This window comes from Pinus tabuliformis, chromosome 6, assembly GCF_031772625.1.
Source record: "Pinus tabuliformis cultivar Carrire ecotype Pingquan chromosome 6, CPIR1, whole genome shotgun sequence".
In the NCBI taxonomy this organism is placed as follows: domain Eukaryota; kingdom Viridiplantae; phylum Streptophyta; class Pinopsida; order Pinales; family Pinaceae; genus Pinus; species Pinus tabuliformis.
Genome location: NC_142292.1, coordinates 1,867,667,194 through 1,867,739,282, shown reverse-complemented (window position 1 = coordinate 1,867,739,282; position 72,089 = coordinate 1,867,667,194). Strand labels below are relative to the sequence as shown.

General features: G+C 38.1%; 1 protein-coding gene across 1 annotated transcript; it reads left to right on the top strand.

The window, feature by feature from the left end:
- Positions 1-38,841: 38,841 nt before the first annotated feature.
- Positions 38,842-40,692, top strand: LOC149266590 (heat shock cognate 70 kDa protein-like). The gene has a single exon (XM_089408727.1). It carries the CDS (start codon positions 38,842-38,844, stop codon positions 40,690-40,692), a length of 1,851 nt encoding a protein of 616 aa, XP_089264853.1.
- Positions 40,693-72,089: the final 31,397 nt, after the last annotated feature.

Sequence of the window (72,089 nt, the reverse complement as noted above, 5' to 3'; positions counted from 1 at the left end):
AGCCTCAGTAACAATTCAACAGTAGTAAACCTCTCTCAGCTAGTGGTAGATGACAACTTAAAACTGCTTCTTGAAAAAGGTCTAAATTTTGCAGTATCCCCAGCCAAAATTCCTATATATGACATTATAAGTAATATTGAAGTCATCATAAAAAACAATGACCAAAACAAAGCAGAAGAAATAAGACAAGATGTGTCCAGAATTCTTAGAAATGCCAGACCTCCCCCCAACAACATATCCAAAGAAGAAGCCATAGCCCTAAAAAACATCAGAAACAACAAGAACATCGTTATCTTAAAAGCCGACAAAGGTAATGCCACGGTCATCATGAATAGGACTGACTATGAGCATAAAATGGAAGAACACTTAGTCAACAGTGGTTGTTATAGAGTTTTAAACAAAGACCCTAGCAGTAAAATTCTTCGCCTAGTAAGTGATAAAATTAAATGCTCCTCCCTTGATGCCTCCATTAAGAAAAAATTAATTCCTAATAATGCCATTATCCCTAGAATTTATGGAGTGCCTAAAATCCACAAATCTGGTGTTCCATTAAGACCTATAGTGAACACTATAGGATCCCCCACTTACTGGTTAGCTAAATATCTAGCAAGCAAACTTAGACCCTTATCAGGGACCACTCCTTCTTACATCAAAGACTCCTCCTCCTTCATAGATTGGATCAAAAACCTAGAATTTAACGACAATGACCTAATGGTTAGCTTTGACGTGGTATCTCTCTACACTATGATTCCAGTAGATGAAGCCTTAGAAGTCTTAAAGAACATTACAGACTTAGAAACGGTGGAACTTATAAGCATTTGCCTTAAATCTTCATACTTCAGTTTTAAAGGTAAAATTTATGAGCAAACTCATGGTGTTGCAATGGGCTCTCCATTATCTCCATTGATTGCCAATCTTTACATGGAACACTTTGAGCAAATGGCCCTTAGGTCTTTCCCCCTCACACCTGAAGAATGGAAACGATTTGTAGATGATATTTTTGCTAAATGGAGCCATGGTATAGATAAGCTCATGGATTTCTTATCACATATAAATAGCCTCTCTCAACACATAAAATTCACCATTGAAATTGAGAAAGACAACCAGCTCCCCTTCTTGGATGTCCTCCTCACCAAGAAAGATGGTAAGCTGAGCCACCAAGTCTTCAGAAAACAGACCCACACCGACAGATATCTTCATGCAAACTCCCACCACCATCCTAAGCAAAAAATGGGTGTCATCAAAACCCTAACCACCAGAGCCTCTAGAATCTCCGACCCAGAGCATCTAGATGAAGAACTTGTCCATCTCCATAAAGTTTTTGTAAACAATGGCTATCAACATCACACCATCCACAAAATAATTAAAGATTCCTTAACCAGTAAACAAATTAAAAGAAAATCGTTTGAAAACCCTAGAATTTCCCTTCCCTATATCAAAGGTACCACAGATAAAATTGCCAAAGTTCTCGCTAAGCACAACATCATGGTAGCTTTCACACCCCCTAACACCATAAAAAACATGCTTGAATATGCTAAAGATGCAATTGACCCTAAAAATCACAAAGGCGTTTATTCGATTCCATGTTCATGCGGTCAAGTTTATATAGAGGAAACAGGCAGATCCTTTGGAGTAAGACTAAAAGAGCACATTAGTGATATTACTAGAAATAGGTCTGATAAATCAGGTCTAGCAGAACACGCTTGTTCCTCCTCTCACTATATATGTATGGAACAAGCTAAATTAATCCATAAGGAAGACCACTATTTAAAAAGAAGAATTAAAGAAGCAATTGAAATTGAAAAATCCTCTAACAATATGAATAGGGATGATGGTCTGAAACTTAGTAATACCTGGAAACCCTTACTAAATAAAGTAAAGTAACTTTAATTTTTACAAATTCCTCCCTGAGATAGCATTCACAGCTCATGCTTTTAATATAAAAATCAAATTTAATTAAAATTAAAATTATATATATATATATAAATTAATTAACTAATTAAAACAAAATTTAAACTAAATTTAAAATTAATTTAATTAATTAATTAAATTAAATTAATTGTAACTTAAATTTAGTTTAAATTTATTCTAACTTTAATTTAGCTTTATCTTAGGTTAAATTAATTTAACTTAACTTAGGTCAAAGTAATTTAATTTAGTTTAAATTAATTTAATTCAGGTTAAATTAATTTGAATTTTATTTTTAATTTAGGTAAACTAATTTAACTTAGATTAAAACAAAAATTTATTAGGTTAGATTAATTTAACCTAATTAAAATTAATTTAGGTTCAATTAATTTTTATTTAGGTTAAAAATTAAATTAATTTATTTAATTTAGGTATATTAATTTAGGTTAAAGTAAAGTATTTTAGGTTCAATTAATTTTTTTTTAGGTTAAAAATTAAATTAATTTAATTTAATTTAGGTATATTAATTTAATTTAGGTTAAAGTAAATTATTTTAGGTTAAATTAATTTAGATTAAATCAATTTAGGTTAAATAAATAATTTAATTTAGATTAATTTCGGTTAAATTAACTTAGGTAAAATTAATTTTTAGTTTTATTTTTAATTTAGGTCAGATTAATGTTATTTTTAATTTAGTTTTTAGCTAAAATAAAATTTAAAAACAAAATTAAAATTAATTTAATTAATTTATCTATAAATACATGAAAATCTAGCCGACCTCACCTCCCCTTAGTTATCTCTCCATCCTTCTATTAATAGGTTCACAATTTACTTGGCTCTCTCTTCTCAAAATACAGATCTCATTACCCTGATGATGGACTCACCTAGCTAGTCCGAAACGTCGGTTTCATAAATTGCTCACAGGTTTTTCCATTGAATTAAAAATCTCTTCCAACCTGTATGGAATCTCTCTTCAATAAACTAGGAAATTAAAAAAAATGGATTGAGAGAGAATAGAAAAAGGACTCTTCACATTTGCTAGGATCTGTGTGGAGATATATCTTAACAAAGGGTTGCTATATCACATAACTTGGAAACACAATTCAGTGGTCTCAAGTTTTAGACTGTGAGAACATGGCTTTTTGTTGTCGTGAATGTTTCCAAATAGGTCATCTTCATAATACATGCCCACAATCTAAGAAGATCACAATAAATAAAATGAGACAACCAAATTGGTTATCTTAAGAATACATGATCACAATCTAAGAAAATCATAATAAATAAAAAGAGACAACCAAACAGGTCAAAAGGTTGGCAGTTTTTTGAGCTCCCCATTTCAGGTGATGAAGAAGAAGAAAACAAAGAGACACAACATACACACACAAAAGTCAAAGTGTATGGGGACATCATGGAACAATTAGGTTCCAAGACTCTTCGCCATATGGCTCAAACTAGGCAGCAACAAGAAGAGATTTCTTTGAATCAGACACAACCGACCATTTAGATTCAACAGGGCCCTCCCCTTGTAGGCATGCAGTTTTCGGATGGGTTCAGGGGCTCCAAAAGAGACCATGTTTCAAAGATTTCATATTCTGATAAATAATCCCTCGTGATGGATGTAGATTGAGATTTGGCAATGGTTTCGATCAAATTAGTCAAATGTTTGGCACAAGGTATTCTTAAAGATGGCTAAAAAGGCCAGCTAATATGGATTCTCTTGGGTATTCTTTCCAATTTATTTTGTATATGTTTATTTTTTTTCACTTTGTCCTTATATTTGAGGGCCTTTGACTTATCCAGAGCCCTCTTTTCCCTTTAATTCTATTTTTTATAATGTTTTCAGCTATATATAACATACACACCTAGTGTGTCTACAAAATATAATTTTTATTTACCCTTAATAAAAAATATGGTTTTTTTCTTTTGGAAAAAAAATTATACAATCTAAATTAAAATTTATATATAATTAAAACTAATCCAAAACAACCTTAATTAAAATTAATCCAAAATTAATAAATATACGAGTAGAATAAATTAAAAACTAAAAAATAAAACACTTCCATGTAAATACTTGTAAACAACCCTTGCTTTCTTGGAAATTTTAATACAATTTTAATAAATATTTCCAGCATGGTTGATCAACTATATCATAATCACAGTGCTTTTCATAATAAAAACATGCCCTGAGGATCTTAACCCAATTCAAAGTCAACAAAGAACTTCGAAAATCCTTTAAATTAACTGACTGAATCAAAACTTTGGCACCTGTTGACGGTGTTGGACCCACCAACATGTCAACGGTATATCCCGGGTAAGAAGTCCCAATTAGACGTCAGACCATTTGGTGTAGGAGTCCCAGCTGTGGGTCGTAAGGTAATGCCTTGAGCGCAATGTCGCAAGAGGAAAGTAAGATAAATCTATCAGTGGCAAGGGTGTGACTGCTGCAGTGAGTCAAGGAAGATGTATGAGAGGCTCTAATACATAAGGGGGAGAAAAGGGTGAAGGTGAGTTCTAGGTTGAAAGGGATCAGTCCCAACTCGTCTAGGAACACACAACACAAAAGGACATACACAACTTCCAGCGGATCAGTCCACTCGGATGCGGTAGTCACAACATACAAGGTAAGATAGCACATACAATGCTCATGGATCAGTTTGAACGAGTGTAATGGTTGTTACAGCAAGGTTCATGTTAAAGGTCTGTCTGGTGTCCGGCAGAGTAGGCGACACAGACGATGACAACATTAACAACATATACAACACATTTGCAATAACATTCATATAATTGCATGTGAATCAGTTCATACACAAATACGTAAGTTAAACAACATATGTAATTAAGGCAACCGAAGCAATCCAACTACAATAACAACATATGCATGAAAATGTGTTGGCTCTTATTATATAAAGTGTAAGTTCCAATCATACAATACATCCATGTAAACCTGCTAGCCCCATGAGTGAAACATTACAGCCACATCCACCTGCTCCTCCAAAGAGATGTACTAGCTCTGTGCAGTGGAGAAGCCAAGGCGCGTTACAATATTGTCCAAGCCTTCTTCAAAATAGTCCTAGTAGAAGCTTGGTTGACCAAAAGCCTATACAATGAGTTATGAGGGACGTCTATTTATAGCAAAGGGTGGGGTGACCCTTGACATTCCCCTTTGTGACCATTCAACTACCCTCATGACTCTTCACCTTATCTATGAATGTCAAATCCACTATTGACACTTGACTTACACTTGACATGACTCAACATTACAATGCACATGTACTCATGTGAGACAACATGAATTGATAAAGCCTTGCAAGACATCACTGACACTCAGTCCACTATGGTGAGACCAACTCTTTGACATGCTTGGGATGGTGAAGGTGGTCAGCTGATGCCAAGCTTGGTCGTTCGTGATAGTGTGCATGCACCTCATGGTGACATCTTGCTAAAGCGAACTCTTGCCTCTGTTGCAACCGGTGCGTTGGTTCGGCCAACTTTGACAACCTGATATAGTTGGATCTTCTACTGGTGAGTGCTCTTGATCTGTGTCCATGATCTGATTAGTGGTGGCTTGTTCCATGCAGTCTGGGTTTAGCTCTGTTGGTGTGAGCTATTCTACAATGTTAGATGTGTCCAACAATGGTGGGAAGTATGGCCGAAGGCGATCTACATTGAACACTGGGTGTAGACCGAGGAACAGTGGGATTCTAAGCTCAAAGGCATTGTCACTGACAGCCTTGGTGATGGTGTATGGCCCATATCAAAGCAGGTGAAGCTTGTGGTGGGGCCCAGCAAGGTGATCTTTCTGCAAATGAAGCCAAACTTTATCCCCACCTAGAACTTGTGCGACACTCGATGTTGATCATGGTGCCACTTGTACATATCATTGGATCTATCCGATATATCATGGACTTGTTGGTGGATGTGTTGAATGCACTCAATGAAGTTGTTAGCCCTTTCAACTTCAAACTGCATGTGATCCGAATCTACCTAAGTGGCTGTAAATGGTATGGCCACATCAATGGGGCATAATGGCTGAAATCCTAGCCCTACCTGGAAGGGGCTGTGGCCTGCTGAGGTGTGGACATCTCTGTTGTAGCTATGTTAGACATAAGGGATACTTTCATCCCATGTGCGTGGATGCTTCGAGTTGTACATGTGCAGAATGTGTACGATCATTCTATTGACAACCTCTGTTTGGCCATCAGTTTGGGGATGGAATGTCGTGGACTTAGTGAGTTTTGTATTCAACATCGACCAGAGACTTAACCAAAATGCACTCAGGAATCTGCTATCCCGATCTGAGATAATGGTTGTGGGATCCCAAAGTGTACCCACACTCGCTCAAAGAAGAGCTTAGCAGTGGCCTCTACTGAGATACTCTTCTTGCAGGTCGCCATGATGGCCATCTTAGAGAATCTATCAATGACCACGAAAACACAATCGTTGTTGTGCTTAGTAGAAGGAAGGCTCGACATATAATCCATGGAGATAGATTCCCAAGTCCTGATAGGAGTATGTAGAGGAGTATACAAGCCTTGCTTCTTGATGGTTGGTTTGGCAATGGCGCAGGCGTTGCAAGATCTGATGTACTTCCCAACATCTTGACGAAGTTTCGGCCAATAAAAATACTTCTACAATACTGCCACTGCTTTCTCTACCCTGAAATATCTAGCGACCCGACTTTAGTGTGCCTCCCAAATCATCTTGGCACGCTCACTTGAAGGAACACATATGTGTCGTAAGTTGCATAATAGTGCATCCTGAAGGTGAAAATTTGGAACTTTCTTCCCTTCGTGGAGTGTCTAGTATATGCTGCTGAATTCTAGATCACTCTTGTAAACATGCGGCCACCCTGATGTCTCGTGCCCATAAGACTCAAGCACAGTGATCAGCGCTATGACCGGTGGTCTACTGAGATAATCAACGACATTATTGGTGCTTCCCTTCTTATACTTAATGTTCAAATGGAACTGTTGCAGATAGGTGGACCATTTCTGATGGCGATCATTCTACAACTTCCCTTGTGTCTGTATGAACTGTAGAGGTCGATGGTCTGTGTGGATGACTGTTTCCTTCCCTAGAATGTAATGCTTCCATTGACGATAAGCCTGCACAATGGAATACATTTCTTTGTTGTAAGTGGGGTACTTTAGGACTGTGTCTGAAAGTGTCTCACTGTGGTAAGCCACCAGATGCCCATGTTGAGTAAGAACTTCCCCAATAGCATAATTGAAGGCATTTGTCTCAATCTCAAATGGTTGTTGCAGGTCTCGTAATGTGAGCACTAGTGCAGAACAAAGGCGATTCTTCATCTCGGAGAATGCTCGCTGCTGGGTTTCAGACCAAAAGAAATTTGCTTTCACTCCGCCCTTGGTGACTTGACTTAAAGGCCAAGTGATATGAGAGAACCCCAACACGAACCTACGGTAGAAATTGGCAAGACCCAAAAAGCCATGGAGCTTTGTCAGAGTGGTTGGGGCTGGCCTATCTTGAATGACTTGTATCTTGGATGGGTCCACATGTACACCCTCCTCATCAATGATGGACCCCAAATATTGAACCTGGGTCAAGCTAAAGGTGCATTTCTTCAAGTTAGCACACAACTTGTGTTGTCGAAGGGTTTGAAGGACCTGCCGAATATGGTGGAGGTGTTCTTCCCAACTCTGGATGAAGATCAAGATGTCACATAGATACACCACCACAAATGAATTGGTGAAGCGCTGTAAGATGTCATCCATCAGTCTCATGAAGGTTGCAGGTGTGTTTGTCAATCCGAACGACATGAACAACCATTCGAAAAGGCCCTCCTTGGATTTGAAGGCAGTCTTCCACACATCAGAGGGTTCGATAGGAACCTGGTGATAACCTGACTTCAAGTCAATCTTGCTGAAATATTTGGCCCCTTGAGCTAGTCCAGAAGGTCATCAATCCATGGGATTGGGTACCTATTCCAGACAGTGATCTTATTTAGCGCTTAATAGTCAATACAGAGTCTCCAGGTCCCATCCTTCTTTTGTACCAATACAATTGGGCTCCCACAGGGTGATGATCTTGGCTTGATGTGCCCCTTCTGCAATAGTTTCTGAATATGCATCTTGATCTCATCGTTCTCCAGAACAGAGAGTCGATATATCGGTCCATGGGGAAGTGGCATGCCCGGGTTCAAATCGATGGAGTGCTTGACCTGACAATGCAGAGGTAACCCTGTGGGTGAGGCGAAAATGTCCTTGTACTCCTCCATGACCTTGCTCATTTGTTGCTGCTGTGCAAACGAGCCCTGCCTAGAAGCCATGGCCATAACCTTCTTCTTGCCTTGGGGGTGAATCATAAGGGAAACAAATTTCCTAGTCTAGGAAATGATCTTACTGCATTGCTTTGCAGTGATCAAAGAGATGGCGTTAGGTGGGACTACCTTCGGTATCCTGCACAACCTGTTAGCCAAAGTAATAATCACAGAGCAAGGTCTAGACTCATATACAACATGTCGCTTCCACAAGTATGGTTGTCCTAACAATACATCAAAAACTTCAAGAGGACCAATGTCACACAATACCTCATCCATGAAGGGCTTGATGCTATAGGTAAGGCGACACTACTGGCTGACGCGAAGATCTTGTCCTTGGTGAAGCCACCCAATGGTATATAACTATGGATTTGATGTAGTCTTTAGGCCCAGCCACTTCACGACTTCTACTGAAATGAGGTTCTTTTAGCTCCCACTGTCGACAATGAACTACAGTGAAGAATCCTTCACCCACATCTATGAGTGGAAGAGGCGTTCCCCCTCCTCTGGATATTCAAGCTCAATTTTCTGGACCTTTTTGGTGGCCATGGAGGCATTGGGATTCGCATCAATGATCTGCTTCCCTTTGTCAGTCCCCTTATTGGGTTTTGATTCAGAGTTGAAACTTGCATATGATTTGGAAGCCTTCAGTTTGGCCACCACTGATTGCTTGGCCCGACACTCACTTGTATTGTGAGTGGAGCTCTTATGGAACTCACAACATTTTCCCGTTTCCTTCTTCCTCTTTGTGGTGTTGTTATTTGCTTACAGCATCAGCGGGTTGTCCTGGGTAGCCCCGCCTTGGCTTGGTCCCTTATTCTATGGTTTGGGGGCACTTTTTCCTTGTTTTGGATTCGCAGCTCCAAAGTCCCGCTTCTTCTATTTAAACTTCTGCTCAATCTTTACAGCGTACCGATATGCCATGCCGAGCGAGGAAATGTCTAGGAACTCCATCTCGTCTTGGATGTACTTGTGTAGACAGTCGTGGTACTTGAGCACCAAATGCCGCTTAGTATCCTTTATACCTAGCTTCATGCGAAGGGTATGGAAAGTATTTGTGAACTCCAGCACTTCTTGGTCCCTTCACTGTCATAGCATAGTCCACTTTATGTATTTATCTTCATAGCTTCCGACAAGGTAATAATGTTCCTTGATGGCATCTTAGAAAGAATTCCAAGTGGGTGTAGCTAAAAACAACGAGGGTTCACTCTCGTCCTTTTGTTCATAGTAGGTTTCCCACTAGTCCTTGACGTGTGGGGCGGCTTTGAGAAGTGAAAATGTAATCTTTTCCTGATTGGAAATGTCATGAATTGAAAATATCCTTCCAATAGATTTAACCATTTATCTACGATGTCTACATCTATCAAACCTTCGAATATGGGAATATTGAAGTTAACTTGTACCTTAAAAGGCGTGGTGCCTCCAGAGTGGTTGTTGGATGAAGATGCATCACCTGTGGGTAGCTGTCGAAGGATCTGGGCAAAGTTATCCATCATCACGCCCCTCTGTCGCTTGAGAGCTTCTTCGAACAACATTTTGAAAGGATTTCCTGCCCCCTCATCTTTCTTTTATTCTGCCATGGGAGGTCATCAGGTTTTGCCATTCTGCATATCTTTGAGGACTTCAATGACCTCCTCTTCTGTTACTGGCTTATTAAGGTTGATATTATCCTCTCTGGATACCAATTTCGGTATGTTACTAGTTACCTCCCTGATGAAATGCTCTCTATCTGAATTGTTCTCTTGAGTTATACATTGGAAGTGTTGGACTAACATAGCTTCAATCGCTTCATGGGAAATATGAAGCTCCCCCTCCTCATTCTTGATCGAAGAGATTCTATTGTGAGCTCTATTGGTAATGGTGGATCTGTGAAAAAATTTGGTGTTACGCTCTCCTTCTTTGAGCCATTGAATTCTAGACTTTTGTCTCCAAAATATTTCCTCTTGTCTACATAGATTCTCCCATTCTTGATGATATTTATCCACTTGATCATTTATGGCTTTATCAAAGCCTTTCGTGATCAGAGCATGGTTGAGAACCTACATTTTTTTTTCTACAACTTTTTTCTCCGCAAAAATATTGCCAAAATCCATCTTATTCCAATATGTAAGACGAAGCTTGATGTGCTTTAGTGTTTTGTGAAGAAGGAACATTCTTGTCCCCTGTATCTGCAAATCTTCTGACCACCATTTCTCAATGTTGTTGAAGAAGTCTGGGTGGGACAACAATATATTCTCAAATCTGAAAGGTTTGTTCTTGGGAGTTCCAAGGCCCTTAATTTCCAATTGAACCGGCCAGTGATATGAACCTCCAAAGGGGAGAACTCTCGTTGTTACTTCCTTATCTGCTATCATAAGATCTTCAGAGGTTAGAAATCTGTCTAACTTTGAGGCCACATGGGACTCTCCACCTCTTTTATTATTCCAAGAGTAGAGGCTAATGTTCCTATTAGTGTCAACCAAATTCATATATCTGGAAATGTTTGAAATGCTAAAGAGTCTTTACTTAGAGCTCTGGTTCCCCCTTTTTTCTCTGAAAGAGATTTGATCATGTTGAAATCTCCTCCCATGATCCATGGTATTTCTAAATGTTTGTCCCTGAGATCCACAAGGGAGTCTAGAAACCTGAGTTTTTCATCTGTTCTCTGAGGTCCGTAAACATTGGTGACTAGAAAAGTATCCCTGTCTCCTACTGGTTGAATCACTATTGATAAATAATTCTTGGAGGCCTCAACATCTAAAATGTCAATTTTTTGGGGATTCCAAAGAGTGAGTATGCCCCCCGCTGTGTTTTCTGCTTTGACTTCTAGAAATTCAAATCTACTAAGCCATTTGCTATGAATTTGTCTTGCTTTTTGAATGGAACATTTCATCTCTTGGATGAAGATAATATCTGGCATATCTTTTTTTATTCTAGCATTCTCTTCTTTCTCTTACTCCCTATACCTCTAATATTCCATGATGTAAACTTCATAATTAAAGATTTGTAAAGGAGTAGCTTGCTAGGTCTTTCATCTTACCTGAATCTATCATTAGCTTTCCACACTCCATCAAGAGTTCATTCTGCTTTTTCCGGCCTCTTTTCTTGCCTGGGTTTCTAGTAGCTAATCCCGGAGTCATTTTTATTGTTTTCACGCCTTTGTTGTCCTGCTTGTCGATAATTTTTCCTTTTTCCAACGCCTTAGCCTGCGTTTTCCATAAAAACAGTTGTTGTATTCTATTGAGCTCTTCTTGAGGTAACGAATCTACTCCTCCCGTGGTTCCTTGTATTAAGAACCCTTCCAGATCTAGGTTTTCTTTATCAAGAATTTCCTGTAGTTCATGGTCCTCCAGGTCCATCTCATTCTGGGTCATTTCCTGATCCATCTCTAGTTCTACATCACTCATTATAGCTTCTTTCTGGTTATCGATATCCTATGGTTGTTCTCGGTGTTCCTCTTTCTCAGTATTCACAAGACTTCCTTCCATTGCTTGATCTTCTTTTGAGATCTCTTCTTCTTCCTCACACACCTGGAATTTGTTTTGACTGATCTGTTGTCCTTCATCTTGATGTTGTTTTTGTCCTCTTTTGCCGCCTTTTCCTCGATTCACCACTTTCTGAAAGCTGTCTGTTTCCTTCGTTGTGTTAGTTTTTCTCTTGTTTACTACTTTACTTAGCGAACAATCTCTGAAAAGGTGTCCATGTTCATGACATCTGTGACATCTGAACGGAATGTGCTCATAGTCTACTGTTTGCACCCATTCTTCATCAAATACTTCCAAGATCACCTCATCTGGTAGAGCTCCTGATAGATCCATTTCCACACATATTCTGGCAAAGGAAGTATATTTTCCCCTTCTTGTGGCTTCAGAAGCTTTAACAAAACGACCTAATTTGTTGCCTATGGCGGCCAACGATTCATTTTGCCAATAATCAAGAGGTAGAGAATAGAGCCTTACCCAGACCGGTACTGAAGTAAAAGTTTCGCGTTCTGGAACAAAATTCATCATCCATGGCCGCATGTAGAGTCCAGCTACTGCATAGAAGTAAGGCCCTCCTTCAAATACTTTGTCCTTGTCTTCAATATTAGTGAACACCACAGTAAAGAAACCCTTTGACCCAAGATGTAGGTCAATGCTACCTTTAGGTTTCCAGTGGTATTTGATCCATGGTTGTAAAGCTTTTTTAGTGGGCCATGATCCCATGAATTTACAGATGATAGCATACGTCCGCATGTGATCCCTATGCGCCTGTAGATCCGGATCATTTAAAATAACTTTGGGTGTGATTTCTACCTTGGGTTTGGAGGGTCCCTTTTGTTTTTTGTCTTTAGTTCCCTAATTTTTGTCTTCTACCTCCTTGTCTTTTGTGACATTATTTTCCTTGTTTATGGCCTCTCCTGTCACCTCTTCCATGTTTCTTTTCCCATTCTCCACAGTACCTCTATCCTTTTCTAGAGGTTTCTTGCCTCTACTGGCGACGGCCTCCTTGTAGGAGGGAGTGGAGCTCCCTCCTCTGCGACCCTTCATAAGTATCATCGACTGCAACTAGCTGAAACCCTTGCTGTATGCCCCTGTTGTTCGCCCCTCCGCCCTCCGTAGCATTTCTTGAACATAATTTTACTTCAATCACCACTCAATAATATGTATTCAATCATTAATCACACATCTAAACCCAATGGTTTATCAATATTATAAACCAAAGGGATTAATATAAACCCCTAGTATTAATATTATAAACTCTAAGATCAATTTTAAACCCTGGAAGTTTAAACTATAAGATAATGTTGCAATGCGACATTGAATAAGTTGCAATGTAATGTAACGTTGTGACAATGATTGTCAAATTGATTGTCTCATTAAGACCATGTTTGTCACAACGCGACATTGGATAGATTTTTGTACCCTTCCAAACTCACATTCCAAACTCACAATATGAAACCCTATTATTAAACCAAATTTTATAAACTGGAGGTATTAATATTATAAACCCATGGGATTAATAAATTGAAGGGAATAATATTATAAATATAAAGAATTAATAAACCCAATGGATTATTAATATTATGAATCCAAGGGATTAATGAAGATTAATATTATAGACTTAAAGTATTATTATAAACTTTTGGGATCAATGTCGTAGACCAAAGAGATTAATAAAATCAAAGGATTATTAATATTATAAATATAAGTGATTAATAAACCCAATGGTTTATCAATGTTATAAACCGAAGGGGTTATAGATCCAAGGGATTCATATTAAACCCTAACATTAATATTATAAACTCTAGGATTAATATTAGACCCTACAAATAAAAACCCTAAGATAATGTGATAATGTGATGTTGAATAAGTTGCAATGTAATGTAACATTGTGACAATAATTTTGATTCATTCATGTTGGAACATGGTTTTCACAGGTTGGAAGCTGACCATTGTGTCTATATCAAGAGGTATGATCAAGGAAAGTATATCATATTATTGTTATATGTGGATGACATGTTGATTGTTGGGCATGATAAGAATATGATCAATAGGTTGAAGAAATATTTGGGCAACAAATTTGCAATGAAGGATTTGGGTCCAACACAACAGATATTGGGCATGAGGATCATGCATGATAGGAAAACAAAAGGTTGTGGTTGTCACAAGAAAAATATATCAAGAAGGTGCTTGACAAGTTTAATATGAAGGATGCCAAGCTAGTTGGTACACCCCTTGCAACCCACTTCAAGTTGAGTATTGAGTTATGTCCTAGTGATGACAAGGAGAAGGAAGAGATGAGCAGGATTCCTTATGCTTCAGCAGTTGGTAGCTTGATGTATGCCATGGTATGTACACAACCAGACATTGCATATTCAGTGGGAGTAGTGAGCAGGTTCCTTGCCAATCAGGCAAACAACATTGGCAAGCAGTAAAATGGATTTTGAAGTATCTCAAGGGTACTAGTCATTATTGTTTATGTTTTGTTCATAATGAGACTATGCTTGAAGGATTTACAGATGCAGAAATGACTAGAGATATCGACACCAAAAAGTCCACCACAGGTTATTTGTATACATTTACAAGAGCAACAATATCTTGGGTATCAAGGCTACAAAGAATAGTAGCTCTCTCTACAACAGAGGCAGAGTACATAGTAGCAACAGAGGCTTGTAAAGAAATGGTGTGGATGTAACAATTCCTGGGAGAGATAGGAATAAAGTAGGACAAGTATGTGCTATATTGTGATAGTCAAAGTGTCATTTGTTTAGCGAAAAACACAGCGTTTCACTCAAAACCAAGCACATTGACTTAAGGTACCATTGGACCCGGCATGTGTTGGAGGAAGGACAATATCATAGTAATTTAAATTTAATAACAATATCATTTAATTATCCAATGTAGAATAACATTATTTCAACCTGTAGACACATAAAATCATAAAACAAATTGGCATTAACCAATGACATTGAATACATTAACCAAATACATTGAAAACCATAAAGAAGCGTAGGATTAACCACATTAATGAAAGACACATAAAATCATAAAGCAACCCGATATTAACCAATAGAAATTGAATACATTAACCAAATGTTAGAAATTGTAATTACTTTGACATGCTAGATTTGGTGAAATTTAGGTGAGATTCGAGTGAGTTTGAGTTAAGTTATATTTTTGGAAAAGTCAAATTTAGAATATGTGTGCATGTTGAGTTATTTTGGGCGAGTAGCTAGTCCAAAAAGTATAAATACCCCTCACCGAGTTCATTGTAATCAATCAAGTTTTTGTGATTAATAAAAGAGTCGCAGTTCATGTGTGAAATTTGTACCTATCCTCCTCTAACATGTGGGAGTAATTACAATTTCTAACACTAAAGACGCTGAAAATCATAAAGAAGCACAAGATTAACTAACAAACATTGAATTTTCCCAAAATTCTAAATCTTTTGTGGAACATTTTTCCTAATTAATATCATAAACGATGCAGAAAGGAAATTCCATGATCACCGTGATCTAACCAGCAAAGAAAGGAAATTCTTGGTCTCAAAACACCGAGATCGGCATAATCTAACTGCCTAGGAATCAAAATGATTTAGTTAGATCAGGGTGCTTCAATTACCCTTCTTTGTTGTAAATATGATTGTGACCCTATTTGGCTTACAGAAGAAATTAATCATCAATGTGAAAGAATTTCATAGGACAAGGGCTGCAATCTCTTTGGTGAACAATTGCTTACTCTATGTGGGGCCTTTGATTTAGTCATTTGTAATGGCTTGACTAGATGACCAAAGTCCGGTAATTTCACTTGCAATACTTGCAATGGAGAAAGCGTGGTAGATTATGTAATTTTCTCACATGGTTTGTGTGAAAAAACGGAGGAAGTTTTGATTGGAGATCAGCTGTGGGACTTGAAATCAGATCACAAGCCAATTCATTTATGCTTCTCTTGGATTGGAAAGAAACAATTATAGTAAAAAATTCAGCATGTCCAACAAAATCCCCCACAGGGAAGAATTCTTTTGATCCCAGAAAATGGTAATACCTTCAAAATGACGCTTGAGAGACTCTTCGAGGATGAGAAAATTACAATTCACAACCTTCATAGTCATGAATTAACACATTTAATTCAATGCACACTTGCAAAGTGCAAAGAGAAAAAATTAAGAAGTGTGAAACAAATTGCTTTTTGATTAATGCTTGGTTTGACGGAGAATGAAAAAAGGAAAGGAGAATGTGGAAAGAGTAAAACAATGATAACATAAAGCTCAAAGCTTACAAGTAGTTATTAAGAAAGAAAAAGGCCAATTTCATGGTTTCAGGGAGGGAAGAACTAATCTTCCTTGGGAAAAATAATCCCAAATTATTTTGGAAGGAGCTCCAACCGAAAAAGAACAAATTACAAATAATATTACAACTTCTAAATGGTTTGACTATGCAAGACAACTCTATGATCAAGTTCCAAGGTTGACCCTCTCCCCTTGGTCAACACTGACATTGAATTCTTCACGGTACAAGAGGTAGAGATGGGTGTCAAGAAGTTGGGTGTTGGAAAAGTAAAAGACTTAGTTGAACTACAAGCAGAATATCTAAAGTGGGGCTCAAAGATTCTTGCACCTCACATTACAAAAACCTTCAACAACATCATACAACAAGGGCTCCCCACAGATTGTACAACTAGTCTGGCAATATCTCTTTTCAAGAGCGGTCACATCAATAATCCCTCCAATTATAGGACCATCATGATAAACCCTTTGTTTGCAAAGCTATTTGGAAGCATGCTAGAAAACAAAATTAGCAAGTGGGTAGAAGAAAGAGATAAGAGTGCTAAAGAGTAAGTAGGTTTTAGACCTAAACATTCCACAGTTGATCATTGTATAACTTTAAGGCACATCATTGAAAAAGTTTGGGAGAAAAAGGAAGAAGTGTTTTGTTAGTTTGTTGATTTCAGAAAAGCGTTTGACTTGGTTCCTAGGGATAAGCTTTGGCACAGAATGGAGGAACTTGGGGTTCCTAAATATTTGAGAGTAGCGGTGCATAGTCTGTATGAAGAGGTGAAAGTCAAAATTAGAAGTTCAATAGGAATTTCTAAAAGTTTTAGAAGCGATATCAGGGTCAAGCAAGGTTACCCACTTTCTCCTACCCATTTTGGATTATATATCGACAAGCTTGAGGAGTGGTTAAATTTGCAAGGGGATGATGGTATCTATTTGGGAAAGTTTGTTATAAGGCTTCTTTTGTATGCAAATGACCTTACTCTGATTGCTAAATTGGCTCTTGGTTTGCAAGAGCACTTACTATCCCTTGAGCATTTTTGTAGAAGTGTGGGCATGCAATTCAATATCAACAAAACAAAAGCAATGGCCTTCTCTAAGAAAAGAAAACATAACCAACATAAGTTCTACTTTGAAGGCAACATTCTGGAAGAAGTTTTGGATTAAAAATACCTCGGAATTGACTTCAACAAAAATATAAGCTGGAATGGTTGTAGAAAGAAAAGAACTTTGACAGGTTGGAATGGTTGTAGAAAGAAAATAACTTTGGGGGGTTTGAAAGCATTTTATGCATTTCATAATAGGTGTAGAGAGGCAGAGTTAAGGGACTGGAAAACCACTCAAACTCCCTAATTTGAGATCTCCAAGTTCTGAAATTGCGTTTTGCAGCAGCCCTCTGCGTTCTCTTTCTAACCCCGGAAGTTTGATCAAGATTGGATTCTGCAAGGAAGAGTTATGTCAAATATCCCACGATGACATGATTATAGACTGGTTCAGTAGAGCGTACTTGTATGAAGTGGCACATGTCACTGTTTCAACCTTAGGATCTGAAAAATATACACAGTAAACGACAGTCCGTCCTCTTTCTATAACTTCTTACGCAATTTCAATTTGATAGTCAAAGTGGAAGTTATGACGATTTTCCTAAGGTCACCTGTTTAGAATGTAATTTAGGAGTCTGCAAAAACCCTAACTTACTCAGATTATATCTCCAAAAATATAGCGAGACAAGATCTGAAATTTGGACTTGAGCTTCACCAAGTTTTTGGTTCACATGGGTTTTAATTTCAGAGTCTTCACCTTCCTAGAAAAAATATTATAGCAAAACTTCCACGATGACCTATTTGAGATGAAATTCTAGAGCTTACAAAAACCCTAACTTCCTCAGATCATATCTCTGAAAATATAGCGAGACAAGATCTAAAATTCAGACCCGAGGTTCAAAATGATTTCTTCTCAAATGGGTTTTTTGTTTAACTTCTAAAACGTTGTAGCAAAAACGTTATAGCGAAAATTCCACGATGGCCTGTTTCGAGCAACGAAACCCTAGAATCAAAGTTCTGATACCAAATGTCATGAAACCAGCTCACAAAAAGATAGAAAAGAGAGATAAACGCCTTAGAATTCAGCCTATTCGAGGGGGCAACCTCCTTTACATTACACAAATGAACAATTCTTGGATGATACAAATGACAATACCTCCTTTCTATATATAGGAGTCTAAGGGTCATAATGTAATCATAGCCGACATAACAATAATAATGTAAGGGCACAAGAATAACAATAGTGGACTTCTATGGGGCATAATAATAACAATATGGGGACTACATGGGCACAACAATATAATAAGGGGGTTACACTAATAACAATAAGGGGTTACACTAGTAGTATAGGGACCTAACAGGATCAATCTGTGGAATCTTCTTCTGAAGCACTCTCTCCCTCTTATGAAGCTCTAAACACTTATGACACTTTGAGTGATGTGATTGACAAAATTGGGAGACTAAATCTTGATTCAATCCCAACTCAGTCAACTGAGCAGCCTGGGCCATCTCATAAAGGTCCTCCAAAATGGATGACAAAGACACTTGAAAGTGTTCATCCTGATGAGGTTGGAAAGATACGAACAAGAAGCTCAACCAAAAAAAATGGAGGTGATGTAGACGATTTTGGTTCACCTGTTAATATGGATGTTTCTTATGATTGCAAATTGAACTTGTCTACAGATTTTGAACCAAATTCCTTCAAAGAATTTGTTTCTCGTGATGAATGGAAAGAAGCGATGCAGAAACAATATGATGCCTTCATAAAGAATGACACCTAGAAGCTGGTTGATCCTCCATTGGGAACTAAACAAATAGGTTGCAAGTGGGTCTTCAAAAAAAAGTATAAAGCAGATGGCCCACTTGACAAGCACAAATCCAGACTTGTGGCAAAAGGTTTTGCACAAAAGGAAGGGGTCGACTATGAGAAGAATTTTCCCCCACAGCAAAATGGGCTACCATCCAGACACTCTTTGCGTTGGCAGCTCAGAATGGTTGGAAAGTCCATCAAATGGGTGTAAAAATTACTTTCTTGAGTGGAGATTGTTATCAGGAAAAGTAGTGTCTATTTAGAACTGCTAGTCCCACTAAGACGGGTAGCTATCTTAGAAACAAACAAAATAAAGTCACTTGTGTTTTCCTTTACGAGAGATAGATGAGAAAGAAGCATAGAGTACCAACCTCAGTCTTTCGCTTGGCTCCTTGCTTGTTTTCTTTCCCCTTTGACAGAATCTCACCACTCCCTCCTTACTTGTCCCGCTTCAAAGAGAACCTGTAGAGTCAAAGCAACATAATACCATCAAAGCATAGAGATCTATCATTCTAAACAACATAGGATCAGATATATATTGACCATACAAACGCATATAACAACACAATATTCGGAGATATACAAGAATATGGAGGAAAACTCAAATAGCTTTATTGATATAAGTACTAGAAGAGAGAATTACAACCACTTGGTTCGACCCAGCGCCATCCTCCTAGCATGAAAGCCCTCTTCACCTCATACAAAGTAAGATCACCCAACAATGTCTTCAAAGAGAAACCAAAAACACTTCCTTGCAAATTACAAAATTCCAGCCTTTTGATCTCTTGGATGATGGATCCATATATAGATGTTTACAAGAGAGTGAGTCAGCTTCTGGGATTTTTATTAGTGTCATTTCACTGATAGTTCTTGGTTCCACATGGAGATTTCAGATCTCTTACTCATCCCTGGGCGAACTCAGAGAGGCAAGTGTCAAATGAGCAGTTTCTAGAAGATTCTCTGGGTTTCCACCTAGCAAACTGCTTGTGCCATTTGTCTGCTCTCGCTCATCGCACACTATAGAAGGGCTTTCCAGTATGCATCACACTCTTTGCATATGGCAGGTGAGATGCATCACACCTTTAGCACTGGGTAGTCTATATGGTCCTGCTTTGACTAGTTCTGAGTAGTTTTTCATGGAGAACTTCTGGGAGATGATGTAATCAGCTGACCTTGTTCCTCTAAGGTATGAAACAACACTTTTAGGGACTTAGAAGCCCTTGTTTTATGGACATGTATGATTGGGGTTGCAGTGCCCAAATATGTCTATAACAGTTGCCCCCTAAAGTATGAGGTCGTAAATCCTTTTTGATGTCGGGTGAAATGCTTTATAATGAGGATCGGAGGTTTTTCGAACTGGAAGGTCACCTATAATAAGATACAATACAATACATTATCTTCATAATATTTTTCATGATCTAGCTGAGGTGAGCATTCCCATGCTCAGCTTTGATAAATTCATTTTCATGTACACAGGACAGACAATCGTCTATGTGCAGACTGATGATCCTGGTAGAGCCATCATCCCTTAGTTTGGATGATTATCTATGTAGCAATGATGTACATTTGATGTCTTTATTTTCTTGAATATATCGCAGCCCGGATGGATAAAACTAGATCTGGGGTCTTCGAAACTTGTTCAATCTTTGCCCAAAGTACAAGTCGATCCATGTGAAAATATGTTCCGATGTCGAACATGGAAGGACATCGCCTGATTACCAGCCAATGATGTAAGCTGTTAACAGGCAGGAGAGGAATCACCATTGATGATGATGAACCTCAAGGTACTGTAGTACAATTCACGTGGTGTGAATACATGAGTTGATGTCGAACACCACGCAAAATCTTTCGGTCGAAGGCCATTAGTGCAAACCGGTCGTCGGAAGTGAGAAACTTGCCATTGAGGCATGCAAGCTTCAAAGTACTGAAAGGGTTGTTCCTAGGTCGGCTTCTTGGATAATGAGCTGATGTCGACAAGAAGTGACCCGTCGTAGGAGGGCATTGATGGATACCACATCTACTACATGGAACGGAGCAAATGATTTTGTAGAGGTGAAAACGATCTGATGATACAAGGTTCAGGGTGGCGGTCATGAAAGAATGAAGCGTGAAGGTATTGTAGTGGATTAAACACAAGTTGGGTAGGTGAATTCTCTGAGCAACTTCTCTTGAACATATCGGTGACAATAAAATGGATTGGTAGCGTTAACCCCAAAAGAGGATGGTACGGTGGACCAATGGTGATATGACCGGTGAACGGAATAACCCAACCCGACTCAATCATGGCGATGGAGTGAAAGTGTCATGTTCAAGAGCGACTTGCTACCAATGAAGTTTCTTCAAGTTTTCTTCCCAATTTTCCCCAGTCATTTCTAACCAGTCTCTCTTTATTTTTGTCAAGCTTGAGGAGGATAACATATGCCTGTTCTATAATTTTCCCTTCGGGCAAACCCGTCGCTATGTTTTAATGAACCTAGCGACAGTGAAACTCACTCTTTTCTGAATGGACAAGTTTGTCGCTATTGTTTTAACAAGTTTAACGACAAGGATAACTCGGTTCTTTTTTATTTTAGAGAGTCTGAAAAGAGACGGAAAGGAGACTCCAATATTCCTTTTTCGTAATATAATCCCTTAAGTCCGAAAAAATATAAAATAATGCGAAAGGGATGACTTCTCGATAGTTTTAACGAGCCGAACAAGATAAACGCTCGATATTTTTGTGTAATAATCCCTCAGGTCCAAAAAGATTAAAATCTAGAGGAGGGATGGCACTTCCAATCACTTTAACGAGCTGAAGAGGCCAATTGCCTGACAATCTTTTCATATTTTACGAGTCAGATAAAAAGAGCTTAAAGGAGACTCATTTTTTGAGGAACCAGTGATGTTTTCAGATAGCAACTGGTTCCAAGTAATGTTTGGAACTTTTCAATCATGGGAGTGTAAAGAAGGTGGCTAATAGTATCACTTGTCGCAGTTTTTCCTCAAAAGGGGTAAACAATCAAATGGAGGCGTATGATTGGATAAAAAAGAGTGGAGGTGATGGTAAGAACACGACCAAGGGTCAAAAGCTGATAACAATTCGATCCCAATGTTTATTTACCGGGGGTGGGTTCATTTTTTAATGAGCTTAAACTCTAGTGGAACATATGCTCAGTGCTAGGTTTAATTTTTAACGAGCTTGAACTTCGCATAAAACTGCTCGTGCCAGTTGTATAATAAGGATGTCTCATCGATAGGTTCATTTTTTAGGGAGCTTGAACCATTCGAAATTTTTCTCCGACTCATTTTATTATGTAAGTTAGGAACAACCAATCCTATGAGTGTAAAGGGTTAAGAACCTACAAACTAAGAAAACAAATGGTCGCTTTTCACTTTCACGTAAAAAGGTTTGCATGCCCCCAGGTATAGTGAAGTAGAGTTTCCTAGGTTACCCCTCAATTTGCAGACAAAACCTTTGTTTTATCGGGAAAGGCCTACCTTTTCTAGGTTACCCTTCAATTTGCAGACAAAAAAATTGTTCTATCGTGAAAGGCCTACCTTCTAACAGAGGTATCTTATTCCGGTCTAATCCCATTTTCCTAAATGGACGGGTGTGTCAGACCAGTCATATATCCTCTGCAAAAACCTACCCTATACCTGAAGTTTTCCTGCCGAAGCAGACCAGGGTGCATGCCCCCTGGGTTTCAATCACAACCACCGAATCACTCGCGTTCATCAGGTGGACGGACTGGAGATTGATGAGACATTCCTTGCGCAAAAAGACCTGTTAGGGATGGCATTTGACTATTAGCTATGTGTGAACCGGGGAATGAAAGCTAGTCTACGAGCTGGACCACTCTGCCTTCATGCGGAAAACACATTACTCGAAAGAGTGAGGAAACAATAGCTCCCATGCTATAAATGTAGTCACGCCCAAGGAGTAGATTGTAATCTAGAGGTCCTTGGACTACCATTACGTTCAGATAAACGGTTTTCCTTCTCAAAGTTATAGGCAAACTTGGAAGGATCCCTAATGGTCGACTGGTTCCTTTATCGAAGCCTGTCAGATTTCGCATCTCAGGCAAAAGCGATGGCGAACCAAGCACTTTCCAAGCAGTCGAGGAAAGGATACTCACAGAAGCCCCTTCATCTATGATGGTACCAACCATGACCATTCTGTAAGTTTGCACTATGATTCGGAACGGTACATTAGACGGTAAACGGGGTCCGCCTAGTAGGTTCTCTATCAAAGGAAACGACTAGGTTGCCTGGAGGTGGGACAGAATAAATGGCAGGATACAAGTTTGACGAACTTCCTTCCTGTGGTAAAGGAATGGGTAGATTGCCCCCATGTTCATCGGAGTCCGTGTTTACGAAAAGAATTTGAACGGTGTCGTCCTCATTCTCTTTGGTGACTGTATCATCTGAAGGTAACTCCTCTGAAGACAAGATGGGGTCGACTACCGTCTCGACCTGTTGACTTTGGTCTGATGTGGACTCAGAGGGTTCATCTTCAATGATAGGTGCTTCGACTGACAACAAAGGTGTGTCAGTCAGATTTTCAACTAGCAATGGACTCGGCAAGAGTTTCTTGTATCCAGGAGGAAGTCGCTGCAGTGACGCAGGACGATTATCCAAGACTCTTTTAGCTTCGTCCAGGAAGGGACAATGGTGGAGGGCATGATCGCCTTCACACAGTCTGCAAGGAAATTTAGATTTCCTTTCTGTCCGGTGACTTCGTTTTCACTAGTTGACGGTGTACTCTCAACATGATCGTCAGAGGTTGACGACACTGGATTGTGCAAGCGGGGAGACCAGTCCCTTAAGATCCGTGGGATGCAAGGATAATCTCGATGATAATGGTCTCCTTTGTAGATGACACATGGAGATTTAGGTTTGGACGGTGCAGTGTGTGCATTTTCGCTAGATGATGCACGGTTGCCCCTTTTTGTCGTTGGCTCCTTCTTCTTCTCCTTCCCTTTCTTCTTCTTCTCAGTTACTTGGCTTTTAGTTTTACTAGCTTCACCAAGCGAAGAGGAAGAAGGAGAGGGAGAAAAAAAAGAAGCAGAAGGTTGGGGGGTAACTCTAGTATCATCTAGTTGCTGATTTGATTGCTCAGGAATCATGGTGCTTTGAACGACAGAGGTCGAGAACAGCCATACTGGCAGTCCAATTTTCAATCCCAGGAGGGACAATGTGGCCATATGAGGTGCACCAACATCTCCCCAAGAGGAGAAAGGACTGGGATTTCCCCCAAGGGGAAATCCTTGGTTGGTGGCCTCCATTTTCTCAACCCAAGATCAACCAGAGAACAATGACGTTATTCCATTTAAAATAAATTTTAGACGCTTTGACACAACTTGCTTTTTCACTTTTTAAGAGTCAATACAAAGCTAAAGATGACTCTATTCGCCTTTGATTTTTAATGAGCCTGAAGTGACAAGTGCTTAGATGGACCTTTTCCTTTAAGGAGTCTGAAAAGGAACGAAAGAGATTACTCTGGAAATCTAGACAGAGGGATTACCAAACCAATCGCAAAGCTGCAGAATACTTTTTACGGTACGGCAGTCAATCTTCCCGAATGCTGTGTTCAGTGCATTGCGATCGATAGGGTGGCAGACACGGCTTCCTAAGGATAAAGGATATAGCCTATTTTGGTCTCCCAATATATACTCGACGGTACGTGGGAGCACAAATCTGTACTGGCACTTGTCGTCTCAAAGAGGAGGAATCACCCAACCTACGATGAAAGCGACAGTTACCAGGCTTTACGACACTGGAATACGTCTCTAGCCTAGACTTCTAGATGTTGTATGTTAGGTTCCAAAGCATTTTTATGTTCATTGAATTTATTTTACAGTTGATCTTTCTTAAGAAGTTTGCCTTTAAGGTTCACCGCGTGATGTAGATATACAACTCCTAAATATGCAATCTAAGATGATAAACAATCATTTACTCTTATTTTTGCAATGAAAATCCTAGCTACTAAGGAAATAGAAACAAAATCCTTTCAACATAGAGCAGAGAGCACACACTAGATGCACTGTCCTAAATCAACAAGTAGTCTAAATGCAAATGCACGTGCATGTATTTGTTTTCCGCTTTCTTAATGTGTGAATGAAAAAAAGAATGCTAAATACAAATATGAATTATCTCTTCTTTTAAAGCGACAGTACTAACGATTTTCTTTTCAAAAAACGATAGGAAGGCAAGACGACACTTTGCGAATTTGAATTGAAAACTGCTTTCGACACTTGAAATACTATAAATTCAGATCAAATACAAGAGTAACAGTGTAATCGAATAACAAAAAGAGAAGGATTCTTTTCTTTGACTGAAAACGACACTTGTGACACTTTCAGATCAAAAGACGACAGTTCGATTAAGCTACTATTTTGTAAATGAGAACTGTGAATGGCGAAAAATACATAAAATCATTCACAAATCTTTGTACAATGGAGGGTGAATGATGCAAAGGAAGGGGGTTTCAACAATGTTCTACTGATCATATACAACAAAAATCCTGAATAAAACTGAAGACAATGAAGAAAAACCAAAATCTGGAGGCAGAAACAATCTTGCCTGATCATCGCACCTGTAACACAGGGAAACAGGGATACATCTCACCTACTACACACGGGAGGTGCGATGCATCCAGTCTGCCCAAAGGAGAGGGTGCGATGGACCAGGAACGAGACTTTACCTTGGTTTTTGGTCACAGTTTGTAGTTTAGTTCAAGGATTTAGGCCGAGCTAACGATAGTCAGTAAATACAAAGCATAAGGCTGATCTAATGAGGTTACTTGAGCTACCTCTAGGGCACTTAGGATGTTTGTAAATCAGTTGTTCAGTTCATAAACAAACCCAGAGATTGACTGAAGCAACGTTGATCTACTTTGCACTTGCATAGAAAATGCAGTTCGAAGGCTAGCTGGCTTGACTTCAGGCTCTATCTGTGGTTTATGAATCAAACAAATAGAGACAAGAAATCAAACTAATCGCTCCCCAGTGGAGTCTCCATTTTGTTATCGGGAAAACTAGTGTCTATTCAGAACTGCTAGTCCCACTAAGACGGGTAGCTATCTTAGAAACAAACAAACTAAAGTCACGTGTGCTTTCCTTTACGAGAGATAGATGAGAAAGAAGCAGAGAGTACCAGCCTTAGTCTTTCGCTTGGCTCCTTGCTTGTTTTCTTTCCCCTTTGACAGAATCTCACCACTCCCTCCTTACTTGTCCCACTTCAAAGAGAACTTGTAGAGTCAAAGCAGCATAATACCATCAAAGCATAGAGATCTATCACTGTAAACAACATAGGATTAGATATATATTGACCATACAAATGCATATAACAACACAATATTCAGAGATATACAAGAATATGGAGGAAAACTCAAATATCTTTATTGATATAAGTAGTAGAAGAGAGAATTACAACCACTTGGTCTGACCCAACGCCAACCTCCTAGCATGAAAGCCCTCTTCACCTCATACAAAGCAAGATCACCCAACAATGTCTTCAAAGAGAAACCAACAAAAATTCCTTGCAAATTACAAAATTCCAGCCTTTTGATCTCTTGGATGAGGGATCCATATATAGATGTTTACAGGAGAGTGAGTCAGCTTCTGGGATTTTGATTAGTGTCATTTCACTAATAGTTCTTGGTTCCACATGAAGATTTCAGATCTCTTACTCATCCCTGGGCGAACTCAGAGAGGCAAGTGTCAAATGAGTAGTTTCTAGAAGATTCTCTGGGTTTCCACCTAGCAAACTGCTTGTGCCATTTGTCTGCTCTAGCTCATCGCACCCTATAGAAAGGCTTTCCAGTATACATCGCACTCTTTGCATGTGGCAAGTGAGATGCATCGCACCTTTAGCACTGGGCAATCTATATGGTCCTGCTTTGACCAGTTCTGAGTAGTTTTTCATGGAGAACTTCTGGGAGATGATGTAATCAGCTGACCTTGTTCCTTTAGGGTATGAAACAACACTTTTAGAGACTTATAAGCCCTTGGTTTAAGGACATGTATGATTGGGGTTGCAGTGCCCAAATATGTCTATAACAAAGATCTGAAAGAGAATTTTTTTATGTCTCAACTAGAAGGATTTGTTGTGAAGGGTCGGGAACATAAGGGATGCAAGCTTGTAAAATCCTTATATGGCCTCAAGCAAGCACCACGAGCCTAGTACGAGAAGTTAAATGAGAATCTTCTGAAACTCAACTTTAAACATTATGATCTTGATGATGCAACTTTGTTTGTCAAGAAAGTTGGAAAAACAGTTGTATATCTTGTGGTGTATGTAGATGATCTTTTGATGACAGGGAGCAATGAGAGCTAAATTTCATCCATAAAGAAGAAATTAAGGAAAATTTTTGAAGTGACATATTTAGGCTATGTTCACTATTATCTTAGTATTTAAGTAACTCAACATCCAAAGTTTATATTCCTCTCTCAAAAGAAGTACATTGGAGATCTGTTGAATAGGTTTGGCATGACTGAGTGCAATCCTTTGACTACTCCAATGGAACAAAACTTAAAGCTCACATCCACTGAAGGAAAAGAATTTGAGGATGCAACAAAGTATAGAAAACTCATAGGAAGTCTCAACTACCTGACTACTACTAGACTAGACATTTCATTTGATGTTGGAATCCTCTCTAATTTTATGCAAAAGCCTTGTGAGGGTCATTGGTCTGCTGCAAAAAGAGTTCTAAAGTACTTTAAGGGAACTCAAGACTTTGGACTTAAGTATACACAGGTGGGTGACTTCATCTTGATTAGATACTCTGATTCAGACTTCGATGGAGATAAATAAACTGGGGTATCTACTTCAGGTTATGTTATGAGTCTTAGATCAGGACATGTCTCCTGGAGGTCACGCAAAAAATCAGTTCGATCAGATTCCACAACTGAGGAAAAATATGTGGCATCAGCTGAAGCAACAAAGGAAATTGTGTGGCTCATGAAAATTCTTGAAGATTTGCAGTAGAAACAAGTGCATTCAACTCCTCTCTTGATTGATAACAATTCTATAATAAATTTCGCCAAGAAACCAAAGTTCCATGATCGAACGAAGCACAACAATAGAAAATACCATCTGATTAGACATCATGTTGAGGCCAAGACAATCCACCTATGCCATTGTTCGACAAATGAGAAGATCACAAACATCTTCACCAAAGCGCCTGAAATAGAAAAGTTTAAAATATTCAGAATGATGCTTGGACTCACCAACATCCCTTCATATTAAAGGGGGAAATGTTGACACCTAATCTTTGGGATTACGTAAATCCATGTAAATATTGTAAATAGGAAAATAAAGAGAATTGGAAGACGAAGAGACATTGGGAGATGAAACCCAATGGTATCCCTCTCCATGTATATATTCAGTTCCATCTTAATGAAAAACACGATACAATTTGTGGATTTACCTCCTGGACTAACAACAACATCTACATGTCACAAGAAAAGAAAGTTTTGAACGATGCAATAGGTCATGATGTCGCATGAAAGAATTTTTTTATGCAATGCTAGCAATGCTATGTTATATGAAGTGAAACATTTATGCAATATGATATGTCATAACTAGTCAAAGTTTATTGCCTTGCAAAGCATCATGATAAGAGATAGTTTGTTTCTTTTTGAGACACTACACGAAAAAAATAATTCTCTATTGGCATGAAACGCTTCACCAAGTCATTGAACACATAAATGAACACAACATAAAGTTTCATGGTGCATGTTATAATAGAAATTTAAGAATCAACATGTTACACTCAAGTCTAAAATAGGTCCAAAACACATGAAAACCAAAGCTCCTTTTACTGTGATGTGCACAAGACAAAAAATTGTTTAAAAAAAAGTAAATGGAAGAAAAAAATCCTTATGTGATTGACACATACAAAGTCTTTGCACTAAATATTTATTTAAATGTGATATATAATGTATCACACTCAAAGTTACTTTGTTATTTACACAATACCTTGCACTCACAATTAGTTTAGTTGTGACAAATAAAGTGACATATTATCTATGTGACACATTGCATTTTTAAAAAATTATTTTTTCAAGACATAGGAAATTTCGAAGATTTCCTTCACATGCTCATAACATTCTCAATTTACTCCACCAAGTTCAAAATAGAACATTTCAGATTTTACACTTTATAATACTTTCATGCAATACAATAAAATGTTTGTTATGATGAAGGAAACTTTGAAGAAGTGCAATGTATTACATAGATAAAAACTTTTATGTTATGCAATATGTTATGATAAAAATAGATTTGAGTGTGATACTACATATTATGACAAAAAAACACCTAATGCATTGAATTTTTTCGTGAGCAAATGCATTTCTAGTGCTTTGTCATAGTGAAAAAAACTATATAAGAAGTGGAATGTATCACATGAATAAATACTTCTAAAGGTCGCAACCGAAAAAACTTGAGCGAAAATTTGAACTTTTTATAAGGAAAATTTTCTTCATCACATGGTTACACAATTTGCATTTATGGTATGTAATACGACACATAATATGACACATAGTTGCAAAAATCAAAACAAGGTCCCTAATCAATTACATATCAGAAATTGTCAGTCCATTCAGTTAATTAAAAAAAAAATTCATGATGATAAGAAATTTTTTGTCCCATTCATATTTTTTAAGTGTATTTTTAAATATATAAATGAATTTAGAGTTATGAGAAAATTTCAACATGTTATAATGAGGAGTTGTTTAAACATTATAAGTTTTGGGATTGAAAAGAGTAAAAAAAAAATTGGTTAAATTTTGATTTTTATTGTTTTAAATGGGTTTTCGACTATGAATTTAATGTCTTGAAAAATCTCCAGGGCACTAGATTGTGGAGAGTTTACAAGTCAAATATATGATTCTAATAAATCTCTGCCAAATTATGAGAAAATTAGATCGAAAAATCTTCGAAAACTTATAACAAATAGACTACAACTTAGAATTATGGCAAATTAACAATTCAAACTTGTAATTTTAACAAATCCTCATCTTATAACTTATAATTTTAAATTCTTGTTTACAGGGTCATATCAAGGGGTTGTGAATTTTTTGTGCAGATATTCTAATTACTCATCAACAATTTGTTGATGTTGTCTATTTATTTCGTCCTCCTATCCTCAGAGAAGTTAAAAGAATTCTCCCTTTGTTACAAAGTTGTGAATTTTTTGTGTAGATATTCTAATTACTCATCAATAATTTGTTGATGTTGTCTGTTTATTTCGTCCTCCTATCCTCAGAGAAGTTAAAATAATTCTCCCTTTGTTACAAACTTTTATTGCCGCCTCTGAAACTCTCATCAATAAGGATAAGAAAACTATATTTTTTTTCTGTAATTGTAGAGAGCCACTTCAAGGTCATTTAACATGGGTGTTGGAGTTTAAAAGATCCCAACTTCCTTCCAATAAGAGTACCTTTAGCATTGAACACAAAGCATATTGCATGTTGGAAGGAATTGATGCAAAAACTCTCCACTCAAGTTAATAATTGGACCTTCTGTACATTGAAATTGGCTGGTTGTTTAATACAAGTTGAGTAAGGATTTTAGTGCAAATTTATGGTGGCGATGGGTGGAAATGAACTTTGGAAAACGATTTGGTTGCAGAAATATTCCCCTTTGCAGACCCAAGTAGATTATGTAAGACAACAAAATTGGAAACCAAAATAACTGTATTACTAATGATGATTTCAAAGAATGATGTACATAGTGTACATATAAATACATAATGAAACCGTTGATTCAGTTTTTGGGCCTTCTTAGACTTCAATAACTAATCTCCATAACACACATTAACCCAAACTTAATCCTAAGGATTAGATGTGTAACATTCCCCCCTCAATCTGAAGGGATGTATCAAAGTCCAAAAATGAGAGCTAAAAATTTAAAAATGCATCTCAACCAAGAGTTGAATGTCTCTCAGAAATGGTTTTCAAAGGATGACTACAAACCAAGGATGGTGGTTCTCAAGAGAACAAAAAACGATACAAAAATGTGGAAGAACTAAATATCTCAACTAGTGATGGTTTAAGGATGACCACCAACTCTGGAACTATCATAACAATTCCTCAAACAAACCAACTCTGGAAGTGCTCTATAAAAAATATTAGCATGCTAAAAACATGCAATCATGCTCATCCTCATAGAGCATAAATAAAAACAAATTTGTCTACACCTTTGAATCTGATTCTGAACTTAGAGTCTAGGTTGTGGCAGTAAACTTTGATTATCTCTAACTCATGCTCGTTTGACAAATCTTCAAACCTATAGCAAACCATCAATTCCCCCCTTGTCAGATACAGGGTGAGAATATGAAGTACCCTTCATCACTGCAAGGTTGGTTAATACTCTCGAACATAACCAGTGGTATGATTTGTAAATATTCTTGGCAGTTTTAAACCAATCCCAAGAAGCAATCCATCCAAAATTAACTCACTCTCTTGATTTAGTCTTATGTTTGAAACATCTATTTGAATGATGGTTCTTCTTTCCACATTGTTCACAAGGATGAAGATCATATCAATGATCTTTCTCATGTCCAACTTTGTCACAATGTTGGCATCTAACGATTTGTTGTGGGACAACATCATCCAAAAATTCGACACTATGAAATTATATAGGTGTTGAGAATTCAGGAACATAAAAAGAAGCATCTTTATCATATCCCACGCTATTTATATTTTTGTTATGTGTAATTTATTTCCAAGGTCTAACAAATGTTTTGGGAACTGTAGCTTTTACATTAGAACGTTCATCTGCATCCAAATTTTCTCCTGAAATGTCTTTACAAATATGATTAAACTTTGACTATTGATGGGAGTCAAAATAAAAAAGAAAGTTCTGAACAGAAACCAGTTTAGAATCACAATACTTCTGTTCAAGTTCATCTCGTTGTAATAGGGATTCGAGTTGCAGAAACACGATCTTCTCTTGTGCATTTTGCAAACAATGTCTAATATCAGACAAGGTGTCTTTTCCAATTTGTACTTTGTTATGAACAATAGATGAAATTAGACTGCTTAACAACGGTAACAAATCATCGAGTTTGGCCATTTTTTTTGCAATTAACTTTCGAAAAAGAGGGGTGTAGGCTACCACCGAAAATGCACCCAATTACAATGGAATATGTTAGATAAAATATGACTCTCAATCTTATTCAAGTTTGTAACCAAATTTGACAAATAAATTTTCATATATGTCACTCTCATATATGCTACCTTTTTCCAACCAATTTAAGACAAAAATAAATAAAAATCCTTCACAAGTAATCGTTTCCTTATTTGGAGCTCTTAGAGAAACACAAAAAAGCTTACTGCAAGGACATTCCAATCTTTTGGCCTCCCGACATCTCATGCTTGGCCTCTCCTTTGCCTTGCCAGCCATGTATTTCAATACAATTAGTTTCATACCACAATCCATGTGTGTCCTTGCAATTTATTAATTCATTTCTACATGCCTCAACTTGGATCCAGGAAAAAAAAATCTCCACGTTATAATAATTAATAAACATAGCATCCACAAATTTTAATATAGTGGTTTCTTGTGACAAATACAGAACAAAGCATAAAAACATTTAAGTTTTTTTCTTTTTAATCTTTTCAGTTATGTTTGTGTGCAATGTAATCTACAAGCCCCAACAAAATTGCAGCCTTCGTTGGATCGAAGCAAGATAACTCCTTACCTCTTTAGTTTCTTCGCCAATGACGACATCCTTCTTTCCACAACTTTGATACGTGCTCTTTCAACATAATCTTATTTTTCCATCTATGTCTATACAAAGCCACATGCACAACTTTGAAACTCCTCCTTCAACAACGTAGACTATCTACACTCACATATTTGAAAAAAGCGTAGAAGAACTCTCTTGCTAGATTTTTTAGATTTGCACCATATATCAATATTGCAAGCATGTGTTGCTAGCTATTTGAGCTCGAGACCTATTGTGCGCTATTCTTCATGTCATGCTATTAATTGAACTCGAGACCAACGTTTTCTTCACCAACCAAATAACGGGCAAGGACTGAGACCAGGATCCCAACGCATTTCTTAGCGAATTTCATGAGTCCAAATTTCTTCAGACACTGGTCACAATTTGTTGCGTGGTTCATGCCCCTCTGTAAACAAGTCCATCACTTCCTGCTATAGTAAATGTGATTTCAAAGGTTCCCAAAACCAAAATCTGGTTCTTTTCAATATATTGAGACAATATTGAAATATACCACATACATTCGAGCTCCGTCATGGAGGAAGATGTTGTTGATGACCTCGTAGAACAATGATCAACTCACCAAAATTTGTATTTGATAGATTATTTCATCAATTCATTGTTCATTCATGAATCCAATACAACCTTGTTGATAGAGTTGAATCACAAGGTATTTTCTTTAAAATCGGTTAAATGGAATGTCAAGAAAATATAATTATGGTTCACAATGTTGTGTGCGATATGTAAATATACATTGAAGTAGAGAGGGCCAAAAGCTTCAACAATTCCTTCGCAAAAGAATATCGGTTATGGGAAACAATATTAACTCTCTCCTCGACAATACATTTCCAATCAACAAAACATAGATGAGTATGGACAACTTTTCCCAATAACACTTCCTCAACATTCAAACTTCGGGTTTGGATCATATTATAAATTCAACACGGTTTATGTGTGCAACAACATATGCACATTACAATCTGCATTTTTACTATGGAAACACTCCACGAATAGCAATGAACAATAAATCTTCCTCCACACACAATACAGACATTAGACAGGCTCGTATGTTAGTCCATATTCCTTATTCAATGCAGTCTCACCGTTCTCTATTAGAATCATCACACCAAGGTTACAATCAAACTTGGGGTTTGGAACATATTATAAATTCAGCACAATTTATGCGTGCAACAACATATGCACATTACAATCTGCATTTTCACTATGGCAACACTCCACGAATAGCAACAAACAATAGGTTTTCCTCCACACACAACACGAACATTAGACAGGCTTGTATGTTAGTCCATCTTCATTATTCAACACAGTCTCATCATTCTCTACCAGAATCTTCACGCCAAGGTTTAAAAACAAAATTCTGAGAAAGGAGGAGCATTCAAGAAGGCCACAAAATTAGTGGCTCACTTATTCGACATGGAAGATAAACCTTTTCTCTATTACCAATATAAGACAAGCGAATTAGAAACCAAATTAACTGTATTATTAACGATGATCTCAAAGAATGATGTACATAGTGTACATATAAATACATAATGAAACCATTGATTCAGTTTCCAGGTCTTATTGGACTTCAATAACTAATCTCCATAACACACACTAACCCAAACTTAATCCCGAGGATTAGGTGTTTAACATATAATGCCATAATTTGCACATTTCTTGTTCTAGCCTATGGAAATAGGCACAAAAAAAGAGCAAAGAAGTCATAAGAAAACATGTTTTCTGGGAAATTTGATCAGGTCGCTTGACTTTGTTTTGGGATAAGGCTTGGGAACAATTGCCCTGTTTAGGTGACTCAGACACTTCCAGAATTTACAGTTATTTTTAAGAAATTTGGGAGCAGTGAGAGTTTGTGACTATTAGAAAAAAATGAATGATTCTACATTCTGGAGATGTTGGAAGGTGAAGGAGGATTACCCAATTTCATTGAAGGATCTTCCATGGGTTACTTTCCAACAGTTGTTGGGGGATTAGAGGATTAGATGCTCTCAAAGTTCTGACATACTAAGATGGGGTGAGATTCCAATTGTATAATTTAGCTTAAAATAAGCCTACTTAATTATTTCAGAGCATTTGGCCTTTGACAAGGATGTTATTTGGACAAGGATTTGGTTTGGTGTTTATTGGCCAAAAATCTCCCTTTTTCTTTGGTTTATTGGCTATACAAAGACTTTTAACTTGGGATTGAATTAGGCGCAAAGGTTATGAAAGAATTTCTTTATTCTTTCTTTGCAGCTAGGAAGAAGAGACAATGCACCACCTCTTTCTCACTTGTGTTTTAGCATTGGAGGTATGGTCTATCATTCATAGAAAATTTGGTATTACTTTCTATGAACATGAGACTCTTTCTACTTTGTTGGAGGGATGACATTTTTTGAAATTTAAAAATCTTGTCATAAATTGGGCCTGAATTATAGTCATTGGGTTCATTCTTTAGAACCTATGGAAAGAACATAATAATCGAACTTTTCAGGAAAATATACACCCAGGGAGAGTTATTAGAGAGTTGGTTCTTTCTTTACTGAAGAGAACTCCTTTTAGTGGTTCCATGGTCCTTAGAAGATTGGATGGCAGATTATGTCGAAGCCTATATTTTGAAGAATTTAAACTTGGATTAGAGGATGCTTGTTATAGTAGACTAACCATTTGTTGATCCATATACTCAAATGTTTCTTATCCCCCCTCCAAGTAATCTTATTAAACTAAACTTTGACGGGGCATCAAAAGGCAATCCAGGATTAATAGGTTTTGGAGGGATTTCTCGTGATGAGAAATGTTCACCTTTGAGAGTACATACGATGCATTGTGGGATTGCAAGAAATAATATGGTTGAGTTCATGGCTCTGGAAAAAGGCATCCAAATTTCTATTTGGTAGGTGTATAAGTTAATATTGATTGATGGGGATTCACTCATAGTTATATAGTGCATTCAAAAACTTTTAAGTGATGAGAATTCCTAAAAGGTAATGAAGAGCTGGATATTGGAGGGGATTGTAGATAATATAAAAGTTTTGTTGGACATGCTATAATATGTTTGCACTCAACACACTCACAAGTCTGGAAACCAGGCCATTGATTTTCTAGCCAATATGGGTTGTTGTTTATTGATATGGATTTGGATGTTCAATGGCCTTTCACTTCGTGGCAAGTGGATATGGAGCCTATTTACACCTTGATTGAAACAAACAAACCTTCCCCCAATGGGGGTGTACAAATGGATATTACAATCAATTTTGGACAAGAATCAATATAACGCTTATGTTAAGCTCAACTAGTGGTGGACGAACTGAGTTAATGCATTTTATTAGTATGTATGCCTTGAGGTGCTTTAAATGTTTGTTTACAATGGGCGATGGTCATTGGTTCAGGCAGAGGGTGGATGGAGGCAAGGTATTTACCTCGCCTTCCATCTTCGGTTACTCACTCTGTAGGAATTGGTGTTTGTTCTCCTAGTTTGTCTTTATGCAATTATATACATTTGCATTATCTCTATTTGTGTTCGGGGGTGGAGTGCTTGATTTTGGGTGTTGTGTTTGGATTTGGTTTCCCTTCAACAACTTTGTCTCTCGGTGAGTTTCAATTCGTGAGTCTCTATTTATCACTTCAATTTTCTCTTCTAGGTGTGGGTTTTCTTTCAATTTGGGTATGCTAGCTCCTTCAGTGTGACCTTTTTTGTGATGTTTAATTTGGAGCACCTGCGCTCATAGTCCTTGGTTCAAGAGTCTTTTGAATTGACATTGTTTTCTTTCTTCTTCTTTGTTTCTCGTATATTGTTGAGGTTTGGTCCTTTGTCTCGAGGCCATGGTGTTTGGTTTGCGGTTCAATATGTGTCAACATTATATGTGTAGTGAGCTATATAATCTCTTGGGTTGGGGCCTTATGGAATGGGTTTACGTGGACAACCTGATTGTCTATAAGTCTATAATTGAGGGAATCCCTGTCCATCCTTCAATGTCCTTTGTCTCGAGGCCCTGGTGTTATGGTTTGTGGTTAAATATGTGTTTAGCATTATACATGTAGTGAGCTATATAATCTCTTAGGTTGGGGCCTTGTGGAATGGTTTTTCGTGGACAACCTGATTATCTACAAGTCTGAAATTGAGGGCATCCCTCTCTGTCCTTCAGTGTCTTTTATAGCTCATGGTATTTCTTTTGATTGTCCTCATTACCTCTCTTTAACAATTTTTATGGCTCCAAGGAAACAAATGCCCAATGGGGCAAGAAAGGATGTGTCTTATTTCTTACAAATCAGTGGTCATTGCCTTTGATTCAATACCCCTCGAGGTTCGTAGGGAGATTTTGGATTTGGAAAGTGTCAAGCTAGAGACTGTCCTTATGGTTTGGATTCTAAATTGGTTGGTGTGAGGGAAAAATGGCTTCCAACTCTTGGTGATTTTCGGAAAAGAATATTGAATTTCTTAAGTTCCTTGGCCTTAAGTCAACATACAAAAACATTTCTCCATCTCCTGTTCAAGGAGAAACATGTGAAAAATTATAACATTTTCTCGTCTATGGAGGACATTAAAGAATGGTTCATAACATTCGTTTCTACTTGAACAATGTGGATGCTCGTCTGGCACGAATGGAAACTTTCTTGGTCTGTGATTTGGGTTCAGGTGACCTCACGGATCCTCGCGCTAATAGTGTGTATACCCTTGTGCTGATCTCTTCAGACTATGAGTTGTATGGGGAAGACAAATGAGGGCAGGTATCTATGGCTTTCTTTATTAAAGTTATTGGCTTCGGATTTTTGAATGATATATTATGGTTTTGGTTCTAGTGAATAACACATTGCTTTAGTTGTTGGATATGGTGGCCTTAAACTCATTCTGTGCCCATCTTGGAACTTTTGTACTATTGTTTGGAGGGATGATGTTTTAATGCTGCGTAATATTCTTAAGCGTCTCTCTCAATGTTTGTTGAATTTTTTGAAACGCATTGCATCAATCATTTTGGATCAACTTTGTCTTGGCGGGAGTACAAGAATGTTTTTATGCTTGCTTTTGGAAGTCGCCTCTTGTTTCATTTTATAAAATGATAGTTTAGATGGAACAAATTGTAATTCCTGGTGTTATGCATATGGGAAAGAACTACAAAGCTAACTGATATTGCAATCTCTTTGTTGCCTTGAGAGGGGCTTTACAACTCAGTACATGGTATATGTAAAGATGTAATGTAAGTATGCAAACAATTTTAAATGTTGGCTGATTTAAAATATTAAAAAAAGGTTAAAAGTGATAATTGCCATTAATGTAAACATTTAAATGTTGACTCAATTAATAATAAAAAGTTAAAGTAATAAGAATAATAAAATTCAATTTTCTGATTTTTTAATTAACTTGTGAATAAGATTTCTTACAATACCATGGGCCAATACTATGGCTTATCAATACAAAAACCATAACTTATTTCACAACGAAAATATTTTATAACAATATCACAAGATTTTTAACCATTATTAACTTGTAAAAAATAGACTTTGTTACAATACCATGGATTATCAATACCACATGCCTAAAAAAACATAATTTATTTCACAATCAAAATATTTTATAACAATATGAAAAGATTCACCCCCACTTTACCATGGATATCATTAACTTGTAAATAGACTTTCTTACAATACGATGAGCCAATATCATGGCTTATCAATATCACATGCCCAAAAACCATAACTTATTTCATAATAAAAATATTTTATTTTAATTTAATTTTATAACAGTTTTTTTAATTGAATCTAAAATGAAAAAAGTTATAATTAATTTTGAGATATATCTAAAACTTTTATGCTCACGACCACTAAAAATATACCCATAAAAATTAAATTAGAGTTTTAATAAAAAAAATAAAAATACTTTTACATATAAAATGTAAAATTGATACCGTATAAATGTAGATCTATTTGAACTAAAGAACTTATTGCACACCAAAAAAAAAAATTTGATTCAAGTACCCATAATTAATTTTTTTGAAAAAAGAAAAATCTGAGATTTAAGAAAAAAATAATTTACTGTGGAATCCGTAGACAACGCATTACGTTGTGAGGTCAGAAGAAATGACTGTATGACGTGAAACGCCTGACGGCGTATTCACTGAGACAGATGTGAAAATCTGACTTCAATTTTCATCCGTGTCGAGTTTCACTTCGAATATAATAGACATTATGGTAATTAAAGGAAGTAATTAGTAATTGTAACCATTTATTTGGCATACTGACACTTCCACCTTCAATGAAGAAGACCAACAAAATTAAATATAGTGGATTTCCGTGGTCCAGAATTTTTCTGTTAAATCTATAAATTGCGTGCTCTTTCTACTTACTAGCGATTAACATTATGGAGGTAGATGCGAAACGTAAAGGTAAAGCCATTGGCATTGATCTAGGGACAACTTACAGCTGCGTAGCAGTGTGGCAGCAAGATAGAGTCGAAGTTATAGTTAATGATGAGGGCAACCGGACCACTCCTTCCTTCGTTGCTTTCACTCCCTCTGAGAGGTTTGTGGGAGACGCTGCAAAATACCAGATGGCCACAAATCCCCGGAATACCATCTATGATGCCAAGAGACTCATTGGAAGGCGATTTACCGATCCCTCTGTGCAGAGTGACATGAAACTCTGGCCCTTTACTGTCATCGCTGGAGAAAATGAAAAGCCCTTTATCCAAGTTGATTACAAGGGTCGAAGGAAGGAATTTGCAGCCGAGGAAATCTCTTCGATGGTATTAATCAAAATGAAGACGACGGCCGAAGCGTACCTCAACTCTGAAGTGGAGAATGCTGTTATCACTGTACCCGCCTATTTTAGCGATTTTCAGAGGAAGGCTACTAGAGACGCGGCTACCATTGCCGGTCTTAACGCCATGAAAATAATTAATGAACCCACTGCCGCGGCTATAGCTTACGGATTTGGTACAGAGGTTTATTCCTCCGATGGAAAGAAGACTGTCTTGATTGTCGACCTTGGCGGAGGCACCTTTGATGTTTCCATTGTTAATATCGAGAGAGGTAAATTTGAGGTGAAGGTTGTCGGCGGGGACACGCATTTGGGTGGCGAAGATTTTGACAACAGAATGTTCAATCACTGCGTTCAACATTTCAACAGAAAAAATAAAACGGAAATGAATATAAGTGCTAAAGCTCTTCGGAGGCTCCGGGCAGAATGCGAAAGGGCAAAGAGAAATCTGTCTTCCGTGGTAGAGACTGTGATTGATATCGACTGTCTATACGAAGGGTTGGATTTTCACATGAAAATTACAAGAGCCAAGTTCGAAGAGCTCAACACGGATTTCTTTGACAAGTGCATGCGAATCGTCAGCGGATGTCTGGAAGATGGCAGGATGAGCAAAGAAGAAATTAACGAAGTTGTATTAGTAGGAGGTTCCACCCGGATTCCAAAGGTACAGGAACTCCTTCAACATTTCTTCCATGGAAAAAAACTCTGCAAAAGCATAAACCCCGATGAGGCTATTGCATATGGAGCTGCACTTCAGGCGGCAGCCTTGAACAATGAAGGCATCCAATTGGTCGTCATGGACGTCACGCCTTTGAGTCTTGGGATCGGAATTACAGGGGGTGTAATGTCGGTAGTCGTTCCGAGAAATACTCACATTCCAACTCAGTGGGAGGATTCTTACACTACAGCGCGAGACAATCAGGTAGAAGTGTCTTTTCGAGTGTATGAAGGCGAGAGAGCAATGGTTGCGGACAACAATTTGCTCGGTAAATTTCGGTTGAGGGGAATTCCGGCAGCCCATTGTGGAGTAGCAAGCTTTAGAGTAATCTTTGAATTGGACGCCGACGGAATTCTGAAGGTGTCAGCCCGGGAAAGGGGAAGTGGGGTAAGCAATTTCGTTACTATAACGAACGATGGTGGTCGGCTGAGCAAAGAGGAGATCCAAAAAATGAGAGGTGATGCCGAGAGATTCAGAAGGGAGGATGAAGAGGTAAAGAATAAGCGCACTGCCAGAGTCAATTTACAGAATTACGTTTACAACATGACAAGCAGAGTGAAAGAAGCCGAGCTGAATGGGACAGTGGCAGCGGATATTGTGCAGATGCTGAATAGTGTGGAGGAATGGTTGGTTGAGAACGAGAGTGCGCAGCTTTTTGAGTTGGAAGAGAAATTGAGAGGTTTGAAAAATGAAATGCAAACTTTGACGGGAGAAGGCGAATTAGATATTAGTTAAAATTGTGTGATGCACCGTTTTGTAGAAAGCTAATAGACATTGGTATATCATGTTTTGTCGTCTTGGAACAACATAAACAATTTTTTGTCCTTTTATGTTTTGGAGGCTCTGTTACTGTTATGCCCATAAAATATTTTGGTGAACATTTGAATGTAGTGGGGAATTTTCAAATGATGGGCAGTTCTGTTTACAATGTTTTTCATCAACCTTGTTTTTGCGCGTTTTTATATTTCTGAAATACAGTAATGCAGATCCATTGTGAATTTTTTTATTTAATGTATTTGTTATATGAATGAAATAAATTTACTCATTAATTATAATAATAAATTATAATTTAATTATGCTTAAACTAAATTAATGTTATTAAGTATTATTTTAAATTTAATTATATTTAATTTTAATAATATTATTAAGTATTAATCTAATTCATCTTACATCAGTTTTAAAAACCAGGAGAGGAATTAAATTGGTTGAGTTGTAAATTTTTGGTCAATTTTATGTTGTATTAAGAATTTTGAATGCAAAAATCTAATCTAATTTTTTAAAAATATTGCCAATATGTGATTATTTTTTTCTTTATCATAAATGTATGGTTTTGTTTTGTTTTGATTGTTTTTTTAGAGTTTTATGGTCATGTTGCTGCTTGGTTGTAGGGTATTTAATGATTTTTATACCAACTAATTATGAATAAATGATAATATTTTTCTGTTGATTATTAAGTAATTAAAAAATAATAATAAACATAAATAATTTTTTATTACAAATTAATCAAATAAATATATTTTCTAATTTCATAATCAACTCATAATAAAAATAATCTGCTCATAATAAAAATAATTTTATTTGTTATATAATAAAATAAAAAAATATTCTTAATTTTATATTCTATTTCAAAACTATAAATCTATATTTTATTTTTATTTTTTAATATAATATCACGTAACAATATCATCATCATTAAGTACATTATGATACTAAATTATAATCCATATGGTCTAAACATCTCATTAAAAATAAATTATATATTATTACGAAATTCAAAAGTCAATTTTTATTAAATATTTTAATTATTAAAAATAATTTTAATTCATACTGTTTCGAAATGTCCCAAATATTCAAGGAATAATCAAAATAATCCATAATGAAGAATACGCAAGGCGTTATATGCCACCATCTATGCACTCACTCCTAATTACCCCGAAGGCGTTCTTTAATGGAGGTTCCCACCTAAATTTCGTCATGAGAAATGGCCATCTGATTTTCATCATTCTCAGACTTATTTGGCCCACATCATTCTCAGAAATTTTTGTTGTATTTAATTCAACCTAAATAAGAATACTATGAAAAAGAGGATGAAGGGTTTGTATGTTCGACACTTTTTAATTTTTAACCCATTGAGTCGACTATTCAACTGGATTTTATGTAGAGATTCAGCGCTAACTTCATCTTCAAATAGTACATTCAAAGTGATCATAATTCCGGACTACCCTACTCATAGAATTTATGACCTATTGATGATGCTCATCAACTTCCCAAGTACAAGATTCTCAGGTTATTGGAATTGTCGTAGAGCTTTGATCGTTTATTCATTGGCATAGGTAAATTGTTTGCGAAGATGTGAGTAGCTTTGGTGGACTTAGACTTATGGATATCAAAGTACTTTACCATTTGTTCACTACAATATAGTGTTTGCGGAGATGTGAGTAGCATTGGTGGACTTAGACTTATGGATATCAAAGTACTTTACCATTTATTCATTGCAATATAGTGTTTGCGGAGATGTGAGTAGCATTGATGGACTTAGACTTATGGATATCAAAGTACTTGATCATTTGTTCATTGCAATATGGTATTTGCAGAGATGTGAGTAGCAATTGTGGATTTAGGGTTATTAGAGATAGGTTAGGGTTAGGGTTATGGTTATGTGAGAGTCATTAGATTTATTGTATAACTTAGATTTTATTCGAAATCTTTTCATTTTTCATATATTAAGTGAATTTTAAATTAATAAAAAAATTATATGTTCTTTTAATATATTATAATATAAAATTAATTTAATAGTAATTTATAAAAAAATAATAATAATTATGTTTTAAGATAAAGATTATAATATATATTTATATATATATTTTAAATATAATTTAAATTATTAATAAAAAATGATTATGTAATTTTTTTATATGGAATTTAAAATAATAATAAATAGTCATTATATAATTTTTGATATCTCATTATTTTCTTATAAATATTTTGTTATTTCCAAAAACTCTTTTCAACTGGAAATTTTTATTAATAAAAAAACTATATATTAAAAACAAATTAATAATAATTTATTAAAAAAATTAATTATATTTTAAAATAAAAATTATAATATAAACCTATAAAAATTATATATATATATAAATTTATTTATAGTATAGAAAAATATGATTATATAGTCTTTAATATATTATCTTTAAATAAATGAGATGATTCGAATGAGGAGTATTGTTTTTGATATATTATTGTTAAATAATTGAGATGATTGAAATGAGAAGTAATGGAACACTAACTGAAAAATTTGAGGTATGTGTGATTTAGGGTTTCAACATATAGATTAATAAAGGAATATCTAGGCATACAAGCACCATGAAAAGGTTTACAAATGATGTAATCAACAAAGGAGAAGACAAACCCTCAAATTAAGCCCTAATTTGAAAAACTATGTAGGGTTAGGGTTATTTTGGGGCACAAATGGTTAAGAAAGATGACATCAACCCTACTAAGGCAAATTTAGCCATGTAAAATGCTAGATTTTAAGTGAGAATGATCAACAAGATTAAATTAAATTCAATTAGGTTATGGTTGTTTTGGGGCGCAAATTGTTAAGAAAGATGACATCAACCCTACTAAGACAAATTTGACCTTGTAAAATGCTAGATCTTAAGTGAGAATGATCAACAATCTTAAATTCAAGTCAATTAGGATGCAATGTCTATCTAAAAATCACCCTAATTGAAATCAACCCTCCAAACTAATCATGGTAGCTTGCCTTGAAGGACTTTCAAAATTAAAAAAGAAGAAAGTACATAATTTTTTTTTTAATTTTTGAGCAACAAAAGGATTCCTCGTGGCTATTTCCACTTGGGTGATGGAGTCTTTAGGGATAACTTTAAGAGAAAGTGAATTAATAACTTTATAATAATACCTTAATAACTATACATTAATTAATGAGTAAATTAATCTATACATTAATACATTAATAAGTATTAGCTATATATTTATAACTATAGATAGAGATAACTATACATGGACATAACTATACAATAAAATATATCCATTTATATGTAGACATTAGCCAACACTAACATACATTAGAAGACATTAATACAATAATTAATAAACAAAAAATTGACATTGTAATTTGACACAAAAAATCAATGTCACATTGCAACGTTGCAATATGATGAAAAATAAATGATGTCCAAATGTGATGAACAAAAAATGATATGACAATGTGACTAACAACAATTGATGTTGTAATTGTACAAAAAAGGGTGTCACATAGTCAACATGGTTGACCATACTCGACATGGGCATCATGGTCAACCATGTTCAACCTGTGTATCATAGTCAACCTTAGTCAATCATAGTAAACATGGTTGTCATGGACTATAATAATCAACATAGGCACCATGATCAAACATGGTCAACCACAATCATTTATAGGTAATTGGTGACAAACAAAAATTGTCGTCACATTGTGACAAAAAATATCAACATCACAATGTGATAAACAAGAAATGATGTCACATTGTGACACTCAATGTAATGAAACAAACGATGTCACAGTTTGACGAATAGAAAATTATGTTGCAATGTGATGAACAACAAATGACATGGAATTTGGACAAAAGAATGGTGTCATAATGTGACAAATAACAAAATATTGCCATGTGGCGAATAATAAATGACTCTACAATGTGATGAAAAATAATTATGATGTTACAATGTGATGAACAACAAATAACATTGCAATGTTATGACATAAAAGTGTGCCAAGAAACTATTATGAACATAAATATATATTATAAATAACAATAACTTATTAATAATGAAGGGGCATATATGAAAGGACATGGCTACTAACAACCATGACCCTTATGAAAGGGCACTTCCCACCTAGTATATAAATGGGGCCTTCATTGTATTCAAAACATATCATTCATTCACATAATATACAATATATTATTTTCTCCTACAAGTATTTCTTTACTTTTTCCCATCAGGGAAAATCGTAATTTCATTAGGAAAGAGGAAATTACATGTTATAGATGCTATTGCATATGATGAGCATGATCAAGATCATGAAAAACAAAAAATTTGCCATTGATCCACGCAGGGGACAACCATAAAACCATAAATGATGTACAAAGTAAAGTAACGGTATGTAATAATGCACTGAGACAATCTATATATACAAAAAAAGGCTTAAAGCCTGATAAAAAATATATGTATGCATGAATAAAGTAACCATGATATGTTAAATATTCAGATTCATAAAAGGTCTGTGGTAATATTGGAAGAAAGTATTTCCTTCCTGTTCTCTGATCAACCAGATGCCCGACTCCCCGATCGCAGCCTCTTTGGATAGGCTGTCGGCAGCTCCGTTCTGCTCCCTGTAAATATGTGTGCAAGTGAAAGAATCAAAATGTGATATCAATCTCAAAGTCTCTTCCAAGATATGCAGTAATGTGTATGAAGAGCATCTAGTTTTTCTGTTGAGCCAATCACAAATAATTTTAGAATCCCCATGAAGTTGCAAATCCGTGCAATGTTTCTCCAAAGCAAATTGTATGGTGTGTTTTGCGGCTAAGAGTTCAGCTGAGTTGTTTGTGCATCTGTGAAGACCAATCAGCATGCTGTAGGAGTGTTGTTGGGAAAGGTGGAGAATAGCCCCCCCACCATAGCCTTGTTCTTGGGCAGCACCGTCAAAGAAAGCCCACGGTTTGTTGTAATTGATTTGATGGTGAGAGGGGTTGCGTCGATGGCTGGGAGGAGGATCATCCGGGATAATATTGTAATCAGCAATGACTTTTGTTGCCAGGGCATCCCAATTAGGCACCAAATCCTGAAATATGTTGCAATTCCTAGCTGTCCATATTGTCCAACAGGTAAGGAGAGGGAGGTTTCGAAACTTTGGGGACGTGGAAGTCTAATACCAGACTTGCCAAGCAGCGAGTAAATTGATCCCAATCCATAAAGCTAAGGGATTGATATGCTGTAAGATTAGCTTCCACATATGACAAGTCATTGTATGTTCTAAAAAAAGATGAGAGGTTGTTTCATTTACCTTTTTACAAAGACAACACTAGTGGGGCCCATGCTGTGATCGCTCGAGAAGATTTTCTCCTGTTGGTATCTTGTTTCGAAGAATAGTCCACATTAGAAGTCTAGATCTGGGGGGAGCCTTCAATTTCCAAAGATGTCTCCACCAGTCAGACAGCAGAGGTGGCTTCCTCGGTGTAGCGAAATTCAAATATCCTTCCTTCGGGGAGTATCAGCCATTTTTAGATAGAGCCCAAATAATTTCATCCTCCCCATCCAATATTCAGATGTGGGCGTCCGAAGGGGTTTGAGTGAACTCCTCCCATTGTTGAGACCAAAAAGGAGGTATGTTTAAGTGCTCTGCGAATTTTCAAGCTTGATGAAGAAAAGTGGAATTTTCAAGGTCCACAATCTGAGAAATATAAATTAAGTTCTGTTGTTGGAGATGTAGAATGAGGTCCCTGGTTAGTCGGTGCATGTCCCCATAGGCCACCCAAGGATCAAGACCAATTCAGACTGTGTTTCCAGATCGGATCCTTCAGGTGATACCTTCTCTGGCCAGACTCAAGGATTTAAGAACCGCCTTCCAGATGATTGAGACCCCGGAGGTACTTTGATGTGCTCTCCTAATCTAGTACATGATGTGTAGAGGAGCTACGTATTTTGCATATGTAACCCTCATCCATAGGCTATCTGCTACAACTAATTTCCAATCAAGTTTTGCAACAAGTGCTAAAGAGAAATCCTTTAGTTTTTTGATGCCCCACCCACCCCATTTTTTTGGGAGATTTAGAGCCTCCCACCTAACCCAAGCAAAAATCCTACCCTGTTTGTTCTCTTGCCAAAGAAACCTACAACAGAGGGCTTGTATTCTGTTGAGAATGCCCCCAGGGATCCAAGCCAAGGACATCCAATAGACTGGGGTGGCCTCAAGGATGCTTTTGATGAGAGTGAGTCTTCCAGCCCTCGAAAGGTATTTAAGATACCATGTGTTTAGCCTCTTTTCTAATTTGGCAATTAGCCAAGTCCAATAAGCAATTTTATAATCTAGAGGCTTTAATTTGTAGCCTAGATATTTGAGGCCATCTGCTAATTGCATCTGGGAGAAATGGAAGCGCTGAAGGGCAAAAAATATCTCATTCAGAGTACACTCAGTTGTAGTCAGTGTAGACTTGCTTTTGTTAATGATCATTCCTGTAACCACTTGAAAGAGAGTGAAGGTAGCCTTGATACTACTGATGTTCCCAATACTACCATTGATGAAAACCAGAATTTCATCAACAAAAAGAAGGTGAGTTAGGGTGCAACCTTCCGTAATCTTAATACCTTTTAGTCTGCCCCTCTGGTGCTCATCTCTAATAAGATTGTTGAGACCTTCCATAACGAGAAGAAAAAGCAATGGCGAAAGAGGATATCCCTGTCTTTGCCCCCTTCCGGAGGTAAAGAAGGGAGAAGCACTTCCGTTCACCAAAACACTGAAGGGAATAGTAGTAATGCAGCTCATGATCCATTTAATGAATATATACAGGAAACCCAGATGAGTTAACAACATTCTAATATAAAGCCAATTCACTCTGTCGAAAGCTTTAGATAAGTCAACTTTCAAAATCATACCTTTGCCCCGTCTTGAGTGTAGTGTGTGGATAACCTCCTAAGCAGTGCCAACTGCTTCATGAATCTGTCTGTCTTGTAAGAAAGCAAATTGTTCCGGCGAGATGTGGTTGGATAGGATGGGTTTCATCCTGTTGGCAATTATCTTGGCAATAATCTTATATATGCAGTTGCAGAGTGATATGGCGCAGAAATGCTCGAAGGTTTCTGGGTTGTCTTTCTTAGGAATGAGAGCAATGAAAGTTGAAGTAATAGAATTTTCAAGAAACCCTTTTCTTCTCAAATCCTCTATTATTTGGAGCAGATCATTCCCAATGATGTTGAAAAAAGACAAATAGAATTCCACCAACCATCCATCAGGCCTAGGGCTTTTTTCCTTTTTGAACCATTTTAGGGTGTGTTCCAGTTCCTCTAGAGTAACTGCCTTTGTTAAATCATCCTCTTCCCTGGGATCCACATATCTGGGGAAGAGATATGCCACCCTGATGATTTCTGCAAGATTAATGTCCTGGGGGGCTTGGTAGGCTTTCTTGAAGTGTGTGGAGGCCAGATCAGCAAGTTGAGGAAAGGTATTTAAAGCCCGCCCCTGTTCATTTTGGAGTTGCCATATGGTGTTCATCGCATTTCTTCCATTAGCAAAGTTATGGTAGAATTTTGTGTTTTCATCTCCTTCCAACATCTATATGGATCTGCTTCTCAGGCGCCAAATTTCCTCCTTCTCCTTTAAAATTCTTGCCCTCTCTGCATAATGAGAAATCATCCTATCCTTATGTTCCTCTCAGGAGTAAATACCTGCCAGATTGTTCTCAAAAGAGGAAATGTCAGCTTCAATATGATGGAGGGTTTGATTCTCCTGGGTTCTCTTATTAAGGGCCCAAAGTTTGGACATCTTTTGGATAAATATTTTGGTGCTGTCTTCTCTTCTCCCAGGGGGGTTTGCTCTCCAGAAATCAGAGATCATTTTTTTGTAAGAGTCATCCTTGAGCCAGATTGAGCAGAATTTAAAAGGACCTTTAGGTTTTGTTCGCCCCCGTACAATTTCTAGGTAAATAGGGAGGTGATTAGATATCTCCCCAGAGCCAACCCAGTGTCTGATATGTAGACCTAAATCTAAAAACTTTTCTTTAATGAGGTAACGATCTAGTCTACGGGCTAGACTGTCATCCCCCATCCTGTTGTTTCTCCAAGTAACTTGTGGTCTAGCTGAGGGAATATCAATAAGATGGTGGGCTTCCAGTTCAGTCAAAAAGTAATCCGAGAGAGAATCTCTCTAAGCCCTGTGTCCCCGGGATTCAGCATGACCAATGGAGAAATTCAGGTCACCCCCCCAGGATTAGGTGGTCAGTCTTCAAAGAATCTGAGCTTAGGAGGTTTTGCCAAAAAACCGCCCTGTTTTGGCACGGGCCGTATACATTTATGATCTGGAAATGAATCCCCAGTTCTGCCGAACTGATGTCCGCTCCCAGATGACCCATCCCACCCTAGCAATTATGCAATTTGATTGTGCGGGTATTGTAGCTCAATGCAAGACCACCCGACCTCCCATGGGAATCAATAGCAAAAAATATCCATCCTGGGAGAATGTTTTGAAGGGACTGCGCAATGTCAAGTGACGAGCCCAAAGTTTCTTGTAGAAAGATAATATCCAGCAGTTCATTTTTTAACAATCTATGAAGGGCTAGTTTCTTGTTCGGCCTAGCCAACCCTCTACAGTTGAAGGAGAAGATCTTCATGAAGGGGGAGGATGGGATCCTCTTGCTCTAAGCATCCCTGGTATGGTGGATTAAACTCCCAAGGCAATTTCATCTTCTGCAGTGCCTTTTGCCTTTGAAAGAAAAGAGGGTCGACTCCTCATGATTTTAGGGGGAGTGGGGGGAGTGGAGGATTTCAAGTTTGAAATGGTCCTGTGCTTGTATTTTCGATTGTGAGTGGGTCATGTAGCGACCAGGAGGGGGGGCCAGGGTGGGGAGAGTAGTGGACGGGGAGGTATGAGAGGGATCTGGAGCAGGTGCAGGGGAGAAGATGGGAATGGAGGCTATCGGGCAGGTGAGAGGAGTCGATTTAGGTGGTGAAGCACATGAATGATGTTCAATATTTGACATATGCATAGAAGAGAAAGTTCTAGATAAATAGCAGTCCAAATGGGAAGAACTACAAGCGGGGAGAGGAATGGTAGGATTCATACCCAAAGATGGCAGGTCTCCAGAAGGCGACTGTGGCTGAGACTGAGAACGCTGTGATCGATTTGGTGGACACCCTTGCTTCTTCGACATAGGAGGTGTCGCTGCCCCATCATCAGGAATATTCTGCTGAGTGTCCGGAAACGGTGTTGCTTCCAGGTCCAGAGTGGCCAAAGGAACTTGTCTCCTGGGCACTGCTTCCTGATAAGTATGTTACTGAGAGGCCCCTTCTTGTTCAGTAGATTGAAATTTCTTCTTCTTCAGCAAAGGGCAGTCCTTAAAAGGATGCCCTACCGTATGGCAGTGACAGCACTGAAAGGGGATGCCCTCGTAATCCAACAGTTGCCTTCTGGTATAATTCCTCCAACGAATATCAATGAACTCCAGTAAACCCTTAGATAGGTCCAAGTGAACCAAGATCCTCGTGTAGACTAAATTTCCTGGTGTCTGATATGATTGATCAAAGTGAGATAGATACCCAGTGCATTTCCGATGAGTTTGAAAACATCCTTGGTCCAGAAGTGTAGAGGAAGGCTGAGCAATCGAACTCAGATTGGCCCTGTGTCAACCCTTTCCCTCACCAGGTTGAAAAGGGGAGTCCAGCGTCGGAGGAGAACTGGTGCCAGGTCTATGCACCAAACTGTGGAAAGAACCCAATTTGTATGCTCCAAGCTACTAAAGTGTAGAGCGAACGACCCTTTTTCAAGGATCTGAACCTTTGGTATTTCCTTAAGGTTTTCTCCCCAAACGTCTGAGGCCCATTGCTGAAGCTTTGCTACACTGTAGTGTCGACCACGTACCCTACCAACTAAGACCTTTGCAGCAATTTCCATGGTGTCTAATAGATTGATGTCTTCAACTATGTTGAGTGGCACAACGCAGGCACGAATTTTAGGGCCTCGTTTCTTTCTCGGTTGTCCTAGAACCCCTATGTCTGTGGCCTCTTGAGAAGAACCCGTGAGTGAGTGGTCCAGAGAAACCCTAGGATTTTTTGTTGCCTCCTGAGGGATGGTGGCAAAAATACCTGATATGGGACCAATGCTAGTAAAATTACCCTGTGCAGTTGTCGAGTAGGACCTCGATGCTGAGTGCTTCGCAGCCTCCCTCTTCGAACCCTGAGGGGGGTCGGGAGAGATGAGACTTATCCCCGCCGAAGGAATCAGAACGCTTTCAGGGGATATCGTTTGATAATGAGGTTTGAGCAACGGAGCACTGTGAGCCTGCGAACACTGTAAGCTGGTCTGAGAGATGAGAGCTGGAGGTGAGGCTGTAGACTCAGGAACAGAAACCGACGAGATGAGTGGTCTGGTGATCGAAGGAAGGGCTTCTACCTCGTCCGTCAACAAGGACATGAAAGGGAATAAACCGGCATCTGTGGTTTTAGTGGGGACCATGAGCGCCCATCCTCCAAAGGGTCTAGGAAATCACCTAGGTCATCCGTTGTTGGGGGAAGTTATGACTGCTGCCAGACTAGGACAACAAAACGACAGTCAACTGTTGGAGAAAAACTTGAGGGTTCCGGAAAACCAGGTTGGGAGAGGGTAACCGTAAGTAGTTGGGGCAGACACGAGATAGACCGGAGCAGGTAACATCCAGTTAATGGACTGGTGTAGGAGCGGCCATAGCAGTTAACACTCGGAAGTCGCAGCATCGAAACCTCTTAACACATGTAATTCTTTACTATATTCCAAGTATTATGGATTTATTAACTTGTGAATGAACTTTGTTCGTCACATTTGGTATTAGAGTCAAGTTTTTTTTATCATCGAGCCTTTGGTCAGGCTTTAGCCACATTCTCAAAATCTTTGGAGTTTCCCAAGTTCTAATGTTTGTAATGAAGCAAAAAAAGATTAGGCCTTTGGCTATTTAAAAGGAAAAAAACAAGACATTAAGAATTGTTTTTGAATATATATATATCTATATATATATATAAGAATCCAACTCATTGATTATTTTTTTAAATAAATAAAAATGATATAATATCAAAAAACAAAGAGCAGAGGAAAGGGAAAAAAATTCCTATGAGTTATATTAAAAAAAAAGAATATATATATATATATATATATATATATATATATATATATATATATATATATATATATATATATATATATATATATAATTTTGTTTTTTAAAAGAAAAGATATTAAAAAATAAAATAAAATAAATAATTAAAAAAAGAAAAAGAAAAGAGTGTGTAAAAGCTATACCTATTTTTTGCTAAAATTGTTGATAGCATATAGTCCATCTCGATCTCATCCATCGTTCGCAGTCACCACCGCTAGCCTTGCCTCTTTTGCACTATACAAATTTCCATATGATGTTATGCCACTATACAATTATTGTGTATCAGCGAACAATACACCACCAACCATAAACAATGATATACATATAGTTGTTAGTTGCTTCAGATCGTTCAACATTCAACATGTTCGTACATTATATGTACAATCACAATTAATGTGTTTGTACCTCCCTATCACCTTGTTCATACAATGAAATCATACCACTGTTTTCCATCAACATTGCTTCCACCAACAACTGGATCAATCACATAGCTATACATATATTACATGCCAAATGAACCACATATGCTGCGGTGCAACGCCATAAACCATGAGAATCGATCATGGGTGGGGAGCGGGAAAGTCCTCTGCCCCGACCACGTGAACTATGCGCTCGTGCACCTGACCTAATTTTTGCCACCAAAAGAATTAAAACTTCAACATATGGCGCTGGACACTAGTCCTCTTCGCTAAATCATAAAAACACTAATTTTAGAATTCTTACACAATAAAAATAAATACTGCAAAACCCTGCGCAACCACATTGTCATTATCTCTATCAGAGGAATATTTTTTCCAAATTCTATAAAATTATCACACGCCTTATAGTAACACATAGCCTAAAAGACCATACCTCATTCAAGAAATCAAAACTCAGTGAATGAAGTATTTAATATTTGAATTCAGAAACATCATGAAGCACACCAATGGGTATTAAACATTGTATAGTTCCTAATAACCAGAATTAAAGTGATTGGATGTCTAATATAGGCTTTTTTACATTAACCAGAATTAAAGCGATTGGATAGCCAATATAGTTTTTTTTATGGTTCGTGATAAATGGAACTAATATTTGCACCAAATGTTGCAAAGGAAATGTCGTAAGTCGATAGCACATATGGATGAAGAGAATAGATGAAAAAAATGTGATCTAACTATAGCCAAATTTGAATGAAAAAATAAATCTTAATGTTAAATGTAATGCAATTAAACAATCTACTCAAAATAGAGGAATGCACAACTTCCTTCCCAAGTGCTCAATCCAAGAGCTTACTTTCATTAAAAATTGCATCCCAGACCAGACCTTTGTCTTTCATTGCCTCATCCAGACTGAACCCTTCACCCTCATATGGTAATGGTTCCAGATCAAATTTTTGTGCAAGTATTCTCCAACAGTGTTTCCATTTATACACATCTCCATTAGCATAATCAAAGGCCTAGTTCTTTTGATAAGGATCTATGGCAGCCAAATTTCATGTTCTGCAATCAATTCTGCATCAGATGCATCCATAAATTATTCCCATGAAATATTGTTCCCTGGGTACTTGAAAGACAACCCCTCATGTTTACAAATGGCAGTGTAAACACACAGTGTGCCTAAAACATTCATCAAGCTCCAAGGAGAGAAGCCAAATATGTGTTTCGGATGGTGAATGGACCAAGTTAATCCTTCTTTATTCTTTGCAGCCTCAAATATAATATCCTTGAGAGTGTAGTAAAAATTGGGCATAGGTGGCATAGGAAGCTCTTCACAAGGGGCCATGGCCTTCCTTTCTTCCGTTTCTAACCTTCAAGCAAATCTTCTAAACCAAGTTTATTCTTTTTACTACCAAATCCAAAAATTACTAGTAGACCTTACCTTGAATTTCTGAGTTTTAGTTCTTATGCGCTTGCACTTCTCATCACATTTTCCTAGTCAAATCTCTTTGATTCAAAGCTCTTTATTTAGTCCTATGTTAGTGTTCAAATCATCCTCCACAATTTCATTATTTTTTTTTATGGTATTACCATTAATTTTGTTTTATTGTTTTACTACTTCCCTAAACCTATAAACTCTTCTTAACCTCTTTGGACATACAACGTTTGAAGACATGTTTCTTGCAGCCCATGCCCTAGTTTTTTGCAAGAGGAGGAAATGAAGAAACACCCCCCAAAAGCATTTTCTTGACTTGTTAGCCTCCACATTATCGTCATGATTTCCATCTATTACTCCCTAAATATTTTGTTGTTGCTTCCATGCCAAACATGCTCGTAAAAGAGAATAGTAATTTTGACCTGTAGGGGAAATATAACAAACATCATGATGCCCCCTACAATATTTGAACCCAAATCTCCATCCTACAGTAAGGAGATGCATTTTCTTTTTTATGCGAGTTTGTTTCTTTACAACCTTGTCCAAATTAAGATTATAGTTGAGGGTTGCTCAAGATAAATATTCAACGTCAAAGGTTTCCCCTTTTGCAGGGGACTCCCATGATTGAGCTGATATGAACCCTAACATGTTCTGTTGTACAAGTTTTCTTTGTGTTAGTTAGGGTTCAATATCATCATCATCATCTAGAATAAGGATATCCCAAAGTAGCCATAAATTTCCTTTCTTATAAGGAACTTTTCTTCTAAATCCCCCAGTAAGATATGAAAAAAGACTATGGCAGGATGTTTGACATTTTTTTTTTTTTAAAGTGAGCTCGATGTTGGACTTAAAGAAGCTCAACATGGGGATATATTTTCAATACTTTAACTCCAAAGTGCTTCAAGTGGAGAAATCCCCAAATCCTCTGTGCTTTGATTACATGTGTGAAATGCTATCTTAAAAAAATTGCATCTTGTATTGACTCATGGTATTGGGTATATACATGAAGGACCCAATTTTAATGAAGAGAGAATCAATAATTGAGTTTTTTAGTGCAAGTGCAATGTAGCATTCCTCTGCTTGATAACATTGAAAAAATGTGTGAGGTTAGGTCACACGCCTCACAATGAATTCAACAAGAAAAGGTGCATCATGTGCTTTTGAGGTTAAATATATCCTAGAGAGGTTTGAGTCCATAGAAGAATACCTTGACCTTTTTATTACACCTCCCATAGAAGAAACGAGGGTTGAACTCCAAAATACTCTTAAATCCATCTCTGAAGCTCCATATGCAGCTGTAAACTTTCCAAAAAAACAAAATATACAACCATCAAAAGGTGCAGTGTTGGTATACAGAATGCTGATTTGATAAAGAATATGATATAGGAGAGAGGAAGGGAAACAAATCTTAATGCTCAACCAAAGGATATTCTTATACTCTCATCAGCAATACCTTAGTATGTGGAAGGCCTTCATGACTACATGCTAGCTGTAGTAAGTAGAACATAGTGTCAATGTGAAGATACAGATGGTAAGAATGAGGATAGCAATATGTTGGAGATGAAAGCATATGTTCCAGATATGCATCCATTTTCCCCCCAAAATAGAAACATAGAGGATAAATGTTTTGGCATTTAGGTTGGTCATTTGGCTACAAATTTGTGAATATGGAGAGCTTTGCTTACTGACTTAGATGATAAAAAAAACAAATTTGGTTGTGCTTGCCAAGGTAGTATACTACAATAGAGAAGATTCTAATGAAGCCTTTGTTGAGGAAAATGAAAATGATATAGACAGATTGAGAAGTAAGCATTTTTAGTTCCACAGATTGAATGTTTCTCATAAATATTCTATAGTTGGTACAATGAATGTTGTTAAAAACACATGGATGGAATGTATAAAGTGGTAAATGCACTGATATTTCTATCTATACATGTGTTGAATGCCCTCTATAAGGAGAGTATGTTGCATGTAGAGGGAATGCTGCATGAATTAACTACAAAACTTGATGATGTAGTTAAAAACAGAGAGGTGCATGATATTTGATACAAGCAAGACTTTAATTGAGGGCTTATCTAAGAAAGGGCAGATGCTGGAAGCATTAAAGATTTTGCATGCAATGATAAAATAAGATTTCTTATTTGATATCAATACTTGTAGTGTCTTGATAAATGGATTTTGTTTAAAGCAGCAGGTGCATGAAGCATATATGCTTGTTAGCTTATTTCTTGACAAGGATTACATTGCAGATAGTGACATTTATAGTGTATTTATAAGTGAATTATGTAAGTATGGTAATATTAATGAACCTCTAAAGGCCTTTAATTAGTTTGAATTTGAAGGATGTGCTCTAGATATAGAGACATGCAAGATTCTGCTAGATACTCTTCACAGTGTAGGTAGAGTAATAGAAGTAGGTAGACCTAATGCTCCTAAGATTGCATCCACAACATAATGAAGCAACACATTCCCATCAAAGTGAGCATCACAACCTTTTTCATGAGGAATCTTGATTCCTCCAGTAATCAAGGGTAGTCTAGGTTCCAATCTATGCAAATCCAAACCATGTCCAACTTTAAAGGGTAGCGTTGGGGCACGCTTGGCTATATCACTTTCATTTTCAATCTCAACTATGGTAGCAGTAGCTTTGTATACTGTGCTTCTAAATTTGTGTCCTCTAAGAAAATTTTGGGCTTTGATAAGTACATGGATGTTGAATTTATTGTAGCGAAGTTGATGGGTTGTGATGACCCTTAAGTTGAGGGAAGTGTTGTATGTGCACTTGGGCAATACCACTACAGAGAATGCATTAGCCATACTTGTTGCTCATAGAACCTGAATCATGCAATAGACTTCCAGTGTCTACAAAGAACTTCCCGAAGGAAACACAGTGAGTCCATAGAAGAATACCTTGACCTTTTTATTACACCTCCCATAGAAGAAACGAGGGTTGAACTCCACAATACTCTTAAATCCATGTCTGAAGCTCCATATGCAGCTATATACTTTCCAGAATAAATAAATAAATATACAACCATCAAAAGGAGCAGTGTTGGTATACATAATGCTGATTTGACAGAGAATATGATATAGGAGAGAGGAAGGGAAACAAATCTTAATGCTCAACCAAATGATATGATTATACTCTCATCAACAATACATTAGTATGTGGAAGGCCTTCGTGACTACATGCTAGCTGTAGTAAGTAGAAGAGAGTGTTAATGTGAACATACAGATGGTAACAATGAGGATAGAAATATGTTGGAGATGAAAGCATATGTTCTAGATATGCATCCATTTTTCCCCCAAAATAGAAACACAAAGGATAAATGTGTTGGAATTTAGGTTGGTCATTTGGCTACAAATTTGTGAATATGGAGAGCTTGTGTTGTATTTTCTCCATCGCTGAATATTAGATGATACTGCACAAGAATAAGGGGTTAGGATAATAGATAATTAAATTTCCTTGAGAATAGTTTATATACAATTAGTCCTAATAAATTAATTGAATCAAAATGAAAACTCAGCTTATTACTCACCCTGCACTCAAGAAGAACCGCCCAAGGGTTGCAAAAAACAGCCTTGACTGAATCCTTAGATGTAGGAAATACACCACTTCAAGCCTTTCTTTAAAAGCTAGAGGAAGTTCTTCATAGATCAACCACAATGTAGACATCCTAGAGCATTTTTCACCCCTCTGTACAGAAGTATGCATGTAAACAACACAATAAGGCCCTTCAGGAATTTCATTCAAGATCTTATGGTAAACGTAATTTTGTAGTCTTTGTCCACTCACAAGAGAAGTTGTAGAGATAAAATATAAACTACATATTGTTATAGACATTTTTGTGCCTTACAGCATGAAGCATGAACTGTCGATAATCTGAGGGATCCAAAGTCCCTAAACATGTTGTTCCTACCCCTAGAGGAACAAGGTCAGCAAACCACAGCACTGAAAATCAGTTCTCCACCTGAAAACACTCAAAAACAAGCTATTTCTGGATCATGTCAGCTGCTCCACTGAGCATCTGCGCTGAATGTCAACTGCTCCACTCTGTACCTGCGCTGAATGTCAAATCTAATGAAGGCTACCTGCGCTGGGCAAGATTGGCCAAGTGGCACGGTCATTCTGCAAGGTGTCAATTGCCCAGGAAGCTTCCAAACTGACACTTGGGTCAAGGAATTCGCCTTGTGATGAGTAAGAGGGTCTTGATCTCCAAGTGGAAGCAAGAATCTCCAAGTGGACTCAAGAACTGAAGATTAACTAAAGTGGGAGAGGACACTAGTCAGCTTCATGTCAGTCTCAAGATGACTCATCCTTTCTCCAAATCTCCTATATATAGAGCTCTCTCATGAGGGGGAGGCTGGAATTTTGTGCAAGTAAGGAAGTGCTGTTGGTTTGTGTATAGAACTATTGGGTGATTGCTTTGAAGGAGGTGAAGAGGAGATTTCTTTCTGCTGGGAGGTGTTGCTGGATTGGGCCTATTATGGTTGTAACACTCTCAGAACTTTACTTCTTCCATTAATAAAGTATTTGAGGTTCTTCTATATGCATGTGTCTCTATGGTGAATTGATGCTTGTATATTTGATTTATTCTAATCCTTGAATCAGTTATGGATGTATGCTTCTTGTAGTTTCCTTTCTTTGTGCTTTTACAGGATCTTTGTGTAGCTGGGCCGGTGAAAGAGCAAGGAGCTAGGAGCAAGCAGCAAGAGGGAAGATTGGATCAACCATTAGCGGAAGATAACGGTTAGTGGATCCCTTTTCTCTTCTCTCTCTCATCTCATAAAGAAGTAATCTTGAATAGCTTTGTATTCAGTTGTTGCTGAGGTACTATCACCCTTAGAGTGGGATAGGGTCATTCCATATTGGATACTTTTCCCAACAACAAATTGGCGACTCCGCTGGGGATCGTATCTTGTTGATTGTTTGTGTTTTTGCTATTCATTTCATAAACAAAGGGAGTACCGAATCGAACTGTGTTTGAATCTTTCAAATACAAAGTAGAGGGCAGCTACTCTAGCTCAGTTTCTGGGCAAGTTTATGATTTGAAGAGCTGATCCACAAGGAATCTAATAAGCTCTTAGTGATAGCTTTTCATCCTCCTTGTCATCCCTTAGTGTGTCCTTGACTGATAGCTTCTGATTTGAGCAAAAACTGTGAATTTTTGAGCAATCTGTGACCCGGAAACCACCAGAAACGAAAGTTTCGTTCTTCAGTGCAGGTTGTACAAAGGCTGTTTGCATTTCAGCGCAGTTCCCGAAGGGGCTACCTGCGCTGAAGGTCAAACAAGCAGTGTTTCACCTGCGCTGGACCAGTCCTGCCTTGTGCTGCTGGGGTTTCCTGCTGGTTCTTGCCTTGTTTTCACTCTTGTTTTTGCTGTTTGTTACCAGTCAGTAGGCCTATCTGAAACCAACTTTACTTGTCATTATTCCACCTCGGTTGTATAAAGAAACTGTGTTTGTTCTTTGTGTATTTCTTGTACATTTACAGTTTCCCATAACGAAAGTGAACTAGTCTCGCTGTGGCCTCTTAGATCTAGACCTGTGATAAAGTGTCGTTTTGATCTTAAGAGTTAGTTTGTTTGCTGTTCATAGCTGATTGAGCTTTTGCTTTCGTCATTTGGTTTGAGTTTATATATTTCTAGTGTCGAAACAAGTAGATCTTAAGGTGTCTTTTGATTTTGGACAAGCTTGTTTGCTTTCACTAGAAATTGAATTCAAAATTATACAACAGCTTTCTTTTTGCATTTCACCAACATTAAGAAAGAGAAAAGAAATACTTGCATTGCGCATGTGCATTATGACAGCTTGCATGTTGATTTAGGGAAAAGTGCATTAGTGTGTGTTCTATGATCTGTGTGAAAAGGTGTTATCTTTCTTTTCCCTCAGTAGTTAAGGTTTTCAAAGTTGAAAGATTGAAAAGCTTGCTTATCATCTTAGACTGCATTTAGGAGTGTAATCATACATCTCGTGGTGATCCATAAAGGCAAACTACTAAACAAGATCAACCTTAAAATAAATTGAATTTACATAACAACGCATTGAAACATAACGCAAACATCTAGAGGTCTAAGCTAGAGACGTGTTCCGGCGTCGTTAAACGTGATATCTTAGCGTTGAGTGGTTGGGTGATTCCTCCACGGTGAAGCGATAAGTATCAATACGGACTTGTGCTCCCACGTACCGTCGCGTATATATTGGGAGACCCCTATAGGAACAAAGCCTTTTATCCAATAGGAAACCGTGTCGGCCGCCCTACTGATCGCAATGCAGTGAACACAGCATTCACGAAGATCGACCACTTGTACCGTAAAACGTATTTTGTGGTTTTGCGAAAAGTTTGGCACACCCTCTGCCTAGAACTCCAGAGCAGTTTCTTTTGGCCTTTTTCAAACTCTATAACTGAAAAAGTCCACCCGAGCATTTGTCACTTCGGGCTCGTTAAAACATCGAAGGAGACTAGAGTCATCTTTAGCTTTTTCTCGACTCTTAAAAAGTGAAAAAGCAAGTTGTGTCTAAGCGTCGTTATAAAATTTATTTTAAACGGAACATAATCACCTCCTATTCCCGCGTTGATCTTAAAGTTGAGAACATGGAACGCCCCAACCAAGGAATTCCACATGATGGAAATCCTAGTCCATTCTCCTCTTGGGGAGAAGTTGGTGCGCCCCACATGGCCACATTGTCGCTTCCAGGACTGACAATTGGCCTGCCTATTTGGCTATTCTCAACTAATGTAGTTCAGACCACCATGGTTCCTGAACAGTCGAGTCAACAGTTAGATGAGTCTAGAGCTGCCCACCAGCCTTCAACTTCCTATAACTCTTCCTCCAATCCTTCATCTTCGAAAGGTAGAGCCGGCAAAAGCCAAGCTCCCATGGAGAAGAAGGATAAGAAGAAGAAAGAGAAGAAGAAGAAGAAGGAGCCTAAGGCGACTGGGGGCAAGCAAAAGACATCTGACAAAAACGCACACACAGCACAGACCGGGCCTAAATCGCCATGTGTCATATGTAGAGGAGACCATTTCCATCAGGATTGTCCCTGTATTCCCCGGATACTAAGGGACGGGTCACCTCGTTTGCACAATTCGGGAGCATCAACCTCTGATAGCCATGTTGATTGCTTACTGTCAACCAGCGAAAGTGAAGGTTCAAGATGAAGAGGGGGGGCAAGATCCCCCTGTAGACTGTGTGAAGGCGATCATGCCATTCACCGTTGTCCCTTCTTAGACGAAGCGAAGAGAGTTTTGGAAGATCGTCCGGTTTCACCGGTAATACTTCCTCCTGGATACAAAAAACTCGTGCCGAGTCCTTCGTTGGTTGAAAATACAGCTGGCCTGCTCAAGTGGTCAGCTGGAGCGTCAGTCATTGAAAATGAACCCACTGAATCCAGACCAGACGAAAGTCTAAAGGTCGATACAGCAGTTGACCCGGTTCTTCCTTCAGAGGTTTCATCCTCAAATGACACCGTCACTGAAGATTCATCTTCAAATGACACCCTCACTGAAGAGAATAAGGATGACACCATCCAGATTCTTTTCATCAACACAGATTCTGATGGGCATCAGGGCAATGCGCCCATTCCTTTATCGCAGGAAGGAACATCGTCAGGATCGTATCCGGCCGTGTATTCGGTCCCACCACCAAGCAACCTGGTTGTGTCCTTTGATTGGAACCAACTAGGCAGACCCCGGTTACCAGCCAGTATACCATTCAGAATCATAGTCCAAATTTACAGAATGGTAATGGCTGGAACTATCATTGATGAAGGGGCATCTATGAGTATCCTTTCCTCTATTGCTTGGAAAGCACTGGGTTCCCCAGAGCTTTTACCTGAGATAAGAAATCTATCAGGTTTTGATAAAGGAACCAGTCGACCATTAGGGATCCTCCCCAATGTGCCTGTTACATTGAAAGGGAAGACCGTTCAAATGAACGTGATGGTCGTTCAAGGACCCTTGGATTATAACCTACTCCTTGGACGAGACTATATATATTGCATGGGAGCTATAGTCTCCTCACTCTTTAGAGTAATGTGTTTTCCACACAAAGGAAGAATGGTCAAGCTCGTAGACCAACTTTCATTTCCAGGATCACGCATCGCAAATAGTCAAATACCAACCCTCAATGGTCTATTCACCCAAGAAATGTCTCCACCCCCAGTCCTCCTTCCCGATGAGTGCGAGTGATTCGGAAAGATGGGACTGGAACCCAGGGGGCATGCATCCTGGTCTGCTTCGGGCAGAAGAAACCCTGGGTATAAGGTAGAATTTCCGCGAAAGAATATGACTAGTCCGTACCCCGTCCGAAAGAAGGAAGAGGGGTTGTTCTAGAACATGATTCTTTTGTCAAGGTTACTTGTTTGACAAAGGTCATTCAACTTTGTCTAAACAGGTAGGCAATGCCAAAGAGATTCCTTTGCGGCAGCAAATTGTAACCATCTTTGGATAAAAGGCAAGCCTCACCCGTTAAAACAAATGTTTTAAAGGATAAGTAGGGGCAGCCTCCAAAGAAAGAGATTCCTTTGCTGCAACAAATTGTAACCGTCTTTGAGTAACCTAATGATAGACATCGCCGAAGAAAGAGTTTCATTTGCGGCAGCAAATAAAACCATTCTTTGGGTAACCAGAAAGAGGCAAGCCTCACCCATCAAAACAAATGTTTTGAAGGATAAGTAGGGGCAGCCTTGAAATTGTATTTTATACCTGGGGGCATGCAAACCTTTTGGAGTGTAAGCAAAGAGCGGTCATTGATCGTTTCCTAACTTACATAAAGAAAGGATGTGGGGCAAAGGTCAAAATTTGCCAAATGAAGAGCATAGCTTATGTGAGGTGCAAGCTCTATAAAAATTGGAATCTTGCAGGAAGACATTTCTTATCCTATGACTGGTATATCGAGCAGTTTTACCGCGGAATTTATGCTCGTTAAAAAATAGAAAAGCGAGATCCGAGCAGTTTTAGCGTCATAGTTCATGCTCGTTAAAAAATAAACATAAGCTTTTGAGCAGTGTTTTGGCGCATTCAAGCTCATTAAAAAATGAACCCATCTCGGTAAATAACCATTGTGATCGTAAATTTATTAGCCATAAAAAGCCTTGGTCGTGTTTTGCACCTGCCACCTCCATTCCATTTGGCCAATCGTTCACCTCCATATGATTGTTTACCCATTTTGAGGAACAGCTGCGAAGAGTGATTTCACTTAGCCATCCTTGTGACACTGCCGTGATTGGAAAATTCCAACCTGTACCTGGAATCTGCTGCTATCCCTGTTTATCACTCGTTCCTCAAAAGACGAGTCTTCTTTGAGCTCTTTTCTCCTGACTCGTAAAATATGAAAAGTTTGCCGAGTTTTGGCCTTCCAGCTCGTTAAAGTGACCAGAAGAGCTATCCCTCCTCTAGATTTTAATCTTTTTGGACCTGAGGGATTATTACACAAAAAGGTCAAGCGCTTGTTTTATTCGGCTCGTTAAAGTAATCGAAAACTCATCCCTTCTGTATTGTTTTATACTTTTTTGGACTTAAGGGATTAGATGACGAAAAAGGAATTTTGGAGTTAACTTTCTGTACCTTTTCAGACTCTCTAAAAATGAAAAGGACTGAGTTTTCCTTGTCGTTAGACTCGTTAAAATGATTAAATAGCGACAAACTTGTCTTTAGACGAGAATGAGTTTCCCTATCGCTAGGCTCGTTAAAACATAGCGATGGGCTTGCCCGAAGGGTAGGTTATAGAACAAGCATATGTTATCCTCCTCAAGCTTGACAAAAATAAAGAGGTACTGGTCAGAAATGACTGGGGAAAAATTGGGAGAACCTCAAAGCTTTAATGGTAGCAAGTCGCTCTTGAACATGACACTTTGTCCTCCGTATCACATCGGGTTGGGTTGTTTCATTCACCGGTCTCATCACCATGGTCCTCGCCAAACCATCCACATTTGGGGTAATGCTACCGATCCATCACATCAGTGTCGTTATATGTTCAAGAGATGTGTTCAGAAAGAGTCAACCGTGTCCCATCCACTGCCATACATTATCCTTCATCCACCCATGATCGCCACCCTGAATCATATTTCACAGATTGTTTTCACCTCCACTAAAATCATTAGCTCCGTTCCGTGTCACTGATGTGGGATTCATTAAGGCCCTCCTTTGACGGATTGCTTCTTGTCGACTTCAGCTCATTATCCAAGAAGTTGATCTAGGAACAACCCCCCCAGTACTTTGAAGCTTGCATGCCTCAATGGCAAGTTTCTCACTTCCGGCGACAGGTATACATCAATGACCTTCGACCAGAAGATTTTGCGCGGTGTTCGACGCCAAGTCCTTTATTCACACCACGTGAATTGTACTGCAGTACCTTGAGGGTCATTGTCATTATTGGTGATTCCTCTCGCGCTTGTTAACGGTTTACATTATTGACCGGTAATCAAGCGATGTCTTTCCATGTTCGACTTCAGCGCAATTCTCACATGGATCGACTTGTACTTAGAGTGAAGATCGAACGAGTTTGAAGACCCCGGATCTAGTTTCATCCATCCGGGCTGCGATATATATTCAGGATATAAAGACATTTGTTATGTACATCATTGCAGCAGATGATCATCCTACTCAAAGGATGATAATTTCAGCAGAGAATTATCAGTCTACCATCAGACGATCGTCTGTTCTATGTACCAAAATGAATTTATAAAGTTGAGCATGGGAATGCCCGCCTCAGCTAGATCATGAAAGCAGAATGAAAAAATAATGTATTGTATTGTATTTTATTACAGGGCACCTCTCAGCGATTGAATGAACTTCGGATCCTCCTGATAAAGCATTTCACCCGATAAACGACCTCATACTTTAGGGGGCAACTGTTATAGACATTTTTGTGCCTTACAGCATGAAGCATGAAATGTCGATAATCTGAGGGATCCAAAGTCCCTAAACATGTTGTTCCTACCCCTAGAGGAACAAGGTCAGCAAACCACAGCACTGAAAATCAGTTCTCCACCTGAAAACACTCAAAAACAAGCTATTTCTGGATCATGTCAGCTGCTCCACTGAGCATCTGCGCTGAATGTCAACTGCTCCACTCTGTACCTGCGCTGAATGTCAAATCTAATGAAGGCTACCTGCGCTGGGCGAGATTGGCCAAGTGGCACAGTCATTCTGCAAGGTGTCAATTGCCCAGGAAGCTTCCAAACTGACACTTGGGTCAAGGAATTCGCCTTGTGATGTGTTATCACTAGGAACTATAGTTCATGTATATGAGATTGTCCACAAGTTTTTATAAAGTCTTGAGGTCTTGTAAATAGGTTTGTTAGTTTATGTCAATTTCAAAATTTGAAATTCAAGAGTTATGGATGAAAATTCGTGTAAAGGCAAGGTTATTAGTCATCCTCCATCATTGTTAGTTATGTCATGTCATGTCATTGGTACTTTGCGCAGTTTCGCAGCGCGGGTATGATGTCTTTGGTACTTGCGCAGTTTCGCAGCGCGGGTGTGATTGGTCAGTTTTGCTGCGAAATAATGTTTGCGTGTTTTCGTAGCGCCCCGTTTGCCAGCGATTTCATAGCGCATTCCCTTAAATTTGAACTGCCCGCGCTACGAAATCGGGGTTTCAGGCTTTTGTGCAGCGTTTTTCCCTGAATGTCTAATCCGAGAAGTAGTGAGTCACGAATCCGGTCATGATTGTTTCTTCACACCATTTCTATGTCATGATTAGCCATTACTTTGCCATAAGGTCCGAAGTCATAGAGTTAGGTGTCAGTTTGGAGGACGTTATGGGAGGTGGTCATTCCATAATGTGTTCTTCATAACATATGAATGTTTTTGCTCTATGAAAAGCCTGAGCTTTGTTTTAAACAGACTACAGCAAGCGAGCCTGCTCTCTACAGCTGAAGAGTGTTTACGTGCTGCAAACCACTGTCATTCCCTTGTGTAGAATTGCGCAAGGAAGCATGGAAAGAAAGGAACACCGTTCGGGTAAATGTGTGAGAACAGAGCCGGAGGGGTTAGATGTAACTCTCGGAGATGAGGAGGTAGCAAAGGCGTTTAGAAGTGCTGGTTGCTGGCGATTTTGTGAAAAATTAAAGGGTGGACATGCAGAAGTGACCAAGGCATTTGCATTGAACTTCACTGGACTGAATTCGAAGGTGGCCATGTTGGAGTTTCCGGTATCCCCTGAAGTCATTTCTACTGTCACAGAAATCCCGAGGGGTGGCCAAGAGTGGTTCAAGAATTTCAAGTTTGACATGGGTCCGTGTAAGGAGTTCTTAAAGGCACCATATGTAGACGAAGATCTCACTAAAGCTGTCCCAAGGAGCTATCTAAAGGAGAATTATGCTATGCTATTGACATGTATCCAGAAGTACTTGACATGTGAAGGTCGGTACAACAAAGTCTACTCATACCATTTCAAGCTGCTGCTACACTTCACTGGTAAGAGCTCAATAGACATACCTTTTTACTTATTCAGGAGTATTAGCAAGATGTGTGATAAGATTCAGTTGAAGAAGGAAGCTTATGAAACATCTCTTTTTCATCATGGTCTGGTTAAATTACTGGTGTTGGATAGCCTACATAAAATTGGTAAGGACTGGGATTCATTTGTATTCATGGCCGGTTTCCCTAGTAAAACGGGCCTCACTCCATTACCTGTAAGAGAAAGAGAAGATAGGAGTGAGGAAACTACTTTGGCTGAGATTAGGAAGGAAATAACAGACCATAAGAAGCCCAAAGCTAAAACAAAGAAGCCAGAGAGGTCTGTAACAGTCAAAGAAACACCTGAAGCATCAATGAAGGAAACTTCTAAGTCATCTCCTAAAGAAACACCTCAGTCATCAAAACAGAAGACTCACAAAAGAAGAGATGAAATTAAATCTAGTGAAGTTGAAAGGGTTTCAAGGGTGAGAACTAGAGGCCAGCTTAGCAAAGAAAAAGGAAAGTCAGCCCCTGTGGAAGAGAGTCCTGTTTCTAAGGGTAATTTAAATGACTTGTTGGAAGCCATTGAATTAGAACAAGATCATCCAATTCAAATTGAACCACTTGAAATTGAGCAAGATCAATTGGTATCACCAATGCATATCGATCTAACACAGTCTTCACCTGAAAGTTCTAAGAAGTCAAAGGCTTCTAAAAGATTAAAGTTTGAAGAACCAAGTGAAGAGTATGCCTTTAAACCTCGCAGACCAATGACTAGAAGGCAAATGAAAGAAGTAGAAAAGGCTCAAAAAGAGAAAGTACCTTCAAAGATGCCTAGGACAGAGGCACTTGAAATCTTCTCTGAAATAGCCCAAGCAGCTAAAAACAAGAACAAGGACAATAAGGTGGTTATTAGTCAAAGTGGAAATGTGATTGCCATTAAGAAACAAGCTGGAGCAAGCAAGGAAATACCTCAGGTTCAAAGTGTTTTTAAAGAGAAGGCAGTAAGATATACTAGCTATAAGAAAGCTGTAATGAAAGGTAAAACAAGTTTGATTAGTCAAGCTAGTTCAGTATCTGATGCCTATGTATGGACAGTGCCAGCTCTGAAGCAGGCAAAGGTTATGAAACAAATGAATGCAGGTCTAAGAGCAGAGAACAAGAAGTTGAAGGAAGAAGTCATCAGCCTGAAAGAGAAGCTAGACAAACTAGCTAAATGATTCAAGAAGGGATGTGTTTTCCAAATTTTGATATATTTTGGCCATCGTCTTTTTAAAGCTTTTTGAGACTTTTTGATGTCTTTACACCTGTATAGAATGATTGAAGAAATCACAGACTTGAGTTATTGTTGCTTTAAGGTTCATGTATTTAATTTTGATGACCTACAGCAGTTTCGTAGCGCGCTACGAAACTGCTGTAGATGACTGGTTATGTTGAAAACTTGAGTTTGAATGCTGAGGTCAACAAATATTTAAAGAGATGACTTAATGCCAGCATGGAGGTTATAGAAGGTCAAGCAGATATTTAAAAAAGGATGCCAGGTGTAAATATTCGAAGAAAAGGTGAAGTTTTGTCTCTTATTGAAAGTTTCACTTTATGTCCGAGTTTTTAGGGTTATGATAGAGCTGCTGAGGTGTTAAGTGATACACTTGTCTAGTTATGGGATGGCCAGATCATGAGTTTTCTTCAGTCACACGGGACTATCCAAGGATTAAATAGCTTAAAACTGGATCATTAATACATGAACACCGATGGGAGGCAGCAACCGAGAATATAGGCTTCATTTTCTTATTTGTTGATGAATCACCTATGCATCAGGTATCCGGAGCTGTTCATACATTGAATCTGTTTTCAGTTTGGATTTGGTTATTATTGTAATGCTACAGGTGGCAAGCTCCAAGAACGCAGCAAAGTATACGAGGAGAAAGACTTAAAGTGCCAATGTGATGGAGTCCTCTGTTTTCGTAGCACCATATCTCTTGTAATCAGTTAGTTTGTTTATGATATAGTTAAGGTCATTAATGTCAAAATTCCGAGCTCCCTTCATGCTTGTTGAGGAGTCTCGTGCAGTAGTGTTTTGATTGGCTATATATAGGAATAACTTTTATGTAAAAAAGGTTGGATACTTTATAGAAAAACAGTGTTGTTTTGGGCCATTGTAAGACCTTTTTGACAGTAATAGTAAAACAGAGTTATTCTCTTCTCAAGATTCTCGAAGGATTGTCATGGTCAAATGTAGTGATGATGTGTTATACTTTATGTTATTTTATGGTTTTGTTGTATGCAATCACTCAGAATTCATAATTATATGCTCTGACTTCCTGTGTATACAGCAAGCTATGTGTTGGTGTAATATGTTTGACATGTAATGCTAAGAGCCTTGATTTCCATGAGGTCACTGTGTTTTCCTTGTTTACTTGATATTATAGACTCCATAGCCCAATGAGAGCCAGTTTGATGTGTTTCCAACCAGTTATGCTTTCATAAGTGAATAAAGAGTTAGCCATCTAGTGTTTGAAGTATTTTATCAAGAATTGTGAGAGAGCCCTCTCTGATCAAAGAGGCTAATCTTTGGTCTAAAGATTGGTTGAAATAGTTACAGGAAATCATGCTTGATTGCAGCCCTCAGTTGTGATTTTGTGATAACATGATGAGTAAGAGGGTCTTGATCTCCAAGTGGAAGCAAGAATCTCCAAGTGGACTCAAGAACTGAAGATTAACTAAAGTGGGAGAGGACACTAGTCAGCTTCATGTCAGTCTCAAGATGACTCATCCTTTCTCCAAATCTCCTATATATAGAGCTCTCTCATGAGGTCTATGGAGGCTGGAATTTTGTGCAAGCAAGGAAGTGCTGTTGGTTTGTGTATAGAACTATTGGGTGATTGCTTTGAAGGAGGTGAAGAGGAGATTTCTTTCTGCTGGGAGGTGTTGCTGGATTGGGCCTATTATGGTTGTAACACTCTCAGAACTTTACTTCTTCCATTAATAAAGTATTTGAGGTTCTTCTATATGCATGTGTCTCTATGGTGAATTGATGCTTGTATATTTGATTTATTCTAATCCTTGAATCAGTTATGGATGTATGCTTCTTGTAGTTTCCTTTCTTTGTGCTTTTACAGGATCTTTGTGTAGCTGGGCCGGTGAAAGAGCAAGGAGCTAGGAGCAAGCAGCAAGAGGGAAGATTGGATCAACCATTAATGGAAGATAACTGTTAGTGGATCCCTTTTCTCTTCTCTCTCTCATCTCATAAAGAAGTAATCTTGAATAGCTTTGTATTCAGTTGTTGCTGAGGTACTATCACCCTTAGAGTGGGATAAGGTCATTCCGTATTGGATACTTTTCCCAACAACACATATCTTAGTAAAAGGTATGCATAATCTAAAAGGGAAAGATGCAGTACAAACCAAATTTATATTCTGATTTATTTAACATGCTTCAAAAGCATTGCATGCTTCATATAAAACAAGAACATCCCAATCTAAACCCCTTATTCTTGCCTGCTAAGCCTGTGAAATCTAGTGATTGGGGTGTAAATTAAAGTTTGATCACTAAACTAAAGGGTTCTAAGGAAGCAAAGACATGATTTAACATGAATCAAGCTACAGAACCTGAAGATGCACATGGAGATTTTGTTTCTATTTTGGATGAGGAATGAGCAATGATTGAAATGGGCATGGGGAATGGTTCACATGCTTAGGCAGAATCAAAAAGGGATTCAACAAATTCAAGTGATAATAATCAGACAATGGATATGCCTAAAAGTTATCATGAAAGTCATTCTAAAGCTACACTGTTAGAGGAAGCAAGCAATGATAATGAATTTGTCTCACTTGAAATGAGATGGAAGTTGTACTTTTTGATTGTTCAGATCCTTTGTTTGCATTGTCAATTGAGTACAAACCATAGACGTTGAGTTTGCATTTTGAATCAGAGAGTTTATTAGGACTAATTGTATATAAATTGTTCTCAAGGCAAGTTCTTTATTTGTTCTCCTAACCCCTTATTCTTGTGCAGTATCATCTAATATTCAACAATGGACAAAATACAATACAAGCTCTCCATATTCACAAATTTGTAGCCAAATGACCAACCTAAATGCCAAAACATTTATCCTCTGGGTTTCTATTTTGGCAATAGTATGCGTAATGCTTGGGCCCAAGAACAGGATTCTAATGGCACATCTAAATGTCCCAACAATGATCGATTCTCTTACCACAATCCTTATTGCGAAAAAACTCAGGGCTATGAGTCTGTTAAGCCAGTCAACTCTAGTGATTGGGGTGTAAATTCAAGTTTGACCCCTGTTGTCACTCAATGCATTATGAGTTTTCAATTGATTAAAGTTGCCAAAGAGTAGTGAATTTTTAAGCCATATTCTAGGACACAAGAGAAATTGAAGCCAAATCAGAACCTCTCCATTGCATAGTTCTCGGAACGAGCTTTCCAACGGTATAAGGAAGTCTAAAAATGGACTTCTGGATCAAAATATTTGGCCTGTTAAAGTTTAGAGGGTCTGTTTCCTTTTAAAGGGAAGGAGAGAACGATATCGAAGGTTCAGGCTCATCGCAAATCATGGCTTACTGAGGTAGCGCTGAAGAGGAAGACATCAAAAGTTGGGATCAGCCGATTCATGATATCGCAAATTGCATATCGGTGATCGCAGGCGCAAAGGGGTGGCACACAGGCACTTGATCGCCGACATCGCAAATCACAATCGATGGATCTAGGTTCCAGGCTTATTGGCGATTGGAGGCTCTAGGCTTATCGATAGGTCAACAGGTTTACCACTCTAAAACCTTGCAATGTCGCGATTTTGCAATAAAAGCATTAGATGTCTGGGGAAGGCCAAAATCATTTAACAATGGAAATCCATGAAAAACCAAGGGTAGAAGGCCCCTTTCTCTCTCCTCTAGGAGGGGGCATGTGGCGCAATACCATTGGCCTGTATGATGACATAGCAACTGACCTCACAATGACGTGGTAGTACGGAGGACATGTGGCATACATATTTGGCATTTTTAGGGGTCTTAAGGGGGGATTTCAGGGTGACACGTGTCACCACTCACAGGGTGACATGTGGCAGTGATGAAATCACCCATCGCAATTGCACAAGTCAAGTCCCTCCTCCACCGTAGTCCCTTCCGATGTTGTGATTGCGATATGCGGGAACCCCCCGAATGCGATGTTTTATAAAACAGAGTTAAAAAAGTTGTCGGGTTTGTCCATTTTTCCAAGACCATATATCTATTAGACGCTCCCCATCTCTTGATGGTCGAGATTGACTCTGCCTAGATCAATGACTCCCAGGCCTTTTCAAACCCCCCCACCATGTTTCCATTTATCAGTAAAGGAGGGGGGGTCCGAAAAGCAGTTTCCCTGCCAATCCCCTCCGCTACGTATCCATATCATATCATTTCACACCCCCCCTCACTTACCACTTACCGCTCTTGACCCCCTCCGTAAAACCCACTCATCCTCACATTCTCTCCCATATTGCGATTGTGATACCTTGGGTGGACCTAACCCCATAGATCGACAATCGCAAGGTTCAAGGGAAGGTATTAAAAGAAAAAGTTGTAAGTTGTCAGTATGCGAGATTTCATGTACTAAATGAAAAATTCCCCCGAACAAGCTTTTAAAGGGCTCTAGCACCCTCAGGCTAAGCCCCTAGTTCCATCCCCCGGTTATATGAAGAAAATTACGAAAACGAGCTAAAGTGAAAGGGGCTAAGGGGGATTGGGACTCGTCTGTTTTGCAACATTTGTTTAAAGAAAAAGGGAAACATGGGAAAGTCTTCCATATTTCCACCAAGAGAGCATCACGAAGTATATCAGGATGCCAATAGTGCAAGACCGACCTTTAAAGGCATGATGGGTCGGAAGTTGTGGCTTTAAAGAAAATAGGTGGTGCATTCAAACCCACCATGGGATGATCTAGAAAATTCCATTATTACATGAAAGAAGCAGGGTCGACGC

Excerpts from the sequence above, each read along its gene's own strand:
- LOC149266590 (XM_089408727.1), top strand. The coding sequence starts at position 38,842 with ATGGAGGTAGATGCGAAACGTAAAGGTAAAGCCATTGGCATTGATCTA.